Raw genomic sequence first — 72,089 nt, 5'->3', positions numbered from 1 at the left:
AACTAAGTGAATAGTTGACTGGGTCATTTTGTAACGGTAGCTAACGTTATCTCACGAAGGTCCCACACTGACTAGACTAACGTCACGGTGAGGCAATAGCCTCTGTTTACATGCAGGCATTAGCAGCAGCAGCAGTGCTAACTAACGTCACAGTGACACGGAGGCAATAGCCTCTGTTTACATGCAGGCATACAGAAACAGGTGGGGAGGGGCTAGCAGCAGTGCGCGGTGCACGCTTCATGTCGGCTGAGACAGCGAGTGAGAACTCCGCTAAAGAATTGGATCATGATTTTCGGTTTTCACATGACTATTTGATAGCCCGTCACACGGCGCTCAGATGTCTCAGTGGGAGGCGCCAAACGTAAAAACTGAGCGCAAATGGCGGGTGGCGCTCTCTAGTTTCGGTCCCTGACTCCGTGTCAGTGTAATAGCAGTCTGTGACGTCACGGTATTGAGAATCATACCGGCGGGATCTCGAAATACCCTGGTATACCGTAATACCGTCATACCGCCCAAGCCTACTAGGTAGCCAGTATGCTAAATGCTTTGCGACGCTGGTTGAACCGTAGCTAGGTAGCCAGTATGCTAAATGCTCCGCGACGCTGGTTGAACCGTAGCTAGGTAGCCAGCACGCTAAATGCTCCGTGACGCTGGTTGAACTGCCGGGGCCGGTCTGTCTGTCGAAGACCGAGGGAACCGCATCGGGCTTCAGCTGATTAGTGGTCTTCTGGACAAACCTCCCATCAACAACATAATCCGAGGCAATGAAGTGTTCGCTGCAGATCTTCATTCCCTGTCCAACAGGCTGATCACGCCGCTTGAGTGCAGCCAGCCAACGTGCCAACAACACTGTTTTTTTCACTGGTAGTTTGTGGAAATGAACCAACTTGCCTCTCTCTTTCACGCGGTAAAATTAGTTTTAACAGCCGGGAGAAATACAAAAAGAACCACTGCGGTCCCATTGTTTGGTAGGCAACGTTGCATTTACTGACTGACCTTTAAGACACTCCATGTTTACTAGGCAGCTAACCAGCAGTGTAAACCAGGAGCCAGACCAAACCAACACCGTGACGTCACCATCTAAAATGGCGCCGCCCATGGCGAAAACAGGGAAATTACATTTGAGTTTTCAGACAAATAAGCAGGATTTCACATTTGATTATAGGACCCTGTCTTACCCAAGGTACACAACAAACAAACAAACTAGGCTCATATTGTTCAATGCTTCATCTCCCCTTTAAGAGAGTATAATATTTTACTGTCTCACGGTATTTAATGGTTATGCAAATCACTATTCAACTGATATATCAAAATAACATATTTGAACAATTCCAGTGTGGCTTCATAGTGCCACATCAGATGACTACCGTTTCTCAGTCCTATTAATTCTTGATCTACAGTAAGTGTAGCTTTTGCCATTTCAGATACAGCCCTGGGTATCCTTGTCTCCTATCTCACAGACAGAAACCTTTCAGTCACTATTGGAAATACCTCATCCTCAACTGCCTCTTTTACATACGGCGTGCCTCAAGGCTCGATATTAGATCCTATAATATTCTCAATTTACATGCTACCATTGGGCAAAATCATGCATGGCTGCCGCCAAGGGCTATGTGTGGCAAATATCATATGAGTATCAAATATCATTGTGGAGTCAAAGAAGCAGGGTAATGTTTCCTACATCAAGGCTGATAGCCTTGTGTAAGATTTTCAGAGTTCAATAACTATTGCAGAACTATTGCAAAGCTAACTGGCTGCACAGCTAGCATAGCTGCTGCTCAACTAAATGAAACTGCTGTTTTTGCCTAGCTAAATGCTTACAGGATCAAATGCTGGATGGCAAAATATGATCTCCAATTAAACAAAGCAAGTCGGAAAGTTTTCACGATAACCTACATGACCTGTAATAATAATAGATTTCATTTGTAATGCAGGCTTATGCAGGGGCGGACCTTCCTACAGGCGATATAGGCGGTCGCCTAGAGCGCCACCCAGAGGGGGGCGCCAAAACAAAACAATTTTTATTTTATTTATTTTTTTTTGTGCAGTTTTGGCGCCCCCCTCTATATCTGCAACCATTATTTTTACATTAAAAAAATTCTAACATAAGGGAAAATTAGCCAAAAATCTAAAACGGTCGGTCGGTCTGAGCCTCAGCTTTAGGTGTTCACAGTCAGAACATGCTAGAGCGCTGTGCATTGATGGGTATCGGTCAAGTGGTTATAGAATTGAACGTTGAGGAAAGAAAGACTAACGTTAGAGAACTATGAAGAAAAAAGCCAAAAAAAAAAATTACAAAAAATTACAAGCAGTGGTGAATCTCGCCTAGGGCGCCAAATGGGCTAGGTCCGCCCCTGGGCTTATGCCAGAAAGACCTGCAGTGACCATCCCACTGGGCTTTCCCTGTTCTGGTCTGTTTTTTTCCAAAGCATGTCTTCACAGCTTCACTGTGTGTTGTTTGAAAGTGCTTTATAAATAAAGATGACTTGACACATGCCTCTTTTCGCACCCTCTGCCCTGCTCACCCTCACTACGCCTCTCATCTTCTCACAACTGTTGGTTCGGTGTGACACAACACACACACACACACACACGCGCGCGCGCACACACACACACACACACACACACACACACACACACACACACACACACACACACACACACACACACACACACACACACACACAGTCCATGAACTCTGTGACACATGCACATAATCTTTTCTTCCACTCCACCCCACAACCACCACCCCTCACTCTCCCCTCATTAGCCTGTTGTGATTATGTGAGTCATGGGTATAGTGACATTCCATCTGGTGTAAACACAGCATGTTCAAAAGATCTGCCATTAGTTTCAAAACTAATGACCTCTCTCTCTCTCTCTCTCTCTCTCTCTCTCTCTCTCTCTCTCTCTCTCTCTCTCACACACACACACACACACACACACACACACACACACACACACACACACACACACACACACACACACACACACACACACACACACACACACACACACACACACACACACACACACACACACACACACACATCACACGGCTTGCATTTGCACAGATAGAGGCACAAACTTGCGGCCAATGCACACAAACATACAGTGAAGGCCTCCTTGTGTTTGGATTTGTGTAGGTGTGTTTGTGCCTGCTGAGGGTATTGCTCACCTTCACACTAATACAGGCACACACACACACACACACACACACACACACACACACACACACACACACACACACACACACACACACACACACACACACACACACACACACACACACACACACACACACACACACACACACACACACACACACACACACACACACACACACACACACACACACGCCTGTAGAAGGTCCCCTTGTGTCCCCTTTAACACATCACATTTACGCCTGACAGTGTTTATCAAATGCAGTTTATAAAAGTTTAAACAACGCGTGTCGCTGTCTGATGTTTTAAAGCTCCTGGGATGCCTGGTGGTGTTTATTAAACTCCCTGTGGCGTTTGACAAAGTTCTCTGCCCCTGTGATTTTCACAGGCAAAATATTTCACTTCAATCGGTAGCTACATTAAATCTCGAGGACTCCGGGTGACAGAACATCTCGCAAACACGTCAATAATGAGGTTCACTCTGGGGCCTCCGAGAGAGACGCTCGGCCTGCTGGTCAGGTTCTTGAATGTGCACATTGGCCAGTTGATATCAGACGGCTCTCCTGCTGCGTCGTCTCCAGGTCCCGGAGCAGCAGCATCATACGTGGTAAATGGTGCATTTATATAGCAGCTTGTTCCTCAAATTTTGACCCATTCACTCACACATTCACACACCGACGGCACCGACCGTACAATGAAAATCTTACTTTGCTACTAGTCACCCCCCCCCCTCACACAGAATCACAAAATATAGACTTATCTTAAAAAAGATAAATAAAGTATAAGAATAAGGCAAGAGTAACAGTATTGCACATGAGACCCAGGCGTCTGCATAATCATGTACCAATGGAGGACTGTATACTTCACATAGATGTATCGTCGCTTATACTGGACTCTCAAAATTGCAAAAGCTCTACTTGCCAGAGGACAATAGGTACTTTAACGGTTTCAAATCTGTGCAGTCTTGAATAAGGAATCAAGATGTTGCTTGTAAACGTTTCCTTATACTACGCTTTTATCCAAAGTGTTCCTCACATTTTACCCATTCACTCACACACCGACGGCGGAGGCGAGCGACCATGCAAGGTGCCAACCTGCTCATCGAGAGCCGTTAGGGGTTAAGTGACTTGCTCAAAGACACTTCGACACCCTGCCCGGGAGGAGTGGGAATCGAACTGGGAACCTTCCGACTACCAGACGACTGCTCTACCTCCTGAGCCACTGTCGCCTCCTACTAGCCCCCTACTAGCAAGTGCAGTACAAATGAAGTCTTGAAGCTGATGTTTTGAACATCGACATTGTTAATTTCTATATGTTGTGTCTGTCCACTATGTTTGTTAATTTGTCACCCCCCCCCCCCCTATGTAAAGCGACCTTGGGTCCTCTGAAAGGCGCTATATAAAACGAAGTTATTATTATTATTATTATTATTATTATTATTATACTGTAACATACTGTAGATATTACCATTTTTCACGGGTACTGGCGGCTCAAAATTCTAATGCTAGAGCGTTATTAGTGGTATCACTACAGATTAGAAGGAATCCATAGATACCAGCTGTCACGGTTCCTACCTGGCTTCTCTCTCTCTCTCTCTCTCTCTCTCTCTCTCTCTCTCTCTCTCTCTCTCTCTCTCTCTCTCTCTCTCTCGTTAAGTCAGGTGGAGAGTGTAGGTGTGTCACTGACAAGACCAAAAATAATACTCCATTTTGATAATAAATAGTGCATACATCTCCCCAAAATCAAGCATTTTCCAGGTAGATGTTGAGGAAAAATCTTAGGGTAGTTTTCTTTCATCTAATGTAGTCTTTTTACATGGAGATGAAATTGGCAGAGACTGACTCCAAAACAAAAATCACTGCTTGTTGATTAATCAGAGTTAATTAATCCCATCATTGCAGGGAATCAATTCTGACTGCCGAATCCATACAAAGACTAGGCAAAACCCATTTTACATAATATGTCCGCTTTAACATTTTCAGAATTCTGTCTCATTCTAGCTTCAATGCACACTCCTTCACAGAGCTCTACCCCTCTACCTCCACACAGCCTGACACAGCTGTGCCTCATAACTAAAAATATACTGACCTCCGTGACCAAAATTAGTTGAAAAGAAAATACATTTGAATTGCATGTATAAATAGTATCGCAAATAACCAAATAAGCTTGTCTGATCAGCTACTGTATGCAGTGGTACAGTTTTCAGAAAGGTAAACAGACTATCTTTTCTGCAGAAGGAAACAATTCCTTTATGTTGTTTCCAATGTACACATGGGACTAATCATTGCACCACAGTCTACTGTATATCATTTCTATTGGAAGCACAGACGCTGTGAAGTGAAACTTCAACTTTTTCACCAAATTTTCAGTATGTATTTCTAATAGGCAATAATAGAATGATTATTTATTTATTATGTTATGGGAAAATAATACAAGGGCAGGGATGATTCACGGTCTGTCATTAGAATGTGAGATTGGGGGAGGGGGGAATACACTAGCTCTGACAATGTGTGTTTAGAAACAGAGGATGGCCTAGAGAAACAGAGAGGCCAACTGGTAACCGAAAGGTCGCCGGTTCGATCCCGGTGCAGGTGACCCCTGTGCTCTGACCTCTCTGATGAAATGTGTATCTAGGAGGAATACACAGGAAGACACATTTCAGTTGGATTGTGTAAAAGGACAATAAAGTAGTCTGTATCTGCTGGTGTGTGTCATCTTGACACATCTTTTTTCTCCCTCTCCTTCCGTCTCTGTGACAGACGCAGTTAAAGGAACAGGCCAACTTTTGGGGAAATTAGCTTATTTGCCATCTACCCTGGAGTTAGACAAGCAGATACCAGTGGCGGCCGCTGGGTACTTCGCCACTAGGGGCGCTATACCAAATATTTTGCAAACATGTACAGTACAGTACTGTACCACGCAAGACTCATGGCAAGACGTGAGCGATTCGACTCACGCTCACGGCAATGAATCGGCTCTTATGAACGAGTCGCTCAGCTGTTACTACAACAACACACAACCAGTCAAATAAAGTATAGTCTAGACTCTAATTCACAACTTGAAACATAATATAAATAGAAAAGTTAGAAACAAAACTCGCCCGTCTCCAAACACAGGCAGATCTCTCCCTCTCTCCTTCTCTCTCTCACACACAGCGCGACGTGGAATCGATTCGTTACACAATCAGACCTATTATATACCAAGAATAACTTCAGTATGAGTACAGGGCTGTACACATATTTTGCATATTGTTAAACGAGCCAAGGCTAGCTATTAAACTATCGATATGAATCGAAAATCTGGGACCCTGATGTAAACAAGACAAACGTCTTTCTCTGGTCTGCATCCCCTTAACAATTGTGTGTATTGAGCCGTACTGTATTGTACCCATTCTGCAATCTGTTAATAAAGTTTTCATTCATTCATTCATTCAAACATAGACGATATTGAACAAGCCATAATCCACGTATTTTCAATCCGAGAGAGCTGCAGTAGTTAAATCAATGAGCCATCGATAAATAAACAATCAGCAATGTCTCGCTTCATGAATGGCCAGCAGTAGTACTGCTCCTAAAAAAACTATTTACAACCGTTAACGTTAAGCAGAGAGAGAGAGAGAGAGAGAGAGAGAGAGAGAGAGAGAGAGAGAGAGAGAGAGAGAGAGAGAGAGAGAGAGAGAGAGAGAGAGAGAGAGAGAGATTTCTTCAACCTCGAACCTAAATTCCTTAGCAACCCGTGTTACCAAGTAAACAAATCACGGAACGATAGCCTAGTACTACTAACGTTAGCTCCCAGAACGATAGCCAGTTAGCCCGCACCAGTCTAGTACTACTAACGTTAGCTGCCAGAACGATAGCCAGTTAGCCCGCACCAGCCTAGTAGTACTACTAACGTTAGCTCCCAGAACGATAGCCAGTTAGCCCGCACCAGCCTAGTAGTACTACTAACGTTAGCTCCCAGAACGATAGCCAGTTAGCCCGCACCAGCCTAGTAGTACTACTAACGTTAGCTCCCAGAACGATAGCCAGTTAGCCCGCACCAGCCTAGTAGTACTACTAACGTTAGCTCCCAGAACGATAGCCAGTTAGCCCGCACCAGCCTAGTAGTACTACTAATGTTAGAGAGAGAGAGAGAGAGACTCACTGTTTAGTTGAAACGTCCAGGGCAGGAAACGTGTATAATCCGCCATATAGCTTGTTAGCCAAGTGTTAGCTCAGCTGAGCTCGTCGACGTTAGCACAACACTCAACAAGTACATTCCTTTGTCCATTTCCGCTCGAACAGACTGCAAACTACCTGGCGTTCTATCGCCATGCTCTAAGACAAACTCTAACCTTAACCAACTTTGAAAGAGTGCCTAAGCTTAACAGTCTAAAGAACTTGCAGTCACAGCACGGCACGCTCTAAGACAAACAACAGTCCTAGTACCAGGAACCAAGCTAGAAGCTAGAATTGGAACATTAGAAATTGGATTCGGCCAATCAGAGATCGTCTCTGTGAAATTCTGCCATAGAAAAAACGTGATGTCACTTCCTGCTCTGGAACACGATGTTTTTTTTAATTTAGATAATAACGTTATATTGTGCATTGGAAATACAAACATACTTAAAATGAGTAAATATTATTAATTTTAAACATGTTTATATTATTTATAGGGCTATAAAACACAAAAACGAAAAAGTTTTATTGTCTTCTTCTCTGATTTAACAGCAGCTGGCCAGCAGGTGGGTCGGCGCCCTAGCGCCCCTAGTGGTAGAGCCGCCACTGGCAGATACATACCCTTTTCTTCTCTTAGGGAACAGCCGCACTGTTAGCCTAGCTTAGCGTCATTCACTGGAAGTAGGTGTGCCAGTGTAGCCTAATTCCCAACAGTCACGAAATACACTCCAAATACAACTCCAAAACTTTCCTGTAAACATGTTGTGACCTGTGTATTTACCACATGGAGAAATAAAAAAATTTGGTTGACATTTTCGTTTTCTAAGCAGATATATACTCAGATTTTTTTTTGCCAAACCACTGCTGCCTGGGCGCAGTGATTTCATCACGTCAAAAGCCCTGTTTAAAAAAAATTGGGTTTCATTGGGTATACCTTATTGGGAGGGGAAACCCTTGCGAGCACGGGGAGAACATGCAAACTCCACACAGAAAGGCATGGGAGATACCCCACCTGGGTACCTGGCAATGGCAACCTGGTCCCCAAGTGGGAATCAAACCCAGGACTTTCTAGTGGTGAGGCGACAGTGTTAACCACTACCCCACCGTGCCGTTCATCTAATTGGCTTCATGCTCGGCGGGTGTATCGCTGGGAGTACCCAAGGGTGTACAGTGTCGATAGGGGTGCCATTTGGCCAGATGGTGGCGCTATAACAACAAACTTTAGATTTGGTAAGTGTAGCGGCTGGGTGGCGCAGCGGACATTGCGCTCGTCACCAATGCAAGAGACACCGGTCTCGAATCCGGCTGTCAGCGTTGCCTCCGGCTTGGGCCGGCCGTCATACTGACTCAATTTGCAGTCAGTGGGAGGGGAGTCGATGGGTGGTAGTCTGGTCCTTGTAAACAGCTACTCCTACAGGTCGGTCAGGGCGCCTGCACAGCGAAGACAGGAGATGGCGGGGGAAGTGTGAGCCTCCTACACGTTACACCTCGCCAATGAGAGTCCACGCTGACAGGTGAAAATAAGTGACTGGCTGCCTCCACATGTATCGGAGGGGACATGTGATGGGCTTCTATCCTCCCTACGACCGGCCAGTGGGGGGCACATGCGAGCAATGGACAGGGGAGGGAGAATTGGCACGAGAGGAAAATTGGGATGGGAGAAAAAAATCACAGAAAAAGTAGGAGAAAAAGTAGGTAAAAAAAAAATGTAGTAAGTGTATCGCTGAGGACCCAAGGGAGTGCAGTGTCGAGTGTGAAGTCGATTGGATGAGCGGTTCTTGAGAACGCTGCAAGCAGCCATACCGGGAGACAAGAAATTGGCCCGTTGATGACCACCATACACATACAAATACACACATCCAGACTCGATGGGACTAGACCTTGAGGTTGAGGCATATTTTCTAGGATAACAGTGAATCACACAGGAACATGATGTAACTAACAGCCTGTTATACCATGTTATATATAGATACTGTAGGCTCAGTTCAGTCAACATCTTCAAATAGCTGATGACACAATTATCCAAACTATATAATGATAATGTGTTGACCTACCTACCTTGTGTTGTGTATATTCTATATGGATATATGTATTTTATGGTTTTCTATTCTATTGTATTCATTAAACAGCACCATGCCTCCCCTCCACAAAACGTACTGTAGTGGATAATGATAGTTTGTATGGCACCAAGAGGAGAGGAAAGGAGAGGAGGAGAGGAGAGGAGGAGGAGAGGAGAGAAGAGGAAAGGAGAGGAGAAGAGGAGGAGAGAAGAGAAGAGGAGAAGTGAAAAGAAGAGAAGAGAGGAGAATAGAAGAGAGGAGAAGAGGAAAGGAGAGAAGAGGAGAGAGTGCCATATGGCCTTTTTCACCCAGTTAATCGGGGGGTCTCTGAACAATATTGTTAACTCCAACCCCCCCTCCCCCCTTCATAAATAACTTCAACCTGTGACATTAATTCAGTCAGAAAAAGCGTATTGAGGAATGTAAATGTCAAATGTTTCAGCTTCAGATGTATTCTATTCACATAATATGCTTACTACATATATCTATTCTATTCACATATATGCTTACCTATTGCTATGTCCGCCCATCACAATCACGCAAACTGTCTAACGCCTGTCCCGTCTCCCTGTGAGTGGCTGTCTCGTGGTGAGTGGTGGACGTCCCGTGATGATGACCGGGAGGATGCAACCCTCTCTGCGCCGCCCCCATGCCTCAAATAAATCCGCCATCAGCTCTATTTTTCAATCTTTCAAAATGTTCAGTTGCTATTGCATGCACGTATCTGTTACGAATAGGCATGGTGGTGATGGTGGAGGTAGAACCCAATATAGCAGGACAGCGATAACGAGAGAGAGGAGGCAGAGACGGCAGGGAAGCGTATAGTGAAGGACTTTACTGAGTAGTGGAAACACAAAAGCATGTTACAGAGAATAAACAAAAGCAAACTGAAAACCCGGAAAACAAACCTCAGCTGATCTGGAAAACAGGACTAGGATAGACAGGACAAACTCACGGGGGAAATACAGGGTAATGGCAGACAGGGAGCTTCACAAATGGTAAACAGAGACACGACAGGATACCGGGGGTAACGGAGACAATGACGCCACAAGGAAGTGAGGGCAGCGCCCACTTAAATACAGACTGATTACAACGAGCAACACCTGGCAAAATCTGATAAACACAAAGGGAAACACCAAACTAGACACAAACGGCATAACCAAAATACAACCAGACAGGAGGACGACATCACACAAGGGAAGGGAGAGCCCAAGACGACATGAACGAGGAAATCATATCAACCATAAATATATAATAGACTGCACCATCTGACGGTGCCTGCCAGAGGGCAGCAGGAGACCACTGTTCATATTGTTCCAACTGTCCCAGACAGGGCTCAGTCTGGGATCGTGACAGTATCTGTGTTTCATTAAACATATTACCAACTGTTTCGCCTGTTTTATTGCAACACTACTATCACCGCCATCTAAGAAGGGAGATCCCCCCCTTGAACGGCCCTTCTAAGGTTTCTCTCCTCCACATTGCCTGTGGTGCATTTTCTTCCTATTGCTAGGTTTTAGTGAGTTTTTCCTTACCTTCGCGTGGGGTATGTCTGGGAGTGTTGCATTGATTTATTTAAAATGTTTTGGACTTCATGGTTTTTGTTTTGTTCTTGATTTATTGTGATGTTTCTTCTTGACTTGTTTAATTTAAAGAAGACGTGTCCGGCCCATGGGGACATTAACGTGTGTTGTTGGGCTTTACAAATACATTTGATTTGATTTTTGGATTCGTTTTAGTGCACCCTCTCGGAGCACAGTCAACTCTCAGTATGTTGAGGGGGCGTGGCCTTCTGTTCATTGAAAGTAGATGTCAAGTTAGCGTCATAATACATGAAGCATTCAAATGTAAACACATCCATGGGACCAGTTGCTATGGGAGATTAACATTCGCTAACCTGTGGTAGCAGGTTATAAATACATTGTCACAGTTGCTGTGGATGTTTCTGAACCACTAACATTAAATTAAATAGTAGCAAACTAGTTTTCTTACTTGGTTGTAGACTAACTAGCTGATATCCTTTACAACTACTGACAAATGGCAGACTGAGTGATGGGCCAATTAGAGTAACCAGAGTAGATTAAGCGATCTCTTCAGGGAAGCAGACTGGATATCTGAACTGCTTTGTTTCTGTTGATTTCCAGGAGGATAGTGATCAAAGAGCTTTAGTCGTAATTTTCACATCAACAGTTCTAACATTTTGGGCAATTTACATCAACATACCTTCTGTATGAGATTGAAAACCAGGCATAATTTTCATTGTACTGAATCTTTAATACCCCTAAATGACCATTTAATTAATTGTCCCTGTTCTCGTGTTCCCCCGAGACACATTTATATGCATTTAATCAGCTAATTTCCATTGTCCCTGGAGCAGTTAGGCGGTCAGTGTCTTGCTTAAGGACACTTTGATGGACACATTGGCGGTCATGGGGGATTGAACCTGTGATTTAAGGTCCATCCAGTTATGGGTCCATTTCTCAAACCACCTGGTGACCGCGCCACCCCACTTGCCAGCTATTGTAGCCAAAATGTATCCATTCTCTTACTTTATTTAGACATACTTTATGTGTATGTTAGGCAGTGCTATCATAGCTCATTTCGCTAAATGTAAAGATAAATGCACAAATAAAATAGTGATAGACAATAGTTCAAATTATGTTTTTCACAGTTTATTCATTTGCAGTGTGATAGACTGATCAGGTTTTTTTGGTAACTTAACTTTAATGGACAGTTGTCTGCATGGTGGACAAAGTCAGGTATGGGAAATGCATGCCTGTGTGCGTGTTGTGTGTGTGTGTGTGTGGGGGGGGGGGGGGGGGGGGGTTACTTTCAATATTGCATGCATAATATCTTGCCAATACAAAACAGCAAAATACGGAGCTAATTTACATGTAAGAATGACATATATCCAAGTTTGTAACACATTTCCCTTTATAATCAAGTACTTATGAACAATATAATTAGCTAAAATACAGTTTTTCTTTTGTAGGTTTGGTGCAAATAGAACATAGCAGACATCCAACACCAGCATACTGTCAGGTTGATGGTTGCATCGAAAAAGCCCCCTTTGCTTGCTATTTAGCAGGCATTTTTTTGGTACACTACCTGGAGACATTTTAAAGTTCTATATCTGCAGCATGTCGTAAACATTTTACAATTGCAAGACACAGTGTAAATTACAACATAGTGTAGATTTAAATTATATATAAAGATTCATGTCTTGTTAGATTTTATATATTCCTCGTGCATTACTACTTAGAAGGCAGCATTTAGTATGAACCTTCAGACACAGAGTTTGGCACACACCTACTGTATGACACAAGCAGGGTTTCAGATTCAATGAAAGGCCAGTAGGTGGCAGACCTGTACTGTCTTCCTGATGAGCGTGAATCAGAGTGGGAAATAAACACCAAATACAAGACAAATATTAGGACATTTTAGCTGCAGCTGGTTTTCAACTCTACCAGCCAATTTGGCATAAACTGTCTGGATCCTTTTTCTTTATATATAAATTTGGCTGATGAAACCGTTAAAGGGGCTGGTGAATTATACATTACTTGCCACAGTGGCAAATGGATAAGTGCTCTGATTTGAATGGGCTAGTAGTTTGAAAATCTGACAAAAATTATGAACGTAGTTTGATGGTATTTTTAGGTTTACCATTGTGTAAATAATTTACTGTGGTACTGCGATGGTGAAATTCATGTATCTCCATGGTACTAATTTTGTACTTATAGACCACAGTATAATCAAATTTAAACCATGATACCAATGGTAATATCATGGTATCATTGGTCACTTACCAATCATGATAGTAAAAAGATACCTTTTTAGAAATAACATGATGTTTTTTTCGGAAATTACCATGATACATTTTCATCAGGGTTTCTATTGGCTAGTAGGTATAAAAAAAAAATTGGTTAAGTGAGAGAATTCCCTTGCAGCACAGTGCAGTTTACGACCATATTGACGTCTGTTAATGCCTGCCAGCATCCTTCATTAACCAGCATAGGGGGTCAGGCCACAGTGTATAGGGTAGCTAATACTGCCATAATAGGAATACATGACGGTACATAAGTTAATATGATCGAATATACAGAGAAAACACTTGACATATACACAGAGAGTAGACTTGTAGCAGCCTACATGTGGACTTTCATCTGTTAAAAAAACAAGACAAGCCAAGCAGGCACTGGTCAACGCCAAGGCTGGTTTTCATTATGAGCCCAACCGACATCTGCCTTTCACTGTTTCAATCCGGAGCGAAGGTCACTTAATGCCAGGATGCTTTTTTTTCTTTTTCTTTTCTGCTGCTGGATGAAAAACACATACCTCTAAGTGTAGGTTTTAGGATTGATAAATGTATTATTTTCTTAATTTTCCTGTTGACTCCCATGCATTTTTAATGCGACAATGGGTAAGAACAGGTTTTATGGGCTAACGAGTCATAAAATGCACTACAACCATGTACAATTTGATTTTAAGTCAAATAAATTAAATAAAAAAAGTTGTAACACCACCATTGGAGTTACGAGTTTTTCACCCAACACCATGCAGTATGTTGGGACACCCAACCCGAGCTGAAATGTGAGCACTTATAAGAATGTAAACAACACTGTTCCATTTCAGACATTTCCTGAATAATATGGATAATATTATATGTCCTGATAAAATAAACATGTGTAAAACAAACTGATACATTCGTTAGGTATTTCTTTTTTCTTTCTGTATCAAAATGACTGGTATGTGTACGAAATGTACATTCCACACCAACATGAAGTGTGGTGAATATGCTACAAGCCAGCAAAGCCGAAATACAAACAAAACAATAAATATCAATACTTGTCAGCATGAATACAAATCTCAAGAGGTAACAGCATGTGATTGGCAGTTTCAAATGGCAATGTATTTGAAGTGTGTGACCTCCCTTTGTTGCAGTGCTTCTTAAAACGATGGTTCCGGACCCACATTTTCTTTTGTTTGTTTCCGAGGTCCCCTCGTTAGAAATACGTCTAAAATGTACCCGAACTGAAAGAAGTTGAAGAGGACTGCTTTACAGCAGGTGGTCTCTACAAGCAGGCAGCGGTGGAGTCCTTGGCCTCGGCTCTGCGGGAGGCCTGGCCTCGACAGTGCAGGTAGACGTTGAGAGGATGGATGAAGGCTACCAGGCTGAGCAACGTCAGGCCTATGTTCACCTGCGGACGAGCAGAGAATAGAGGCAGGGAGAGAAAGAAGGAGGAGTAAATTGAAGAGAGATTGTGGGAGAGACGTAGGAAGTGACCAGTAATGGCTGCCGTTTGTATTTTTATGGTCTTATATTTGATACATATCTTGCTACTGTAGCTTGAGGGTTACTAGGAAAACAGACAAAAGCGACATACGTGTCTATTGTTTCGACGGTTGCTCTGTGGTACAAAACTCTGTAGTGTACCATCCATGTTACTTTACTCATAGTATATATTCAGATTCTAATTCTTTATTGACCATACTGTATGTATTGTAACGTATAATAAAACGGATAGGGCATACAGACCCTCACACGCCTTTGATTACACTGTTACTTTATCATATTCTTATATTCAGAGTTAATTACATTATTTACACTGTTTGTTTAGTTTTTTCCACCTCATATTTATTTTGTATTCGTATCCAATTGTATTGCCTATATTTATGTCTTCTACTATTACCCTGCCCATACCTGTACCTCCCCTCCCCCATGCTGCTATGACACCCGGATTTCAATAAAGGAATATCTTATCTTATCTTATCAAAACCTACAGCAGCATAGCGGCTTCTCCAACATTAGCTGACCAGTGGCGACGTTACAACAAATGTATCAAAGCGGTCAAAACAACAAAGGCAAAGTATTCTGACGGTGATGGGGGTCTCCAGCCACAACAGATCTCCAAAAGTCACACACACACACACACACACACACACACACACACACACACACACACACACACACACACACACACACACACACACACACACACACACACACACACACACACACACACACACACACACACACACACACACACACACACACACACACACACACACACACACACACACACACACACACACACACACACACACACACACACACACACACACACACACACACACACACACACACACACACACACACACACACACACACACACACACACACACACACACACACACCCTTTCTGTTCAACATTGTGATTGCAGAAAGAATCTCTGGGGGACGTGCAGCCTCATGGCTCCAGGTTTGTACAGTGTGTATGTGAAGAGAAACACAATGTTTACCCATCTTATCTCATGGTGTAACACTGGCAGGGCTGTGTACTCACGTATAGCGGGTCTCCACCCAGAGCTCCCTTGACCAGGGCGAAGCAGGGATACTGCAGCAGGGAGAACACTGCAGAGAGCGCCATGACCATGCCATACAGCTTCCCGAAGTGGCATGGCGGGAAACTAAACACACAGTTATGATGGAGTTAAATAAGGTACACTAGCACTGTGCCAGCTGACACCAGGGCTCTGCCACCTCACCCATTTACGCAAGGAAGAGTGTTCATTATTTTGAGACATTGCCAAACGCGTGCCAGCAGAAATAATTTGCCTCGTGCCGGCAGGTAAGCAGAGCCTTGTGTGTCATCAACCTGACTGTCAAACAAGCAGTGTTGTAGTACTGGACTGATTTTCAGGACTTGTGACTCGACTTGGACTTGAGCACTGATGACGTGGACTCGGAAAGGGGCAGACGAGGACTCGGACTTGTTAATTGATAAATACATTTTTATTTATTTTTTGTAATAGGCTCTAATCATTTGGCTCTAATCATTGATGGCTAGTGCATTCTTTTTGGTCTATTGTGTCACAAATTAATAAACTCCCTTTGAAATGGTGACCGCTGTGTCATTTATGTTTAATGTAGACCTTTTTGTCAGCTCTTTGACTGCCAGAGTGGAGTGGACTCAACCTTGATGACTTGGACTCGGACTAGGGTGATGGGGACTCGACTCGGACTCGACTCGGGCTTTGGTGACTCGGACTCGAACACTGGGGACTCAAGACTCGACTCGGACTCTAGATTTAGTGACTCGACTACAACAATGGGGAACTGAAACGTCTGAATGCATTTTCATTGTTTATGTTCCTTGCATGTTTGATAATGTGGTGACTTCAATAATGGAAGTATTATATACGAATCTCGGAAGGAAGCCCACACTATGACGCATGCCCCTTCGTTTCTTTGTTCATCTGCATGACAAATAAAGACTTCCTACTCATACTCGGGTCTGCCCCCTATTCCCGCGGTTCTGCCTATCCAGCCCAACCGAACCAATCCATTAAATACACGTTTCCGTTCCACCGACACAGTTCTGGAGTGGCCATTCGCCCAATTTCCTGTCCCTTTAAAATCCTCTCTCTTTCCCTTCCCCAATATCTGTTCTGTATGAGGAAATACAAGGTACGTGTCTTTGTTTATATACCAATTGTTCATTGTCATGTACCCATTAAGTATATTGTCAGTGCAATGACTAAGTTATCCTGAATATCCTAGCTTCGCCATCTACATGTCACTTGTCTAATTATGCTTTCTTGTCATCCTATTCAGACCGATCCAATTCCAAAAGAACCCCGCCCCCCCACAACCCTCATGTCTAAAGGCCACATTCCCGGAGCTCAGCTCAATCACCCTTTTAGGGGATCAGGGAAGAATTTGGCTTAGGATATCTGGGTTTTCGCGTTCCGCCACAATGGGGTCTCTTTCACGTAAAATTGTGATCCATGTGCATGTGCATGAGCCGCCTGCATCAGGCTGTTGCATCGTTGCTAATAAACTATCGATTTCTATGGAATCCGTTAACTTATCCTTTTGTGTATGTTGTCATGTGTGGGTTGAACTCTTGAAATCATTCAAATGTGTGTGTGTCAGTGTGTGTGTGTTTGTGTGTGTGCTACTCACGCCAGGCTAAGGAAGGCTGCGTTTCCTCCATAGAGGAAGGATCTGTTGAGGACCTGCAGGATGAAGGTGAGGTACTGGAGAGGCAGCAGGGGTGCGGAGGCACAGATGGAGAACAGGACGCACTGCAGAGCCGTCAGGGACAGAGACAGCACAGAGGCCCGCAGGTCCGCCTCCCGCTCACTCTCCCCTGCACACAGACACAGCAGACGCAGGCGTACAGATAAGGAACGAAGGTCAAGTCCATGTCAACTCACATCAACTATCCGTCAATATGTACACATGCAGAAACGCGTGCATCTGCAGACACGCACGCACACACAAACTCACACACACATTTTAATATCTTTATTTGTGTTCAGATAAAAAAAAAACTATGGATACAGGAAGCAGCGTCTCCTCCATGTGTGGCGACTGCCAATTGTCTCAGATATAGAGCAGAATTTTGCCAACGCCTTAGACAAGACCTGACCCCTAACTCTTTGGATGGGGAGTCATCTGTATCTAAGAATCTGTCATACATGTCATCATTTGTCTTTCATAAACACAACACAGAATTGTTCATTTGGTCCTTAGTCACCACGGCAACCACTCTGTGTGATCACCAGCCTTTTGGCAGAGAGATCACCATACATTTAAAACATCTTTGAAACTCACATTTCACCTCAAGATGCAGTAAATTACAATTGAACTAATTTACTTATTTTTCTCTGAATATGTTTGTTTTACAGTAAGTCGTTTTGTCGTTGCCAACGTCTTTAGTCTTTACAAAACTATGACAGTGCTTCATCAAACTATCAAAGTCTCTCTCAAGAAAAGTCTGTTCACTCCGCGGCCATCTTGATAACGGCAACTAACGAGATGAACAGGACCTGACGGCCTTCTGCGCCATCCAGTGGTTTCTGACACAGAGGCCTTAGTTACCATGGCAACCACTCACGGCAGCGACCGTGATTGATTTGAAACACCTTACCCTTTGTAGTGTGGTAGTGAAAGGATTAACCTTCTGTAGTGTGGTGGTGAAAGGGTTAACCCTTTGTAGTGTGGTAGTGAATGGGTTAACCTTCTGTAGTGTGGTAGTGAAAGGATTAACCTTTTTTAGTGTGGTTGTAGTGTGATAGTGAAAGGGTTAACCCTTTTAGTGTGATAGTGAAAGGGTTAACCTTCTGTAGTGTGATAGTGAAAGGGTTAACCTTCTGTAGTGTGATAGTGAAAGGGTTAACCTTCTGTAGTTCTTTCTCACACACACACACACACACACCTTCCTTGGGTGGGCTCTCTTTGCCAAGTGGCGTTTCCTCTGTGGCGTCGTCTTCCTGTACGTTGCCTTTGGCTGCTTCCTGCTCTGGGCTGAATGTCTTGGACTGGCCACAGGTCATCCTGACAGGGCAAATGTCACAGCAGAGTCAAATGGGTCAAACTATCAACCAGCCAATGGTATGCCATTTTTACATACAAAAGTTATTCATACTTCTAGCGATCGCTTGCTACGCACAAAGGACATGCCGTATGTGTACAAGCGGAAAATTTATCAGCAGTGTTTATTTTCGTTTTGTATGCTTTTTAAAAAAGAGTTGGGATAAAAGAAGGAAGAATACCAATATATAAGAAATCATTAAAACAGTGTATTATTTAACCCTTTCACTGCCGCACTACCAAAACGGTTAACCCTTTCACCGCGACAATACACAGAAGGTTAACCCTTTCACTGCCGCACGGCAGCCGGTCGGTTGTGTGATAGTAAAGGGTTAACCTTCTGTCGTGTGGCAATGAAAGGGTTAAAGAACTAGCAGGGCCATTTTCAAAGGGGCCCCTTGACCTCTCACCGATCCACGAGTCTCCTCTTTACAAACATGCCCACTTTATGCAAATTCCATGGAGCTGTGGGCAAGAACCATGCAATATTTTATATGCATTATAAATGTGTTATTTTCAGCCTTATTTTAAAAATGGTATATTTGAATATTTTTGAATTTGCATGAATGGAGTATGACTGGAAAGCTGAGACTCTTATGGATCCAATGAGCCCAATAGTATCCATGTGTGATGATGTTAGTAGCCATTGTTAGTAGCCATTGTTAGTAGCCATTTCATTGTAGCGGATTTAGACCATGTACAGTATGGTCTTCCTACTTATATTGACAATAATTTCCGAGCAATTTCTTGTCATCCAAATCACAGAAAAATGCAATTCTTACAGAAATCTCCAAATGTTCAGTGTTAATTTTGGCAGCTATTTTCATTTTAGTTTTAGTCTTAGTCATGTGTCAAGTGCTCCTTTTTCGTTTTCATCATATTTAGTAGGGATGCTCGATATTGTCTTTTTTACCGATACCGATATACCGATATTATCCAACTCTTCATTTCCAATACCGATATCAACCGATACCGATATATGCAGGGTTTCCCCCCCAAAAAACGGAATAATTTCAGGTCATTAACATTACATATCTCTTGTCGTGGAATTAACACAACATTATGCATACCTTTGACAATAAAAAGATCAGAATGTGTTCTTACTTGCTTGCCTGGGTAAATAAAGGTTAAAAAATATATATATATATATATAAATATATATATATATATTTTCTTTTTTTGAAAACCGATACAGATCATTTCCGATATCACATTTTAATGCCAATATCGGCCGATAATATCGGTAGGCCGATAATATCGGACATCCCTAATATTTAGTCATCTTCATTTATTTTTAGTTTAGTCAGTTTTAGTCAACTAAATGTCTGAGCATTTTAGTCTTAGTCAGTTTTTGTCTCAATTTTGTCCTTTTTATTTTAGTCTAGATTTTGTCGACGAAAACGGATGACATTTTTGTCTATTTTTAGTTAATGTACTAAAAAATAAATAATTATATTATATAAATTATCTAAAAAAAATTATTTTCTTTTTTTACAGCTGTTTTATATATACTGTTTTTTAGTAATAACTAGAAAGTAATGGTATTTAATATTTATTCAACAACAGGTGATTGTATAGATTACAATTAAATGACAACTATGCTTCACCCACGGAAAGGTTGTTGGCACATTGGTTCCACACGGACATTATACGTTGTTGCACTTGCTTCCAGAAGGCTCCGTTTAGGTCAGCTAGTAGCAGAGGCTCTGTTGTGATTTTTAATGCACAATAAATATTCAACATTTTCTTTTGAGACTGCGCCTCAGACTCTTATCATTTGGCACTAAAAGCTAAACATTGTCACCGGTATGGCTGTCCGCAACATGTCATTAATTGTGTGCGAGAGGTCGATCAGTTAGCCACATTAGCGTGAGCTAGGTTAGCCAGTTAGTGTGAGCTAGATGGAAAGAATGTAACGTTACTGGTGAAAGAGTTTCGTCCTGGTGTTTGTAAATTACATTTTTGTGTCCTCAGTTGTGGTCAACGATATTTAATAAACTATTTAGTCTCTATAGCGTGACATGGTCTTCAATAACGTGACGTCACGTCTCGTTGTCGTCATGAAAAAAACCTTTGTTGATGAACATCTTTCGTCATCATTTTAGTTGACAAAATGAACACTGCAAATGTTAAACGTTTTTGATACCAAATCAAAGCATGAAACTTTCTATGACGTTCCTCAAGGTCTTGGTGTCTTAATGTGGTATTTTGGAGGGATTTCTGACCATCAATTCTCGAGTGGTCAAACATTTTAAAATCTTGCACCAAATCTGTGTGACAAATTAACCCAAAAATCGCTGTAACAATGAGACACGATTGACCATGGGGAACGGCCATCATACACTTCCATCATAATATTCTAAGTCCTTATACACTCTAAACCATAGGTGTCAAACTCACGGCCCGCGGGCCAAATCCGGCCCGCCACGTCATTTGATGTGGCCCCCCAAGAGCTCAGATAAAAAAATTTTTTTTGTACATTAATATTGGGTTAAAAAATAGCAGTGTTAAAATAATTGTGGGTTAATGCGTTAATAAAGCTTTAACTTTGACAGCTTTAGTTATTACACATTCTTACACATACATGTATGTTGAACATCTGAGGTAACAAAGGAAAAAAGCCAAAAGCACTTACTCCTCAGACATTCTTTGACAATTTTACAGCCCAAAATACAAAAAAGATCCAGGCGGAATAGGTAACAAAGGGTTGAAGAAATATTGTCTGAACTGTCAGATGCAAGCTGGCTGTGTGACATAACCGAGCATCTCGCTCAATTGAATAAGAAGCTGTAGGGATGCAAACAAGTCCCACCCAAAACTTGACCAATATAGTTGTGAACTGAGACAACCCTTATTTTGTTATTTTTGAGTACAGTTACACTTGTGTGTTCATGCAGACACATAATAGCAATTTCATTACGAATTGAAAATGGGGGACCCTGATGTAAACAAGTCGAAAGTGTTTCTCTGGTCTGCATCCCCTTAACAATTGTGTGTATTGAGCTGTACTGTACCCATTCTGCAATCTGTTAATTAACGTTAATTAAACTATCTTCCATTAGTTGGATGTATGGCCTCTGCAAGGTTGTGTGCAGCCATTTGTTTTTGTAACATCTGCTACATCTGTCCCACGTGTTCTTTGCAGCTCACACTTGTTAGTTCTGCCCCTCTTGACTGTGACAAAAAGGTTTTGAACAAACTTAATGTCATAGCTTGTATTTGATGATATTCTTCTTTGTTATTTACTTGAATGGTTTGATCATTGATTGGTGGAGTAATATGGGGTTCTGATAAACTAAAATTATTTGTTAAAATAACATAAGCTAACATATATTTTTATATTTATGCAAATGAATATGCAATATGTATAACTTGAATAAGTAATAAATACAGAAACACCATGTTTAACAATATGTAAATGTGTAGCTACATTTATTTTATATTACATTAACATTTATACGGTCTTTGGCCCTTTGAGGGCAACCATAATGCTGATGTGGCCCTCTGTGAAAATGAGTTTGACACCCCTGCTCTAAACGTTCAACATTTGAATAGGCTCCTAACCAAAACACAATGTTTATTATAGATTTATGACTAGAAGAACTTGACAGACAGCTGCATCTCAAATTAATCTTCAGGTTCCCAGCTTTCAGGTGATGTCACCACTACTGTTGAACTTTTACCTCACCCTAAAGATCCACCCCCCCCTCCCAAACATACAAAAATGGGTCTATGGTGGGTCTCTAAAGGTTAATAAAGGTGTTTTCCTCTTTATAGCACATTGTGCTCACTCTTTTCAACCCGAAGTAGAATGACAGAGACTACACATGTGCCCTCCTACAGCATGTCAACCTGAAAACCTGCCCTCCAGTCTTTCATACTTTTGAGAAGAGCAAATAGAAGGAGACTCATTATAACGTTGTGTTGTGACTAGTTGCTGACTAGTTGCTGTAACTAGTCACTAGCGTCACAAATCACCTCGATTGCCATCTTATCATTATACTATACTTTACTTACTCATAGTATATATTCAGATTCTAAGTGTTATTGACCATATTTATTGTAACGTATAATATAACTGAACTGCATACAGACCCTCATCTGCACCTTTGATTACACTGCTTACTTGCTCATATGCTTATATTCAGAGTTAATTATATTATTTACACTGCTTATTTATATCTTTACTATAATTGTATTGCCTATATTTATGTCTTCTACTATTACCCTGCCCATATCTGTACCTCCCCTTTCCCCTCCCCATGCTGCCATCTTATCTTATACCAATGGTTAAAACTCACCATAGATCTTTGACCAATTAGAAAAGAAATATCCTCTCACATGCAGATGTAAACACGCTTGATAAGCAATGTGTGTGTGTGTGTGTGTTTGTGCACGTGTTTGCAAGGGGAGTCATCTTACCCGTACGTATAGCCCTCAGGCAGGGGGTATGGGATCCTGTCTTTGGGGAGCAGCATGAAGGTCCTGACCAGGTGAATGCCTCCGCAGGCAGCCAGGAAGAGGAAGGAGGCACACAGAGAAACTCCCGACTCAAACAACAGCTGCAGAGGGACATCATCATCATCATCATCATCATCATCACGCTCATCTTCATCATCAGTAGATTTTCGGGGTAAGACTACTAAAAACAGGGTTCCTGCTGGTTTCAACAAGTTAAATGTAAGACTTTTTAAGACCACTTTGAATATACTTTAATATCTATTTCACGACCATACTGGCAAAAGAAGTATGAAGGAAAATGACACGATACATGAAGTTGTATAGAAGTAACTTCCTAATCTGATACATTTTTAACATCAAAATAACATTATTATTATTATTATTATATTTTTTTACTTTTTAAGGCCGAAAAGTCTGATTACTAAATGTAAGACTGGGTGGGCGTTACCTTGATGACGAGGAAGAGCGCTGAGGAGGAGTCGAAGGCTCCGTTGTAGAGGGTGATGATGGTGGAGCGGTGACAACCAAACAGGTTCCCCACCTACAAGATAAACACATATAAAACCAAACAGGTTCCCCACATGAGAAACACATATAAAACCAAACAGGTTCCCCACATGAGAAACACATATAAAACCAAACAGGTTCCCCACCTACAAGATAAACACATATAAAACCAAACAGGTTCCCCACCTACAAGATAAACACATATAAAACCAAACAGGTTCCCCACATGAGAAACACATATAAAACCAAACAGGTTCCCCACCTACAGGAGAAACACATATACAGTAGAACTAAACAGGTTCCCCACCTACAGGAGAAACACATATACAGTAGAACTAAACAGGTTCCCCAAATACAGGAGAAACACATATACAGTAGAACTAAACAGGTTCCCCAAATACAGGAGAAACACATATAGAACCAAACAGGTTCCACAACTACAGGATAAATATACTGTATAGAAAGCCTGATGATTATATGTTACTGTTGTGGTCATATTGTGTTTATGCTCTGAGAAAGGAGCTTTGTCTCCTAAACACAATATTGTTGTTTCTCAATAGATTCTTGCAAATCAAGTTGTGGTGGTGCTGTTCCCAGTCCTATGCTTTACTATTGGGACAGTATGATATTTTACAATAGAAAACATTGTATCAGCCTGAAAGGTCTCTTGACATAAGTCTGCGTAAAACTGTGAATGAAACCAAAACAATTTAGCTTTGCCTGTTTCCCAAAGACTGTAAGTATTTGACAGTAAATTAAAGAATTTTATTCTGCCTTTGTTGTTTAAAGCGTCTATGAGTGAATCCTCACCCATTGGAAATTGACTGAGAAACACCTTATTTGTTGTAATAGGACTGCAGGCCTTATAGTGCCCCATTGTTCAAAGACATGAGAACATTATTAAAATGTATCTTCTACAACCAGAACAGACTGGATCTCAAGGACGTTTTGACTGGGTGAGGTTGAACTCAAGTAACGCAACACATGACAAACGCCACCGCCTTTTGGGGTGAACCGCCATTACCTCATCACTTTTAACTCATTGACTGCGGGGCCCCGCTCTAGCACTGCCACGCTTTAAAAGATAGGACTGCATCACCTTGTTTGTAGAGCTATAACTATATTCTATATTATAGCTATGCATACAATACTATGGCCCATTTGACATCACCTATCTATCGTTCAATATGTGAAAAGGAATAAATGTTTCCATCCATACGTTCCCGTGTTATACCGTGGTGAATATAAGTATGGTTTTAGAGCGGTCTAGGGTAATTCCCGAAATGCTGAGTTATAGCCGTATACGTCAATTCCACTATAGACGTTGTCGTTTCTTGCCTGTACACGCTATTATTCCGAAATCAAATCTATATCATAGGTATTATGTTCCATCATGAATGCATGAAAGGGGGGGGGCGGGGGGCGTTTCTGATAATTTGATTGTCAGTAACGGCATTCGTATTGAACACTAAAAACGCTTATCAGCCCGATCGTATAAAAACATTGCAGGATCAAGCAAACATTTACGTCAAATCGTCCTTAACTGTGATCGGGAGTATTCCAAAATAATATTCGGTAACACTTTATAATAACACTCAGTTATAAGACATTTATAAGGTATTTGTAGATAATGAACTAATCATGAACAAACCATTTATATACATTCGTAAATGATTGTTAAATCATTTATAACTATATTTGTATAACATTTACAAATGATTTATAACTCATTATCAACATTGTTTGTACTTGATTTGTTCATCATTAAATAATGTTATTTAACGAAAAAGGTGTTTAGCCTGCTAATGTATAACGTGTAGCTCCATTCAAACTGACGAGAACAAACGTGAACTTTCAAGTCTCACGCGACTCCCTCTACATACTCCTGGGTCCTAGTGTTCCCCACGTTACATGTATATATGGTGTGTCAAAAGAGACTGTAATGAATAGAAATATAGAATAAAAGAAATAACAATCAAATAACGAGTATACTCGTTGTTGGCGTTCAACGATTGGCGCCCAATAATGAGTAAACTCGTAGTTGGCGGGGAATGAGTTAGTAACCAGTCACCTAGCAGTACATATCGAAAGTGAAACTAGGAGTGTTCATCTATACAATCTGATGTCACTCACGATTCATCATTCCTTCTGCATTCCTCCTGTTATCCTGTTGGATCACAGGCCTGTAAACCTAATTTTACTTGTGTGACTAGAATAAAACTCATCTTTTGGTATATTCTGGAATCTGACTTCGTCTCAATAATTATATAATTATACTTAACCACCTGTTGTGTTATCTTCTACCCTTTGTCCTAACTGTTGCAGCAATCAACGAACACGCTTTTAGAGGTACTTTCAAGACACACATATTTTTGCCCACCAGGAACACTTCAGCCATTCCATGGCACAAGAAAACACACACGTACACAAAAATACCACAACATCCCTACTCTGTCTTTGTGTTACCATAACACATGATCACGAGCGTGGCCCAAAGCCAGGCCTACAGTCAATGTACGTCAGCTGAGTTTCTCAGTACTGACTCCTACTGCATGTACATAGTGTTACCTTTGTCTTTGTTAGTTACAGCCCTGCGTGCATTTTTATCTGTGGGAAACCAGGAGATCAGGAATATAAAAGACTTCATGCTTCAGCCAAATTCCACATGGTACCACTATTCTGTAGTGTCCTTAAAGAGACAGTACGATGATCATAATTCAGTCAGAAAGAGCTTATTGTGGAATGTTACATGTAGTTAGCTGTGGAACTTTTTCAGCTTCAGATGTTTCAGCTTCAGATGTACAGTATCATTTGATTTGTTATAACTGTTTTAGTGGGCCCCCTCTGAGCACAGCCAACTACTAGGTATGTTGAGGGGGAGTGGCCTTCTGTTTATTGAAAGGAGTTAGTATCATAAAATACTGTAACGATCTCCGTTATTGACGAGTCTGACAACTCACTGACTCAGGGGGGTTAGTTCTCACATTAATGGTTTATTGCAGTTCTCTGGTTACAGCATACAAACTGGGTTCATCACCTCTCGTTGTTCCCAACTAACTGCACCTGACCTACTAACGTCCCCCTGTTGTACGTCAGCCCCTGCACTCCAGCCTCTGTCACGGTCACCCTGCGGCTTGCGCGACCAATAGTGTCGCTGCCAGCCCGAGATGGCGGAGTGCTGAGTGACAGCTCGGCTGACCAATGACCCCCGACTCAGGGTCGCTACAATACATTAGTATCAAAACATATTAAGTTTTCAAATGTAAACAAATTCATGAGACCAGTGTGATCGGTTGTTATGGGAGATTAACATTGGCTAAACTGTGCTAGCAGGTGATAAATAAATTGTCACAATTGCTGTGGATGTTTTTGAACAATTAAAATTAACTCAAGTGAACAAACTAGTTTTATTATTCAGTTGTGGACTAGCTAGCTGATAATCCTTTGACTGACTACTGACTGATAGGCGAATCAAGGTAACCGAGTAGATGGTGCAATCTTTTCAGGAACTAGATCTATCTGAAATGGTTTGATTGATGATAACAAGGAGGATAGTTTCTCCACTACACTATAACAGGTTGGGTAACTTTACATTGACATGCCTTCTGTTAAAATCTTTCTGTTGCCCTTGAGTATTGTGTTTCTCAATAGTGGGTTGACAGTAGTGAGCAGAGTAGTAACATGCATATCCACGAGGCCAGTTCCGGCCTGGGCAGAATACATTCAGTAGTGGTACTGTAGACGTAGGTCTGCACTGGGCCGTGTCCACAGCCAGCTTTTTATGAGCTGCCAGCTCCTTTCTGTCATTCATTTCTATGCTAAAGACGCGACAGGCGCGCTCCTTTTCCCAGCGCCACGGCTCGCGTTTTAGCGTTCTTGGGCGGAGCGCTCCCAGCGCATAAAGTTGAAAATAGTTCAACTTTTGGAGAGGAGCGCCACTCATCAAGGTCACTTTTTCAAAAACGAGCGAGTGGCGGAGCTGCGGGAGTCGCGAGACTAAAGCAGATTGAGGTCCGGAGTTCTGGAAACGCTCTGAGCATGCATATTTTTGATTTTCAAAGCGGTCCGCCTTGAAAAAAAACGCTATCTGTCGACACGGCCCCTTATTGCTGTTTTACGAGTGCCATCTTCAGTGCACATAATGTGTGTGTAACCAGGCATGCAGTGGTGGTCAAACGCGGTTAAACGCCGTTTAGGCTAGTGGCCTGAGGCAGAAGTGCGCGCATCCTATTATTATGCAAAGTCTAGGTGATAAGTGCCGGCCGGGGTATACGGCGCAACGACACAACAATGACTTGTCGCGCCGTATACCCCGGCCGGCACTTATCACCTAGACCGTGTGTGTGTGTGTGTGTGTGTGTGTGTGTGTGTGTGGAGTGTTGGGCGTGTGTTATGTGACAAAAGACCGCCCGTCTCGTCCCCAGCTCCGCCTCATGAAAGAGGAGAGAGACATGTATGCGCGTGCAGTGCCGTGCACGCGTGCGCGGGAGCGCGCGTGCACGTGGCGTTTGGCCTTGGCCCATATTACGACTGCACCACTGTGTGTAACTGTACTACTGTACCTGCATGTTGGTGACCAGGAGCAAAATCCCTCCCACCGCGATGAATGACAGAGCAGGGAAGAGGAGGATGGACAAAGCTGGTGAGTAGAAGAGAGAAATGTATTGAAACACCTCAAAACTTAACGTAAGGCTGATGTTACACAGACATATCTAACTGTAAAGGAAGGAAACTCTGTGTGCGTGTCTGTGGTGTGCATATCGAGAACCGTTCATTTGATAGACTTAGATCCTCGCCGGGTGTATTACAGAGGACCCAGGGGAGTGCAGTGTCGGATTTAGTGCCATTTGGCCAGATGGTGGCGCTATAACACCAACGTTTATGTTTTGGCCTGTAACTTTAGAACTGAAACTGCCAGAAACAAAATTCCTGGCTCTACAGGTAGATCATTCTATGGGTCCAGGCAAATCTATCCATTTAAGGAAAACAGATTTTGCATACCATTTGGCCAGATGGTGGCGCTATAACAACACACTTTATTCATATCTCGAGAACCGTTCATCCGATCGACTCACACTTGGCAGGTCTATTGCTGAGGACCCAAGGGAGTACAATGTCTAATTTGGTGTCATTTGGCCAGATGGTGGCGCTATAATAACAAACTATACGTATCACACGTTCCTGGCGGGCACACGCTCCATATGGCTGCAAGCAGCACTTCCGGGGGCCAAGCAATCGGCCATTTCCAAACAACCAAGTTTTGAATGGCCACTAAACTAGTTATGTAATTGTGGATGTCCTGATCAAGCGTTCTTGCTCCCAATCAGTCATTTAATATTGAGTACCCGCCAATATTAAGTACAGATCCGATATTTGGGTTTTCCTAGATAAGACAGCTGCACAGTGCATATTTTGTTTTGTTTTATTTATTTATTTTAAACCAATTTTACCCATTTTTACCATCCAAAAGGGATTTGGCTTAATGTGATCACTGCAGGTATAGACATAGCCTGAATGTTTCGAGTCCAGCCAGGTTATTTACCTGTTAGGAATGACAACTATGTGAGCACGCATGGGCATGTTCACGCCGCCCAGACTGAAGCTGTCTCTCACTAATCTAATCACTAATCTCACCTAATTTTAACTTTCCATTAACGAGGACAGCTCTGCTTCGAGTTGTAGCCTACCTACTTGATTATCTGTTGTAACTTCTTGAGCCTTTGGCAGACGATCCCCTCATATAACAGGCGAGAATGAACGCATGTACGTTCAGTACTTCTCCACTCTGTCTCTCCTTTACTCCGTGTGTGTGTGTGTGTGTGTGTGTGTGTGTGTGTGTGTGTGCGTGTGTGCGTGTGTGTGTGTATGTGTGTGTGTATATATAGCATCATCCTTCATTTCCCTGTGTCCTCTGTCTGTGTTTGTGTTGGCACTTAACCCACGGTGGCTTGGACTTTGCCACAATAACATACTATACCAATAAATTGTAACAGGGCAGTTACGCTAATTCTTTCTGCAAGCCAAATAAAAACTTGCTGGTTGTCAATCATCAGAATTGTAGTTGTTTTCACTCTATTTCTGACTCTATTTCTATTTTTGGAGGAATGACATTAACATGAAAGTAACAAATACATTTGACAAAATTAAAGTTACAAACCAAATTGATAGGAGACTGTAATATTATGGCTCAAGTACTGTGACACATGGACTGTAGAGTAGAAAGAGTGTGGCTGGTTTTTACCTGCACTTGAGAACGCCACTAACAAGGCTCCCATGGTGTACAGAGAACTGCAGGGAAAAGGAGATTACACATCATGTTATCTCACGTTGGCATACAGTGCAATCAGCCAAGCAACACCAACTGTTAGTGCAGGAACAAATGTACAGGCATTTGTAAATATATGTTTTAAAACAATGGTTTTTGAATTGCTTGTTTTAACTTATTTTCTACATATGACATTTATAAAATCAGTTTGAATATTATAAAGATTATCGCAAAGGGGTACCACTACCTACTACCTAGATTTGTAAGCAAAGGATTCTGCACAGTGCAAGAGACTGTCAAGTAGTCAATATTGCCATTTAATTTAATTGCACAGCCCTATTGTACTGTATATCACCACACATTCTCATATCAGTTTGATATGACCTTTAGCCTACATTGAACATCATCTTCCTGGCCATTAGATCAGGTGCTCAGCATCACCTCCTCATCTCATCTCCTGATCACCTCCTCACCTCATTTCCTCATTACCTCCTCACCTCATCTCCTGATCCCCTCCTCACCTCATCCCCTCCTCACCTCATCCCCTCCTCACCTCATCTCCTCCTCACCTCATCTCCTCCTCACCTCCTCACCTCCTCACCTCCTCACCTCTCTCCTCAAAGCCTTCTGTTTGTTTTTAATTTCCCCTCTACCCTGATGACTTTGGAATCTGACGAACGGGCTCAGGGCCAAACAGTTTGTTATTGTAGATTAGGAAGTCTTGGCATAATACATAAAATTGCTCTCTCTACCGCACGGCCCATCCTCCTATTACAGTTCAAACTGACCTTTTAAAAATGCTAAACATTCCACACTCAGCCCAAGCCACACACACACACACACACACACACACACACACACACACACACACACACACACACACACACACACACACACACACACACACATCTGGACTTTATCTCGAACACTTTCCCATCAACTATTTGGGGCGGTTTGTTTGTGTGTGCCTAGTGCGTGTGTGATGTTTGTGAAGGATCCGGTTCTTTTGAACGGCTCTTTGGTACGAACGAGGGGAACCGAGTCATACTTGGTGGGAGCCGTTACATTTATTTTTATTCCAAAAACTGCAACATTGTATCATTCACTTCACTTGCGCTCTCTCAATTCAAGCGCAAAAAATACAGTTTCTCAAGTATGATTCATTTACAGTCTCATTTCCCCTTCTGCCTTCTATAACGCGTTTTTTGTTTTGTTTTTTTTACTGTAAGAACGAATCATGTAAGTTTTCGGGTACTTAATTCAACTCCCAATTATGGAATCTAAAACATGGTTCTTTGTATACCGAGTACATTCCATTGACCAGTTAAACTTATTCCAACGAATTTCAAGTACATTGGCCAATAAAAATTATTTCATTTTTCTTCGTAACCCTTTCATTATCACACTACAGAAGGTAACCTTTTACTACCACACTACAGATTTGGTATAATATACACTTCATCAATAATATCACTATGTACATTATCTACAGCCCACCCTGGTATAATATACACTCCATCAATAATATCACTATTTACAGTATCTACAGCCCACCCTGGTATAATATACACTCCATCAATAATAGCACTATGTACCTCTCAACGTTATTGTATATGAGAGCTTGCTCTCAATATGTGGGACTAAGTACAAATATACAATGTGCCATACAAAACCTTAGTCTACCCTGGTACGAATAAACAGATGGAACAGATTATCAACCAATGTAAATGAGTGAATGATATACGAGTCCCTGTGCAAAGTGCACCAGAGTCCGCTCCGGGTTTCCAGAGTCCAGTTGCCAGGCAGCACCAGCAACCGCTGTGTGACCTCCATGGTTTCTATGGAAACCTCAGTGGCATGGCGGTAACCATCCTCCTGACCTTTTGTTCCTTCATGTTATCTCTGTTTTCTCTCTCTCTCTCTCTCTCTCTCTCACTCTCTCTGCTTCTCTTATTCATCTGTCACACGTGCACAGGTATATTATACATACGGCACATCCATATTAAGCATGCACACACATGCACACTAACAAACACACACATACGAACATATACATGCAAAGATACGCATACCCGTAAACACACACGCGCGCGCATTCACACACACACACACACACACACACACACACACACACACACACACACACACACACACACACACACACACACACACACACACACACACACAGCATTTCCTTTCCTCTCTCCATGACTCCTCCTGTGACTAGACATCTGTTATTATGAGCAGACAGACATGAGAACCCCTAGAAGGAAATACCAAGGAAGTGCCTGGAGAGAAAGTGTTACAGGAAAGAGAGAGAGGGAGAGAGAGTGAGAGTGAGAGTGAGAGTGAGAGTGAGAGTGAGAGTGAGAGTGAGAGTGAGAGAGAGAGAGAGAGAGAGAGAGAGAGAGAGAATACAAAAAGGTTGTAGCAGTAACAGTAGTAGTAGTAGTAGTAGTAGTAGTAGTAGTAGTAGTAGTAACAGTAGTAGTAGTAGTAGTAACAGAGTCTATATAATGAAGAAACAGAGCAGTTCTGAATGGGGAAATCCGTAACACTAAAGATGGCTGCAACAATGAAACTACTTGCTACAAAACAAACATATTCAGAGAAAATAAGAGTATTAGATACAGAGGACTCCCCATTCAAAGAGATAGGAGTCTAGTCTTGTTAGTTCCCATTATGAAGATGGAGGCAGAGTGAACCAACTTCTCTTTGGTAGTAGTAGTAGTAGTAGTAGTAGTAGTAGTAGTAGTCTTGGTTCACAGAAAGACAGTAGTAGCATTAGTAGACTTTTCTCACACAAAGGGAGTAGCAGTAAATTAGTAGTAAAATAGTAGTAAAAAAGAATCTAACCTTACCGTCATGCACTTGTCCTAATAAACTAACCTACACTGTAGCGCTCAACACCTTGATGAACATTGTTACTCAGCTGATAGAGTTGTGCCCTTCCTGATGACTTGTCGTACAGAACTTGTAAGTCACTTTGGATAAAAGCGTCAGCTAAATGACTAAATTTAAATGTAGTAGTAGAAGTATAGTAGTCCACCCCCCATCCCCCCCACCCCAACCAAAAATAAAAAACATTAGTGGTCAGCGAGAAAGGGAGTGAATGGAGAGCCTACTGTTGGACATGGTGGTATAGGAGGTGGACAGAGGCCCCTCTGTCCGTAGCTAAACTATGTTTAGTTTAGTAATAGCAGTTGGCCACTGTACAGCGCGCACTGCTGTGATGCTCAATTCACAGTCTAATGGCCGTGAAATAGCATCAACTCTTGTCATTCTGCTTCATTACTGGGCTCTTCCTACTGGAAATCATACAGGGGAAAAAAACTGGTTCCAGGAAGAGTGAATCTAGGACTTTATGAAACAATATGACATTTTCAGCCTTTGACAGTGTCCTACTTTGGATTTTTCACATGTCTATGATCCTAAGTTCTAAAAACAAGAGTATGGTATAAACTATTGCAGAGCTAGCTATAGAAGGAGGGAGGGATGGAAGGAAGGAAGGAAGGAAGGAAGGAAAGAGAGTTTCTTTTCTTTTTCTGCAGAATTCTGTGCCTCTGAGGGTTTATGAGTGAGAAGCTTGGTTTGGTCTTATATGATCAATACAAGAAGAGAGGAGTCATGGATCGAGTTTCGCTGATAGGATAGTGTACTTAGATTATCGTACTTAGGTTAGGAAGTGGAGGACTGTGTATTCTCTGGTTGGTCTTGAAAGATGACTTGGTGTACGGTCGAACATACATTGAGTGTGGTTTCTATACTCAGTTTATATACTGAGTATATACTCAGTATGTACTGGTTTATATACTCCTATCAGTCTTAGCTGATAATCGGAGGTAACAATAACAAGCTCACGTGGGAATCTGGCTGTAAAAGAGAAGGGTAGGCTAATGACCTATGTAAGTGTGTGCATAATGGCACAGTGGAATGTGGTGGATCCTGGTCATTGATGGTGAATCCCTCCTCCTGGAACGGCTGCTTAAGCTGCTTAAGAACATGTTGATCAATGTTCAGAACATGAACATGACTGAGTACTCGCAGATGTAAATGAAGCATGAAGTGTTATGTTATTAAGTATTAGTTAATTACTTAAATAGCTTTAAATCCATCCATCCATCCATCCATCCATCCATCCATCCATCTATCAATCTATCCATTAATGCATCCATCCATCAATCCATCCATTCATTCATTCATTCATCCATCCATCCATCCATCCATCCTTCCATCCAATTCAGAACTGAGAACACTACTATAGAATAAATATACCCTCATTTGGGTATACAAAATAAACCAGACATTCTGTGGGTCCTCCCATTCATTGTCAATGGAGCAACTCCTGATTTTTATACCCGATGGCATCAGAAGTTCTCTGGTTTCTGGCTTTGGGAGAGAGTCGCTCATAATATTGATTGAACTGTCTTAGTTATATATATGTGAAATCTTAATTTGTATGCTGTTCCCCTTGGCTTGGCTTGGGTTGGCTGTAACTATAACTTCACAACCATCCACCCTCACTCCCTCCCTCCCTCCCTCCCTCCCTTCCTGAGAAGAATAGAAGTGCAACTCCTGGCTGCATGGCCCCCGAGATAAAGAGACGACCGTTTTCCACTCGCTGCAAACTAAAAGTTTTCTTTTTACTGTAAGAACGAATCATGTACGTTTTCGGGGACTTAATTCAGAGATGCGTCTTGTCACTTACTATAGGCCTATATTCTTTGATTCAAACTTTGGTGGACGCTTACTGTAATATCACACTCATGTTGGATATCACATGTACATTTGAACGATTTGAGGCTTTGTTTCCAGGGGCTTTAAGTATCTAAGTTTGCATCTGATCCAGATCTTATCCTATCATTATCCTAGTGAATATTTAGTGGATAAACATGGGGGGGGGGAATTATGAGCTTTTAAGTAAAGAAAATAACATTCATTGGATGTATTTGCTCTCAGACTCACACGCCCAGCAGGCGAGCCACGGTGGTGCCAAAATGGTCAAACAGGAAGCCATTAGGTAGAGTCAGGAAGTTGTTCATGAAGGAAGCGATGGTGAAGACCAGTGAGAACTGCTCATCCTGACCACTGCAGTCTGTGAGGGAGAGAGAGAGAGAGAGAGAGAGAGAGAGAGAGAGAGAGAGAGAGAGAGAGAGAGAGAGAGAGAGAGTAGGGGTTAGGAGGAGGATGATAGGTATTAGGGTATGTTCATTGAGGCGATGATAAAGATCAGACAACTCATCATGCTCACTCCTCCTGACCAATGTTGTCATAAAGAAAGAGCACATGGTGTGTGTGTGTGTGTGTGTGTGTGTGTGTGTGTGTGTGTGTGTGTGTGTGTGTGTGTGTGTGTGGTGTGTGTGTGCAAATACACCGGATATTGTTTTTGTTGACACCAGAAGTAGAAGTAGGCTGTGCCTTTGATCTGTACATGGACCAGGCCTTCCGGGACAAGTATATCAAATACCTTACCAACCACTGCTCAATGTGATGGCCGACCTTGGGTACAGGTGTAGATACAGTGTACTTGTATTCGGAAGTCTTGGCCATGTATACAAATGCACCATGACCGGTCTGAGAATTGCTGCAATGTCTAAAAGAAAAGCCAAACAAATTGCCAAATATTGCTTAGCCACGTGGAGAAGGAGGTGCTGTGTACCCTTAAGTGTTCAGTGCTGCTTGGCCCCGACATTTGATTCCCTGTTTATGTAATATAATTTGTGGAACCAAATAAAGTGTGTGTGTGTGTGTCTGCATGCGTTCACGCGTGAGCGCACATGCATGCAGTCTGAGTTTCAATAATCATTTGAGCTTTGAAAATATCCAGGGAGACATGAGAAATGCAGTCAAATGCAAAACATTCCAGCGCTATCTCTTTGACTCCGCTCTGTGGTTATGTATGTAGTGTTTTTCCCACACTTCCTACGGTTATTCGTGGTGGGGTCAGGTCAAGACAGCCAAGGGACAGGGGGTCGAGTGGTGGAGAGAGAGGAGAGTGAGCAACACAATAATACGTCTGTTGGCGGTAGACCCGTCTGATAGGTTGGTAGGCTGCCACAAACAATGTATGGGAACCGCTGATACAGTATGTGCATGTGGGAGGAGCATGGGTGCAGGGGCGGTCCCGATCCACGTCTCTGATGCGTTTGTAAACTTGCTGTTAGTGGCTTGAAAATCAAGGAAAAGGTCCAAAATCAACCTACAGGATTCTGGTCAGTCTCTGCTGTAATGGGTAGACTGAGGCAGAGATGAAGCTCCTTAGTATCCTTAGTACTTAGAAATGTGTGTGTGTCTGTACGTACGTGTGTAAGCAAGTGCATCGCATTCAAATTCAGATATTTTTATAAGCTTTTTAAATTCATTCAGGAAAACGTGAGGTTTTCCCGGCACGATCTATACATACTATATAATACAAGGTATACGCTTTTTACATGGTGTCATGTCTTAATACGACACTTTTGGCTCTGGGTCCGTTCGGAGGAGAAGAAAAGACTGGATACAAGTGGTTGTGGAGCAATGGTCCAAAAAGTGATAGTTCGTTTTATTGGCAAACAGCAGCAAGGCAATTTTCCAAAGCAGTACACAGGCTATCAAAGTCTCTCTGACACACACAGTTCGGTTTCCTGTCGAGTGTGTTCTAATGTCGAGACAGTTCGGTATATAAACATTTTCTCGACCCCCGTATCTACTAGAGTCGACTGGTCAATATAGCATAATTACAATACATTTCTTTGATAACAAAGGCTGACTTTCGTCCTAGACATTTACATGGTAATTCACTCATTCTGTCTGTATGGAGGGTGATCCTGTCCCACCAGTCTATGAGTACTCAATCAGTTTAGTTGTGTGTGTGTGTGTGTGTGTGTGTGTGTGTGTGTGTGTGTGTGTGTGTGTGTGTGTGTGTCTGTGCCCAATTAATTTGCATTGGCTCTGATGAAGGGAAGCTGACCAGTTTAGCCTGTTCAGAGGTTTGATCTTACTTATAGAAATGAATATGTGCCCCGGAACTTCCTTTTTCTTTTATTTACAAATAAGGGCAGCTCTGAAGGCTCATGGCGTTCCATGGGACGCTCCACTAGAACGTTACCGATTTCACAAATTATTTTATGACAAAGAGACATCGAGAGGCTTCGTTTCTGACTTTTATCGCCATTTACTTATGTCCTCATATAAGGACCTCCCCCTTGATACGATTTGGAGAAAGGATGTCCCGGAGTTGGATGTAGATTTTGATTGCGATGCAGTCTGGGAGAATGTCCGGCTATCCTCACGCAACCCAGATCACCAACAGATTCATCAACATTTTGTTCACAGGACTTATCTGACCCCGGCCTAGACGATTGAATCTAATGGGTCTCAGACCTGACTCTCGATGTACCTTATGTCCAAACGGTGCCACAGGTCAGGAACATTTATACATATGTACTGGGAATGCCCTCCTGTTGAGCTCTTTTGGGAAAATGTTACCTCTCAGCTTTCAGATATTTTCTCTTTGACCATACCTGTTTCTCCTTCTGTATTGCTACTGAATGACGTTTCTCAATTACTGACCTCTACACATGTGAAAAGACTGATTCTAGCCGGCCTCACAGCCGCCAAAAAATGTATTGCCTCACGATGGATACACCCAGACAAACTCTGCCCGAAGGTATGGATTCTTACTTATCTCGATGTGATATAGGGGTAAATTAGTCTAACATTGCGATCTGGGTGGCTGCTGCTGCAAAGCTAAAAGAGCGCATTACTATATTTTGTATGTAACCCATGTTAAGGTCCTGGGGTGGGTGGGGGAGAGAGCGATTGTGTCTTGTTTCATGTAAAAATAAAATAAAAAATGTGGGCAAAAAAAATACAAATAAATTACAAATATACCACAATGGTAAAAGATATTCTACACAATCTACAGTGTAAGTAGCAGCAGTGTGTGCGTGTGCTTGTGTGGTGTGTAAGTCACTTAAGGTGCTTTTGTGTGTATGCTCATGTGATAGTTTAGACTTTAGAGTCTATTCGTCAGTAGTCTGTTTGCCTGGTGGAAGTATACTGTTCGGTGTTCTTTTGGATGTAGACCTGAGACTGCGGTACCGTCTGCCAGATGGCATGAGCTCAAACACTTTGTGGTTTGAGTGTCTGGGATCTTTCAGCATCCTTGTGTGCCTTGCTGACGCACTGCTCAGTGAATATACTGTCTATGGTGGGTAGCTTGCATCCGCATATACCATTTCTACATACTGGGGTCCTTAAACAGTCTTGGAATTGCATAAATTGGGTCAGTGGTAAGTAACACTGTCCTGCTGGACACACCTTTCACTTGTGTCTGTTGTAAATTCGCAGAGTAAATTTTACTCAAACTGAGTCCATTTGAGCCCAAGTGAGTAACATTTTACTCAGTTTGAGTAAAATGTACTCAGTTTGAGTAAAATGTACTCAGCGAAATTTACTGTGTAGTATTCTCTTGACGTGTCGTGCACCCTTACCCAACCTTATTATACATACAGGATACAATGGTGAGTATTATAACTATCCCCGGTGATAAATCTAACGGCTGAATGATAAACAGAGTCTAAGGGCTTAAGAGTGGAAGCCGCTGCATGTCTATCACATCTCCGTAGTCCAACACAGGTAGGAACACTGCTTCAACAACACTTCAACAACACTGCTCTCTTTCTGCTAATCATAGGGAAGCTGCAATTTACTGGCGAGAACGCCCACATGATAAATGCACTTGTTACATTGCAAAACACAGGCACCTTAACCTGAAGTTCAGGGTACGAGATTAAACAAACACTGACCTAAGACCTGCGTCCCGTTGACTCCAGTGGTGTTGACACAGAGCGAGCTGAAGTAGTCCTCGGTCTTGAGGACGAAGACCAACGAGGCCCATCCGAACACAGCTCCGGCAAAACACAGGCACTCCACCAGCCCCGTGACCAGAGTGAGCCAGCGCCGTGCCCTGCCGTCGCACGCCAGCATGGTCTCTCACTCACACACTAGTTGACAGACGCCTACTATATGGAACGGTACTACTACTGTGTGTATAAACGTTGCAGACAGAGGCTGTTGTCTCCCCACCTTGACCTGGGAAAATATCTGTCTGTGAGGGGGGGAGAGAAAGAGAGAGAGAGAGAAAGAGATAGAAAGAGAGAGAAAGAGAAAGAGAAAGAGAGAGAGAGAGAGAGAGAGAGAGAGAGAGAGTGAGAGAGAGAGAGAGAGAGAGAGAAAAAGACAACATTTATCAGAGAAAAGCACCATAGGAACCCACTCTAAAGCCCTAACAAAAACTATTGCAAAGAAAAGTTGAGTATCAGACGTAAGAGTTTAATATGCAGTGAACGCCACAGTAAAGCCACTGTAACTACATAATGAAAACAGTGTACCTCACCTGTCCTACACATGTCTCACCTTTGTGGCAAATCAGACCTTTATTATTTTTTTTCATTATTCATATTTAATCTTGCTCTTCCTGTACCTCCCCTGAATTTCCCCAAGGGGATTAATAAAGGGACATCTCATCTTCTTATCTTATAGAAACATATTGAGCAAAATATGCCCAGTTTGAATCCAGGCCATTCAGCCAGTTGTGATCTCTTCTAATGAAGAGATGTTCATGTAGACCTATTTACAGTTGGAAATTCAAACCCAAGCACTTGGGAATGTCAACATAAGAAGCATCTGAAAACCTCTACTGTCTTTAACTATGAATGTACACAACACTCCACCTTACCATCTTTACATCACATTTGAAAAGGCATTTATCTGTCTTACATGCTTCTTCGCTTGAAGGATTCAAATAATGAACCTTGAATCGAGATGACTTGTCAATTATGATACTGATTTGAATAACTGCATACACTGGTAGGCTGCTCAAAACATGCAGATTCAAAAACATATAAAGAATAAGCGCTAACAAACCTCTCTCTTCAGTAAAACCGATGTGTGTGTGTCTCTTCGGTAAACAAAAAATAAAAATGGCCTGTCCTTTTAGTTACAACATCCACTCACTGCCTGAACACCACACAGCCTCTCTCCACCCTGTCATACTCACAGCTCAGCTCTCCCCAACCACTGTCACAAACTCCTCCTCTCTCTCTTTGTCGCCCTGCCTCACTCTCTCTCCTCCTTTATATAGGCCTTTCCTTCCTGTTTATCCCACAGTCCCCACCCCCTCTGTGCTCCGTCTTCCTCCCCTCTCAGTCTTTCCACTCAACAGCAGAGAAAACCCCACCTCCTCGCGAGAGGCAGAACAGAGCTTTTGAATCAATAGAGGCACCAACTCCTATTCAAATGCAGGGAGCGCCATTTGTCAGCAGGGCTGTGACGACACATTTTCAGATTCAATATGAATTTCCAACACACACACACACACACACACACACACACACACACACACACACACACACACACACACACACACACACACACACACACACACACACACACACGCACACACACACACACACACACACCCACACACACACACACACATCTTGGTTTGTCTCAGAAACATACAACTGTGTGTGTGTGTGTGTGTGTGTGTGTGTGTGTGTGTGTGTGTGTGTGTGTGTGTGTGTGTGTGTGTGTGTGTGTGTGTGTGTGTGTGTTTGTGCATAACGTTCCCTTCCTCCAACCCCTACCACTCTATGCTGATAGGATTCAGGCTAGTTTAACACTTTCACTTACCACACTACAAAGGGTTAACGTGTACACTACCACACTACAGAAGGTTAACCGTCTGTAGTGTGGTAGTGAAAGGGTTAAACGACAAACAGGGGAGCAATGAGATAGGAGAGAACAAGTGAAGGAGAATTGTCGATACTGTGAGGATTCGCCTGTCCCTGGACCTTTTTCCCTGTCTACTCTCCTCAACAGCCCCCACCCTTGCGAGGACTTTTCCCTGTCTCCTACTCTTCACCAGCCCCCACCCTTGCAAGGACTTTTCCCTGTCTCCTACTCTTCACCAGCCCCCACCCTTGCGAGGACTTTTCCCTGTCTCCTATGTAACCTCGGGTTCAGATTCATAACTAGCGTAGGAACATAAATAGTTAATGTTAGTAGGTAAGAACTTTCTAGACAGTAAAACATTCTAGGCCCAGACTCCCCAAAACCCCATAGGATTGTGATAATGTAGTCCTGGGATAATATGCACAGGGACGTGCATTAGGATAGAAGGGGAGAATGTAACCCCGGGTTCAGATTCATAATTATCGATTACATAAATAGTTCCTGTTTATCTCTGGCTACCACTTCCTGTTTTACCATGAGGTCCCACTTCCTGTATATAGGGTATGATGTCATGATTTGAAGGTTCTGGAACCTTTGTGATGTCATCCTATGATGTCATATAGAACGTTCCGGAACATCTTGGTTTCCTATATATAGAGCCAGCTCTCAAGCAGCCAGTCTCTTTCTCATCAACCACTGGACCCGCAACATCACCCAGACGGACCGGACTAACCAACCGACTGGAAGCCGCACCTGGGTACAGTGCAATACGTTGGAGAGAAATCATCAGTTTACCTTCCGCGACTACAGGAGATCCTGACTACCACCTATAGGCGGGGGGGCATAGCGGCCACCGCCCTCGATCAGCAACTGCTAAGCCAATTCATCAGAGGCTGCAGGGACACCGCCATGCTAACCGAGCTGCAGCTAGTACAGAGAAGGAACAACCCGCCTACCTTTACCGAACTCCTCCTGTTAATCCGCATCGTAGAAGACCAGCGCTCTTCCAAAGCATACCGCCTGAGACAGAGCCTGAATGTTTTGAGGCCAAGGGTATCAAGTAACGCCCAGGGCAGCTGGACCCAAAGGGAAGAGGAATACGCTCCAAAGTCGAGTCCGGACACCATCTCCGAAGTCCAAAGTTTAAAGGCGCTAGTTGCAGACCTACAGAAACAGGTCCGGGGAGTGAAGGACAACCAGGACAGACAAGCAAGGCCAGTTTCCAAGCAAGAAGCCCAGGCATCAGTTAAACCGACGACTAACCAAGGTACTCACAAGGCCCAAAAGTCGGAGACTCAAAGCCCAAAGCCCTACACAAGCCATAGACCCAGACCCTGGTATTGTTTCAGCTGTGGAGAAGATGGACACATGCGACACCAATGCGAGAGCGAGCCGAACCCCCCTCTGGTGGACTTGAAACATAAAGTACTAGCTGAAAAACAGCAGGTCTGGGACCTGAATTTAAACTAAAGACAGTTGCTGCAGAGGGACGAGCAGGAACTGGGGTACGAGAGAGATGTCCCAGACGGCAGTGGCGCGCCTCGGCCACTTATGCCAAAGTGGCGGCCATACCTAAAGGACTGGTTGGAGCTAAATGCACTGCCCACGTAATCCTGGAAGGTAAAGAATGCGGCTGCTTACTCGATACAGGCTCCCAAGTAACAACGATCCCGAATTCCTTCTATCAAGAGAACATGTCTCACCTACCCCTTTACTCCTTATACGACCTGCTGGAAGTGGAAGGAGCCAATGGGCAGGAGATCCCCTACCTCGGCTACGTCGAAACTACAATCACGTTTCCACGGAGCATGTTCGGTGTAGACATCGACATCGCCACCCTAGCGCTGATTGTGCCTGATATGAGCGCTACCCTGTCCACAGTGCTGGTAGGCACAAACGCCCTAGACAGCCTGTACCAGCAGTGCGCAGATACCCCATCTAAGAAATACCAATCCCGGCCCTACGGCTACCAGGTAGTTTTGCGAACCCTTGAGGCCAGACATAAACAGTCTGCGGAGTCCAGCCTGGGCGAAGTGAAACTACATAGCCGAGACCCTGAAACTATCGCTCCAGGGCAGACCAAAGTCCTCGAGGGAGTAGTGAGTTGCAGAGCAACCCACGCAGGAAGATGGGTGATGATAGAGTCCCCAAGGTCAACGGCCTTGCCAGGGGGAATCTTGGTATCAGGTGGCTTAGCAGAGCTACCACGAAAACTGCCACATTGTATACCAGTCCTCCTTAAGAACGAGTCCAACCACGATATTACCCTGTCCCCGAGAGTTGTGATAGCCGAGATACATGCAGTCATGAGTGTCCGGCCGCTCAAGACACTTGACGCAGACCTAGCGACAGGCCCTAACCAAACATCAAAGCTCAAGTTTGACTTTGGAGACTCTCCAGTACCGCAAGATTGGAAAGAGAAGATAACGGAACGGCTGAACTCCATGCAAGAAGTTTTCGCCCACCACGATCTCGACTTCGGATGCACTGACAAGATAAAGCATCACATAAAGCTCAATGACAAGACACCATTCAAACAACGGGCGAGACCTATACACCCGCAAGATATAGAAGCTGTGCGCGCCCACATTCAACAGCTCCTCGACACTGGAGTCATCCGAGAATCTGAATCACCATTCTCGTCGCCAATTGTAGTCGTCAGGAAGAAGAACGGCGATGTCAGGCTATGCATCGACTACAGGAAACTGAACCTCCAAACAGTAAAGGACTCATACGCCCTGCCCAACCTGGAGGATTCCTTTTCAGCACTGACTGGGTCCAAATGGTTCTCAGTGCTGGATCTCAAATCTGGTTATTACCAGATCGAAATGGAAGAAAAGGACAAGCACAAGACAGCATTTGTCTGCCCACTGGGGTTCTTTGAGTTCAATAGGGGTTCATTCAGACGTCTCTGAGGTTATCATCGGTAACTCTATATTAGTTTATCAGGGAAGGCAAATACCTTATTAGGTGAATTGGCCCGTTAAACTCTTTAAACCAGGAAGTGATTCGGCGATAATCGAGGTCTATTATGACATCACCACAACCGGTGTAGAAGGTTCTATATTCTAGAATGTTCTATGTTCTAGAAGGTTCTATTATAACATCATACAATGGCAGAATATCTGTATCCATATATCCAGTTAAATCAATTCAAATACAAAATACAATATCAAAATAACATAAGATGAACGGGATCGCCTCCCTTAAAAGTCCTTGTAGTCTCGTTCAGTTCAATCCTACCGGACTAGTGGTGTAGCAATAGTTGAGCACTAGGTGAGCCTCATGGGTAATCACATCAGGCTGCCATTAGTCTTATCAAATGTTCCGGGGTTGGCTCGCCATCGGGTATCTATCCAGCCGAGCACGCTTGGTGAGGGGTGGTCTGGACTGCTCCGGGGTGCTGGTGGAGATTTGCGGCTTCCAGTCGGTTGGTTAGTCCGGTCCGTCTGGGTGATGTTGCGGGTCCAGTGGTTGATGAGAAAGAGACTGGCTGCTTGAGAGCTGGCTGAATATATAGGAAACCAAGATGTTCCGGAACGTTCTATATGACATCATAGGATGACATCACAAAGGTTCCAGAACCTTCAAATCATGACATCATACCCTATATACAGGAAGTGGGACCTCATGGTAAAACAGGAAGTGGTAGCCAGAGATAAACAGGAACTATTTATGTAATCGATAATTATGAATCTGAACCCGGGGTTACATTCTCCCCTTCTATCCTAATGCACGTCCCTGTGCATATTATCCCAGGACTACATTATCACAATCCTATGGGGTTTTGGGGAGTCTGGGCCTAGAATGTTTTACTGTCTAGAAAGTTCTTACCTACTAACATTAACTATTTATGTTCCTACGCTAGTTATGAATCTGAACCCGAGGTTACACCTACTCTTCACCAGCCCCCACCTTTGGACATTCTTGTTCCCCTACCTTCACGCACCTGTTGGGAGTTTGCGATCAGCTCGGGAGAGTACTTAGGTTGCAGACTCCCCTCCAGTCCTTGTCGGGTCGTTCTGTGTTCTGTACGCTGGTTCTGTACGTTACCATCTACTGCCGTTTCCTGGAGTGGGACATCGTCTTCGCTCTCTAGACTTCCATGGGAGGATCCCTTTGATCTCACTCCAGACGTCGTGCCATCTTGTTGCTACCATCACCTGCCGCGTCTCCGGCGTGAGACGACGTGCCAGCCATCACCACCTGTCGCCGTGCGCCTGGAGTGGGACACCGCCTTCGCTCTCTAATTCTCTACGGGAGGACTCCAGTGTTCCCACTCCAGACGTCAACCCGGCTCGCCATCGCTCCCTATTCCACGGGGGGATGGCGTGTTCTCCCTCGGACCCCGGCTCGCCATCGCTCCCTATTCCACGGGGGGATGGCGTGTTCTCCCTCGGACCCCGGCTCGCCATCGCTCCCTATTCCACGGGGGGAGGGCGAGTTCTCCCTCGGACCCTGGCTCGCCATCGCTCCCTATTCCACGGGGGGATGGCGTGTTCTCGCCCCGGTCCCCTGGGACCCCCTTTGTTCTGCACTGCCCGTCTGCAGCATCCGAGGAGGAGGAGGAGGATTCCTTTCTGAGCAGCAGAGCCCTACTCGGTGTAGGGACGGAAGAGGATCCCCGTGCCCGGCCTCCGCCGTCGGGCCCCGGTCCCCGTGCCCGGCCTCCGCCGTCGGGCCCCTGTGCCCGGCCTCCGCCGTTGGTTTCCTGTCCCCGTCCCCAGCCCCTCTCTCCGGGCCTCTGTCCCTGTCTCCAGCCCGCCTCTCCGGGCCTCTGTCCCTGTCCCCCTCTCCAGTGCCCCTAGTCCCTTAGCCGTTTCGCCCGTTAAAGGCACAGTGTGCCTTTTTGTGTTCATTGACGTTTTTGTGTTTTACCCCTTAAAGGCTGAGTGCCGTTTTTTGTTATATAATAAATATTTCCCTGTTTTGGCTTACTCTCATACCTGTCTTGTGTTGTGCTATTGGGGTCGGTTTCAAACCACAACAGTACGACCCGACCAGTCGACGACCCCAGCCAGCACAGACAGTGTATATGAGACAGCCCTTGTTAGCTCCCCTGTTAGCTCCCCTGTTAACCTCTTTAGTTCCCCTGTTAGCTCCCCTGTTAGCCTCGTTAGCTCCCCTGTTAGCTCACCTGTTAGCCCCCCTGTTAGCCTCGTTAGCTCCCCTGATAGCTACCCTGTTCCCCACAGCTAGGACTGTCCTTTCAGCTAGCTTGTTCTCCTCTGCTAGTCCAGCCGTCTGCTAGCTTAGCCCCTGCAGCTAACCGGCTTCCTCAGCTAGTCCAGCCTGTCTGCTAGCTTAGCCCCTGCAGCTAACCGGCTTCCTCAGCTAGTCCAGCCTGTCTGCTAGCTTAGCCCCTGCAGCTAACCGGCTTCCTCAGCTAGTCCAGACGTCTGCTAGCTTAGCCCCTGCAGCTAACCGGCTTCCTCAGCTAGTCCAGCCGTCTGCTAGCTTAGCCCCTGCAGCTAACCCCATGTGTTCTCATGCTAGTCCAGCCCTGTCTGCTAGCCTAGCTCCGGCAGCTAGCGCAGCCTCTATGCTAATGTGCATTACAGCTAGCATAGGCCCTGTAGCTAGCAATGCCCTGGCAGCTACCCTGTCCCTCTGCTAGCCCCACTTTAGGTGTAGCTTCCCCTGCTAGCATGGCCCATTTTTTGTTGTTGTTTGGTTGCTCTGTCATGTCCCCTGCCCCGCTGTCTGATTTTTGGGTCACCCGGTGGCTCCCGTGGAGGGGGAGGTACTGTGAGGATTCGCCTGTCCCTGGACCTTTTTCCCTGTCTACTCTCCTCAACAGCCCCCACCCTTGCGAGGACTTTTCCCTGTCTCCTACTCTTCACCAGCCCCCACCCTTGCGAGGACTTTTCCCTGTCTCCTACTCTTCACCAGCCCCCACCCTTGCGAGGACTTTTCCCTGTCTCTTACTCTTCACCAGCCCCCACCCTTGCGAGGACTTTTCCCTGTCTCCTACTCTTCACCAGCCCCCACCTTTGGACATTCTTGTTCCCCTACCTTCACGCACCTGTTGGGAGTTTGCGATCAGCTCGGGAGAGTACTTAGGTTGCAGACTCCCCTCCAGTCCTTGTCGGGTCGTTCTGTGTTCTGTACGCTGGTTCTGTACGTTACCATCTACTGCCGTTTCCTGGAGTGGGACATCGTCTTCGCTCTCTAGACTTCCACGGGAGGATCCCTTTGTTCTCACTCCAGACGTCGTGCCATCTTGTTGCTACCATCACCTGCTGCGTCTCCGGCGTGAGAAGACGTGCCAGCCATCACCACCTGTCGCCGTGTCCCTGGAGTGGGACACCGCCTTCGCTCTCTAATTCTCTACGGGAGGACTCCAGTGTTCCCACTCCAGACGTCAACCCGGCTCACCATCGCTCCCTATTCCACGGGGGGATGGCGTGTTCTCCCTCGGACCCCGGCTCGCCATCGCTCCCTATTCCACGGGGGGATGGCGTGTTCTCCCTCGGACCCCGGCTCGCCATCGCTCCCTATTCCACGGGGGGATGGCGAGTTCTCCCTCGGACCCCGTCTCGCCATCGCTCCCTATTCCACGGGGGGATGGCGTGTTCTCGCCCCTGTCCCCTGGGACCCCCTTTGTTCTGCGCTGCCCGTCTGCAGCATCCGAGGAGGAGGAGGAGGATTCCTTTCTGAGCAGCAGAGCCCTACTCGGTGTAGGGACAGAAAAGGATCCCCGTGCCCGGCCTCCGCCGTCGGGCCCCGGTCCCCGTGCCCGGCCTCTGCCGTCGGGCCCCTGTGGCCGGCCTCCGCCGTTGGTTTCCTGTCCCCGTCCCCAGCCCCTCTCTCCGGGCCTCTGTCCCTGTCTCCAGCCCGCCTCTCCGGGCCTCTGTCCCTGTCCCCCTCTCCAGTGCCCCTAGTCCCTTAGCCGTTTCGCCCGTTAAAGGCACAGTGCGCCTTTTTGTGTTCATTGACGTTTTTGTGTTTTACCCCTTAAAGGCTGAGTGCCGTTTTTTGTTATATAATAAATATTGCCCTGTTTTGGCTTACTCTCATACCTGTCTTGTGTTGTGCTATTGGGGTCGGTTTCAAACCACAACAGATACGGTTTTAAATTTCAATACACGGCAAAGAACGTAATTTTCTAATTTTCGATTGTGTAATATTAAGATTACCCCTATATGTTAGTACAGTATATGCAAATAGAAACATCTCGCATCTCGCACCACCCGCATTTCATTGTATACTTGTATGCCGTGACAAATAAAACTCTTGACTTGACTTGACTTGACTCGCCACGTCATTTGGCTGGTGAGATGGCTGAACATTTTTGCAAATGTTATGGAAATATAACAGTGTTTGTCTGGCAGCCTGGATCCAGTCCCCTGAATCATGCACTTCTGCCCTTTTCCAAAGTCTGTTATTCTGTGATTCAATTCAACCCCTTAATCACCTGAACTGAACCATATTATTATAGCAATTTTGAAAAAGCGGCACAAGTAGGTGATTCAGGGGGGCTGGATCCATGCTAGCGGTTTGGTGCATGCATGGGGACTCAAAAGGCTGATGTGTTGCCATGGCAACGACATCATTCCATTGTCACTGCACTGTCCGGACCTCAAACTATCCTAATTTCCATGACTATGGAAGCCATCAAGTGTACAAAATTTAATTACCGTGATACAATAGGAGGCCCTTTCTATTCTTTCACGTTCTGTTGAGAAAATAATCCTGTTCCAAAAACCAAAGACAGCAGCAGCCAACCCAGGCACACCTCACATCATAGCCATAACGACACACACACTAATAATAACTAGCTAACTGTTTGAGGACTGTTTGCGGACGACTCAGCCCTGCTGGTCTCTGACAAGAACAAGTTACAGGTTGAAAAAACCCTCAGCTCAGAACTAGGCAAAATCTGCATATGGCTCGCTGATAACAAACTATCATTACACATGGGCAAAACAGAGTCCATTCTTTTCGGTTCAAATAACAAACTCAGCAAGACCGACGGCTTCTCAGTTACAGTGGGTGACAATATTGTCACAAGGAAAGAAGATATTACCTACCTGGGTTCCATCCTAGAGGCAAATCTTTCCTGTGACAAAATGGCATCCAATGTAATAAAAAAAGTCAACCAACAAACTCGATTCTTGTACCGGATCTCCTCACTGGTAAACAAGAATACCCTGAAGACTCTAGCAGGAGCACTCATTCAAGGGTACTACGACTATGCTTGCACCTCATGGTACCAAAGCACCTCAAAGGCGCTAAAAACAAAATTACAAACATCTCAAAACAAACTGGTCAGACTACTGCTTGACCTTACTCCTAGAACCCACCTCACCCCTGCCCACTTTGACAACCTAGGATGGCTTAGAGTAGACGACAGAGTACAGCAACTTGCAATGGGCCTGGTCTACAAGATACACTACACGACCAAGGTACCCATGTACATGTCAAAATACTTCCCAAAGGTCAGTGAATACCACAATCACAACACCAGAGGGAGCTCCACAAATCATGTTAAACCCAGATTCGGCTCAAACAAGGGACTAAACACGTTTCGCAATTATGCCACATCAATGTGGAACGCCCTACCCAAAGCTGTAAAGGAATGTGAATCACTACCCACTTTCAAAAACACTCTCAAAAAACACCTAAGGGAGACTGCAACTCGAAACTGGCCCCTGTAAATGTCCGAACACAACCCCCTCCAATGTACAGTAAATTACCAAGTATGGTCTTGTCAATAATCCAATGTACAGTTTTGTTTGTACAGTTATACAGTGTCCCCCACCCACCCCTCCTACCCAACCTCCCCCCACTCCTACCCAACCCCCCCCCCCCCCCACCCACCCAACCACCTCCAATGTACAGTCCCCCCCCCACCCCCACCTACCCAATCCAATGTACAGTTTCTACGTCAAATGTATATACTCTTTTTTCTGGACTCTTTTGTATCACAAACAGTACTGTAATTGCAAATCTGGTATGTCATAAATGTATAGATGTAGCAGTACTGTCTATCTGTATGTCATGTATGTCATATATGTTACGATGAATTGAAAATGGGGGACCCTGATGTAAACAAGACGAAAGTCTTTCTCTGGTCTGCATCCCCTTAACAATTGTATGTATTGAGCTGTACTGTACTGTACCCATTCTGCAATCTGTTAATAAAGTTTTCAATCAATCAATCAATCAATCAATCAATCAATCAATCAATCAATCAATCAATCAATCAATCAATCAATCAATGTTGTCTCTCCACCTTGACCTGGGGGAGGGAGGGAGGGAGGGAGGGAGGGAGGGAGGGAGGGAGAAATAAAAGGCAGAATTAAGCATTTTCGCAGATTTTGGAGAAAACCACCACTCCATAAGAACCCACTTTAAAGCCCAAATGAAAATAAACACTATTGAAAATCATTCAATGGCAACTTTCAAGGAAGAGATTTTGTTTGACATTAGGGTACAAATGTGGTGAGAAAGATACGGTTGAGTGACATACGTAAGAGTTTAGGATGCAGTTAAAGCCACAGTATATGCAAACAGTGTACCTCACCTGTCCTACATATGTCTCACCTTTCTGGCAGATCAAACCCTCAGCTTTATTTGTGACAGTAGGATGCACGGTAATGGTAAATGGTGCATTTATTATATAGTGCTTTCATCCAAAGCGCTTTACAACTTTTGTTCTTCACATTCACCCATTCACTCACACATTCACACACCGACGGCGAAGGCAACCATGCAAAAGTGGTGTGTCTTGCTCAAGGACACTTTGACACGCTGCCCGAGAGGAGCGGGAATCAAACCAGGAACCTTTCGATCACCAGACAACCGCTCTACCTCCTGAGCCACTGTCGCTTTTATATCAATGACCATATTGGTATGGGTTTGGATTTCTTTTAATTTATGTGCAGAACTGGGCAGATGTGATCAAGCAATGATTATTTCTCTGTCTGGCTACAAAGGTTTTGTATGTTTTTGTTTGGGTCCTTGCATGTGCACAGCAGCATTGAAATAGATATAAAGTTTTCATTCATTCATTCATTCATTCATTCATTCATTCATTCATGTCGGTGTTTACTGAACTGAAGACACATGCATTCTAACGTACACCAGAACATCAACGTCAACGTCACGTTCGGCCATATGCCGTAACGTGAAACTCAACAGAATAACACGACACTGTCGCAATAGTTAGAACACTAGTTAAAGTGCTGGCACTCGCTAGAGTACCAGACGTAACAGTGATTTCCTCTCCTTCTTTGTGAACAAGGTTGAATATGTTAGGGCCAACATCATCCCCTCCCTCACTTTCCCTCCAACCACACCCTCCCGCCCATCAATTCTTAATGATTTCCTTCCCATCTCCCTGACGGACCTGATAAAACTAGTGGGATCTATGAAAACCTCCTCAAGCCCATTAGACATCATACCGACATGCATGCTAAAAAATGAAGGCGTACTCACCTCCATTGCTCCGTGTCTGGTTGCCATTATAAACTGCTCACTTCAAACTGGTTGTGTCCCAGTATATTTTAAACAAGCAGTTGTTCAGCCTCTCTTAAAGAAGCTAAACCTTGATCCGTCCCTCCCCAAAAATTATAGGCCCATATCAAAATTGCTGTTCATCTAAAAAATCACTGAAAAGGTTGTTGCCATTCAACTCACTGCTGCCTTAAATGCACACTCCATTTTCGACAAATTCCAATCTGGTTTCCGTCAGATGCATTCTACCGAAACAGCCCTCCTCAGAGTCTCAAATGACATCATGAGATCATCTGACGAGGGAAAATGTTCTGTGCTGGTGCTATTGGACTTAACTGCAGCTTTTGATACAGTCGACCACTGCTTTTTGATCGAAAGGCTGAGGCAGTGGGCTGGCATCACTGGGAGTGCGCTGGACTGGTTCTCCTCTGCAAGATAGGAGTTTTTCTGTGTCTACTGGCACTTTCACATCAGAAACTGCTCCATTGTCCTCTGGCGTGCCCCAGGGTTCTGTGCTGGCTCCTACTCTGTTTGCACTTTACATGCTCCCCCTGGGAGTAATCATTAGTCAATTCAAAGAAGTCTCTTATCATTTCTATGCTGACGATATCCAATTATATGTCTCTTTCAAGCCTGAACAAACTGACAAATGATCTGCCCTCTTTGACTGTCTGACTGCTGTCAAGGATTGAATGGCAAACAACTTCCTTCAGTTAAACGCAGAAAAAATGGAGGTTCTTATTATAGGCTCAGAAAAAGTCACCTCAGAAGTTGCCACATGCATGGGGACCCTCTCAACAACTCTGAGGCCCAAGCTCAGAAACCTTGGTGTGATCTTTGACCAGCAGATGCGCTTTGATCACCACATTAGATCTCTGACACGTACCTGTTTTTTCCATCTACGAAATATTGCCATCTACGAAATATTGCCAGGGCCTGGGGCCCTCACCAGCGGGGTCCCCATGGGCAGCAGACTGTCACACATCACGGTCTTCACCGACGCCTCCCTCACAGGATGGGGGGGACATGTCGGCCCAACGCAGTAGGGGCAGCTGGCAGGACCATGCTGCCCGGTCTGCACTACATTTCAATGTGTTGGAATTGAAGGCAGTCCTTCTGGTCCTCAAACGGCTCGGCCACCTTGTGGTGGGCAAGCATGTTTTGATCAGGACGGACAACACGACGTTAGCGTCGTATATCGACAGACAGGGAGGAGTATGCTCCCCCCGTCTGCACCGGGCGGCGGTCGGCCTCTGGCTATGGGCGTTTCTCGATCTGCGCAGCCTGAGGGCTCTCCACATCCCCGGCAGGGAGAATATGGGTGCAGATGTGATGTCGCGGGGCGGTCCTCACCCTGACGAGTGGGGACTACGTCCAGACATAGTCAGACAGGTCTGGGACCGATTCGGGGAGGCCACGGTGGACCTGTTTGCGAGCAGACTATCCCACCAGTGCCCCTTGTGGTTCTCGGTCAGTCGGAAGGACAACCCCTCTCTGGGGGTGGATGCCTTCTCGATGTATCCGCGGCCGCCCGGGATTCTGTACGAATTCCCCCCCATACACCTGATAGCTCAGCTGTTGGGGTGGGTACGTCAGGAGCACGGGACTTTGATCCTGGTCGCGCCGGGCCGGGGCTCAGCTGTGTGGTTCCCGGACCTGATTCAGCTCTTGGTGGCCCCGCCGTGGCCTGTTCCGTGGTCACTGCGGGCCCTCGCTCAGGCACGCGGAACTCTGTTCTGCCTCCTGTTCTGGGGCATCCTCTAGGCTTGGCTGCTGAAAGGGTGAATCTGGTGGGGATGCGTCTTGACTCTTCTGTGGTTAACGCCATCCGGAACGTGCGCGCTCCGTCCACTACCGCAGCTTATGCTGGGAAGTGGCGTATGGTCGAGAGTGGGGGGCAGAACATTGTTCAGCCAACCTCTCGTGGGACGTTCTTGCTTGGCGCACGGCGTCTCAAGCCTGTGGAACGTTCTCTGTCTCCGAGTCGGGACCTCCAACTGTTCTGGAAAGGCTGTTGGGGGCCCCGTTTGGCCTCTTGAACAGGCGCCATTGGATCGTCTGTCTTACGACCGCGTTCCTTTTTTGGGCCAGCACCTCCGCTAAATGCGTGGGTGAGCCATGTGCTCTCTCGGTGCGGCCTGAGTGCCTGTCTGTTCGGGCCAATAACGGGGCAACTCTGAGGCCTAATCCGGTCTTCGTGCCAAAGGATATCCGGAGCTCTTTTCGCTCCAGGGATATTGTGATTCAGGCATTTCATCCTCCTCCTCACGCTAGTGGGTTGGAGTCGAGCCTTCACCTGTCGTGTCCTGTCCGTACACTGGGTGTTGTGAAGGGCCAGATTAAACCGAATATATATATTTATTTGTATATATATATTTAATTGTATTTGTATATTCTCTAATATTCCCTGATATCCCTTGTATATTCCTTGTACAATATGCATTGAATATCCATTCTAGCCTACTGAACATCCCATAATAGTCTCCATTCTACTATTGGTCGAGACCTTGGTGCCAGGCTGCCATACCCCCCAGACCCAGTTCAAACGTACCGCTCAACATGTACGAACAAGCCCTAGTTCCGCGTAGGAATCTGGCTACCGCACCACTAACGGTACTATTTGTTCATAGTGCGTATATATACTGCGCTACTAAAGTAGGACTTCCTTTTTAGTCCAGTTTCTTACCCTCCAATAGAGTGACAGACGTAAAGCCTCCCCGCGACGCCACGTGTGGGAGTAAGGCCAAGTTCGGCCTACCATCGGTATTGAGACATCGTGTATATTAATATTTGAATAGTCATATTTGGCACTATATCGTCGAGTTGGACGTAGTCTATTAAGCTAATAATAGTCTATTCATATGTAGTGCTTCGTGCGGTGAGAATACTATCGTAGTCAGTACCCCATCGTTTCGGGCAGAGAACTGGCTGCTTATCCAGGGTGGCCGACCCCATGTGAGGCTGCACCCGAGGAGCCCCAGAGCCGACGAGCGAGTGGACCTGCATACCGGATTATTCTACCGACGACAGCCCGCCTTCCCAGGCACGGATTATGCTTTGTATACAGTGATTATTCTATGGATAAAGACCAACACTGCCGTGTGTTGGAAACCCCCCCCCCGGAGAGGACGACAGGTGAGGAGACGCTCTACACGACGAGGTCGCTTCACGTCTCTCCATCGTGGACCGGAAAAAGCCGGCCCACAGAGAGTCCAACTGCTTTCATCTGTGGATCGAGGATCGCTGAGGCACCGAGCCGCACAACCGTGGGTTCTCCCAGGATACCCTCGGCCAGACGGATACAGCCAGACTCTACCCCCCCCCCCTTCTCCAGTTGTCTTACAAGCGACCGGAATTCCCCCCTAGTGTATCCAGTTCTATAATCATTAAAGTATCATTGCTATTATTCCTTAAATATTCCAGGTTGTATATTTACCGCCTGCGCCACCAGAGATTGGACGTTCTCTATTGATATACCAACGAATACTCATTTGCCATAAAAGTGCATCCTATTTCAAATCATAAATGTAATTAAGTGATTGCTCTACATACCTTTTGCTATGTATTAATTATTATTAAACGCAGACTTTCGACTTGGTACATTTGTGTTGGATCGTTTCATCTACGTGGGAGTGTTTACCATAATTATTTATGCCTAGTACTGGGTGGCCAGAGTCTAAAGTACAAGAGGTAGTGGTAGTAAGTATCATATCTAACAATACAGTCAGGGAATTGTACCCCTCAGTTACACTGGGGGTTTGCCTTAGTCGCACGCAGGGTCTCAGGGCTTCCGATCAACTGTTGTTTGTTACGGTGGCCCTCGCGCGGGTGAGGCGCTGTCCAAGCAGCGCCTGTTGCATTGGTTGTGCGAGGGCATTGCCCTTTGCTACACGTTGGCTGGACAGGTTCCCCCCCGGGGGCGTCGGGGCGCACTCCATTCATGGTGTTAGGGGGGGCCTTGGTGGAGGACATTTGTGCTGCGGTCTCCTGGTCCTCCCGTGTCCTTTTGTTGGGTTTTACCTCATGGACGTGACTGGGGGTTCTGTGAAACTCCCAGGCAGTCCTGAGGTCCGGGACCTCTCCTGCATCCCGCCATCAGGTGGGCTAGCGGGAGTGTGTGGGTGTGGACCGCGGGGTGCTGTGTCACACGTGGTCCCGCTTGCGCTGTGCGTTCAGGGGTGCCTGGTTCCCCCCATTTTCGCACTTTGGTGGAGTTGACTGCCTCCCCCCCTTCGTTAGGATAGGCGGGTGGACGGAACTCCCCTCCTCCCTGGCTGGGGCTTACGGGCCCTCAGGGGGTGCATTTATCCGGGCCACGCATCTGCTCTGCCCTTATCTCAGCAGAGCGGGATGCGAGGCCAGTTGATATGTAACGTATGGTTATTCGTCCCGCTCTTAGCGCCCTGAGGTCCCTTGGATGTTTTCCGCTTATGGAAATCGAACTGGGAAGGGTGAGGCGTGACCACTTCCGGCGTCATATAAGGGACGCATGGGAGTGGCGTGGTCACATGCAAGTGGGTGCATTTGTTTTTGTTTCTCGTGCACGCTAGGTGCATGGAGATAAGGGGTTATCTCAGTAGGCAGAGCGGGACGCTCAGTCAGTATCATGTATAGGGTTATAGCATAACCATACGTTATACTGAATGGCTGTGATTTGGTCGTAGGTACCAGGACGCAATCTCACCTCCTATCTGCCAAAATGTTCATATCGGTGCCTCTCTAAAATGGTAAATGGTGCGTTTATATAGCTCTTTTATCCAAAACGCTTCTTCCTCACATTCACCCATTCACTCACACATTCGGATTACCAGACGACTGTTCTACCTCCTGAGCCACTGTCGCCCCATCTCTAAGTAGGCTACTGCAACATCCTGCATGTCTGCCAACAGCAAATTTACATACAGTATGTGACCATAGTCAGAATGGAGATATGAGGTACTGTATGGGTTTATTGTTGTCCCATCATGGCCCCATTGATCATTCTGACTTATCCTTCTGCAACGGTTGCAAAGATAACATGAAGGAAGGGCACCCAGAAAATAAACATACACACACGTAAATACGTGTCCGCACGCACGCACGCACGCACGCACGCACACACACACACACACACACACACACACACACACACACACACACACACACACACACACACACACACACACACACACACACACACACACACACACACACACACACACACACACACACACACACACACACACACACACACACACACACACGAAAGGACAATGACAAACACGTCTCCACGTACACAGGATGCAATTAGCTTGAAAGCTGTGGAGATTGGGAGGCATTCCAGATATCCGTGTTGGGAATGTTTACCAGGTATATTACAAAAGGAGAGCTACAGCCAGCAGTTTTTTCCAAAAGAAAAGAAGAAAAAAATACTTATTTCTGACGTTTTATTTATTTATTTTTGAAAACTACGAGAAGTGATCAACCAAAATGTGGCTTGTATTGACAAATCTCTCCACAATAGGAGCCTATACTAGCTGTGGTGTCGAGTTGATGAGATTAAAATGCTATCTATCTTGCTCAGTCTTGTGAACCAAATAATCACAGCAACCCATGCCTAACCATGCTGCTGCAGGCTGTGTCTCCCCACTCAAAACATCACTCTGATGGGATCACAACTTTCAGGACAATATCAACACCTGTAAATACAGTATTTACACACTGACAGACTACAGTAAAATCACATCCTTCAAGTGGCTTGGTGGCAGTAGTCGGTAGACCAGCAGTGCATTGCAGTTGTCGAGGCGAGACATGACTGTTGATTGCACAAGGAGTTGAGTGGCTTCTTTTGACTTTTGTCAGGAAGGGGTGGATCCTTCTGACGTGATAGTCATGTACAATAATACTATAATACTGTATATATCATATATACTGTATATTTATATTATTTATATATATATTTAAAACTGCTTTGATATATCTGCATATATCCCTGTTCACTTACCTGTACACATACATGTATATATGATATCTATATCTGCATTTATCCCATACCACTCTAGTTACCACTGGCCAGTATGGCTTACTACCATAGTATAATTTACACCTGTATCACTGTACATAATTATACTGTACATACATCAGTTTAGCATATATTACTCAGTAGCTTGTTATCTATATCATATTAAATGACTTGCACATTGTAATGTTTACTGTTATATTTGCAGTCTGGTTAAATGCCAACTTTTCTTCATTGGACTGTACTTCGAATCTAATCAAATCTAATGTAATGTTTTCCAAAAAACAACCAATGCACTTGCATAAAACACAACACCTTGGAGACAAACACTAATGCAAGTCTACCTTATGCAATGAGAAAATATTTCTTTCACCGTATCGCCGATTAGGTCTCATAAAGCTGGATCTGTAATGATCTGCTCAGTCCTCCTGCATTTATAGACCAGGAGAGTGAGGTTCCACCTGTGAGTTTGCCCCAGATCAGCCAAAACCCATTGTGTAGATTCATAATCTTTGATGAAGGTCTATATTATTTCATTATTATACTGTTACAACTAGGGATGCTCGATATTGGCTTTTTTACCGATACCGATATTCCGATATTGTCCAACTCTTAATTTCCGATACCGATATCAACCGATATCAACCGATACCGATATATGCAGGGTTTCCCCGTCCAAAAAACTGAATAATTTCAGATAACTAATAATTTCACTGGATATATATATAACAAATATTGTTATTGTTTTTTTTTGTTTTTAAACCGATACCGATATTTTCCGATATCACATTTTACTGCCGATATCGGCCGATGATATTGGTCGGCCGATAATATCGGACATCCCTAGTTACAACCAATATTACCTTTATTGGTTGTAACAGTATAATAATGAAATAATATATACCTTCATCAAAGATTATGAATGTTTTAACTTCATCTTTGAGAAAATGTGTTTTCTTTACTTGTTTCCATGGTAACTACTACAGTACATGCCATGACCAATCACAACACCAAACCTACTCTGAAATGACATCCCTTGACATTCTCGATGGTTATCGTGGCATTTGCAGCAATCTTTGTTTTCATTTTAGACATTGATAAAATATTAAAAACATGAAAACCACAGCGTTTTAAAACAAACAGATAATCAGGTAATCACGAGTATATAATTCTAATAGTGTACATTACATTTACATTTTGTCATTTAGCTGACACTTTTATCCAAAGCGACTTACAAGTTCTGTACGACAAGTCAGCAGACTCTTACAGCTGAGTAACAATGTTCATCAAACAGTGCTGAAACTTGGGTGCTGCAGTGTTGAGTGCATAGTAGTAAAGACATTAGTATAGTAGGAAGAGTTTATTTATTTATAAAATGTTACCTTTATTTAGCCAAATAAAACATTAAGAACAGGTTTCTTATTTGCAATGTCGATCTGGTCCAAGAGGCCCCAACAGGAATACAAAAAAATAAGTTGTATGTGTGTGTGCGCGCATGTGTATGCAAAGAGACGGTGTGTGAGTATGAAGATGAATGAGTGCTTTGTGTGAAATTGGGGTATCAGCAAGAGCAGGAGGGATCTCCTAAGAGTGTGTTAAGTTTATTCTTGAAGGCAGTCAGTGAAGTAAGAGAAGTTTAAGGGTGTCTTGAAAAGCGTTCCAGTCATAAGCTGCTGCAAAGTGAAAGGAGTTTCGGCCGAAGGTGGTCTTGGAGCTTGGAATGTTTAGTTTGATGAGCTCACTTGATCTTGTGCCGTAAGTGCTACTAGAAAGGTGGAGCAGGGAGGAAAGATAAGGTGGGGTCTTGCCCAGGATTGTCTTGTAAATGGAGTGGAACCAATGTTGGAGTCAGCGGGTGTGGAGGGAGGGCCAGTCAACCATTTTTAAATGTCACAGTGATGTGTATTAAAGCAGTAGTTCTCAACTGGTCTAGCCTCGGGACCCAACATTTGTCAGTGGGATGATATTTCTAGCGCCCCAGAAGAGAGAGGGGATGACAAGACGCACAAACAATGATTTATATTTGATATATTACACGTTATTGTGCATTTTAAACATAAACATAATTAAAATTAGTAATTATTATTTATTTAAAAAATATATATATTTTTAGCGGTCGAAATCTACTATTATAGAAATATCCAAAACCACTTCTTTCTTCTTTTTTCCACCAGGGGGGTGCGGTGCCCTAGCGCCCTCTATGGACCAGCCACCACTGTTCTGTATGCTTCTGGCCCTCTCCATTCAATTGAAAAATGCACAGAGCAACATAAATGGACCTATAGCAAAACATTTTTGCCATTCAGCGTCTTCAAATATGATGCCTGAAAAGCAGTCACTGGTGTGTTAGGAAGTGCGCGGACTGATGACGACAATAATGATTGTTGTAGGGACTCAAGACGAGACAGGATTACAGTTGTTGTCGTTGTCGGAAATTGATAATAATCCATACCTGTCAACCATCCCGTTTTCCCCGGGATTGTCCTGTATTTCAACCTTCCTTCCCGCCATCATCCCGTTAAAATATTTTCCTCCAAAATGGCTGCAATTCCCCTCCGTGACGACAGGTGGCAGCAGTGTAGATTAGAACGTTAGCACAGGAAGTCAGACCGGAAGACGGTTGCGACACGAAGAAGAAGAAGAACAGCGACCGGATAAAGGAGGGGTTTAGCACGAAATGTATTGCATTCTACATCTACCTACCTACAAAAGGGAGATAAGCAATACCGGCAAAGTGGGGTTGTTCCCGGAGAGCTCACTCTCGGCCGTGGTTTCTCAGTGTATAATGTATGGTGCTCTCCCTCAACATGCGAGTAGGGTGAGACAACACCATTCTTTAGTCCAAATAATACCCTACTTTATACTATATTATTGTCATTAGTTTAATGTAAAGTCAGTCTTACATTGGCAATGCTTTAACGTTGCATTTACCCATAATCCATTGCTGTATTAGACCCATGTGCCAGTATAACTTTTGTAACGTAATGTAGAGCAAATGTAAAGTTAATCAATACACAATGAAACAATATCTTTATCTATATCACATGTCAAAACTACTTTAATAAAAGAAGATTTCCGTTTTTCATTTCTACGCATGTACGACGTTATTGAGATTATATTTCATTTTTTCGCCATTGCATTCATAATTCCGCCACCCAGCCTCTGCTGATACAGTGGGACTCTGCACAAAAGTGCAATGCCTCAATACCGCCGCCTGGTGGATGATCGGGCGAGTTACAACCGGAAGTGGATCTGGTGATCTCGGTGCATCTGGGAAATCCGTCCAGCAGTCACATATCGTTGCGGGACTATAGACACACACTGGCATGCTATGGATCGCTGCCATAACTCAAGAATCGATATGATTTGGGCGTTTATTGCGCCATACAAACCGGAAATGGATCTAGTCGATCGACGTCAAATAAGTGGGATATTTTTCCTCCAGTCTCATCTGCGAACGGTAAGAGGACAGTAACGTTACTTTCAGCTTGATTATTTATTCTTTTCACTGCAAACAGCTCTGATCAATATATCACCCATACTACATAAAGCATTTACTGACGATCACGGAATTATCAACGACCCCCCCCCCCCTTTCATCCGCGCATGATGAATCATAACGTATACGATCATGTACAGTTGACATTTTTAATATAGCGTGTATCGGCAATAAACGGCAGTTGATAATCTATATATGCGTTTATGCCTATAACTCACGTTCTATGAATTACTGCAGAAAACGATAAAAACATATTTATATTCTAGAAGGTATTTTTGGATGAATGAAAAAGTATAACGTTCCTACATCCTGAACGATAGATAATCGATGTTGAATGGGCCATAGTAATGTCAATTTAGCAATACAATTAAAAAGGTTATAGCCCTGCAAAGAAGGTGAACATCTCCATAGGCTTAGACTGGTGGCAGTGAGCCTACATTGATGGATAGAAGCGTGGCAGTTAATGTGTTAATTAGCCCTCCTGTGTCCCATGTGTTAATTGTTCTCCCTATATCGTTAGGTTATGACTATAACCAAGTTCTGTTAACACTAGTGGACGCTCAGCGTCTCATTGCATATATCTCGCTTCAGCATATATATACTGAATACATTTCAAAATGTACCTTTAAATGCCAGCATTCATCTGGCCACACCCCCATCCGCTTACCTACATAAGCAGGGGTGGTGCCACACACTCATCTCCTTCCCAACAAATTTCACCACAATGAAAAATCAAGGGCTGCAGCGGCGTCTAGACGCTGAGCGTCCACTAGTGTTAACAGAACTTGGTTATAGTCATAACCTAACGTTCTGTATCACACTAGCTCCCGCTCAGCGTCTCATTGCATAATAGGAGCTGAGCAGGAGCTAGAAGCTCGACAAATGTACCCCGCTGAGGCCCCCCACAGCCATCAGATCAGGGAGGACCGAGCCCCCCCGACCCCCCCTAATGGAGGGCACCCCCCCTATTGGGGGCTTCACGGGAGGGCGACGGACCCGACCGTGCGAAGAGGCACTCAAGCAACTCAATGCACAGGGTGAGCAGACCGTGGCTTGACCCCACGACTACACACACGCACAACCCGCATGCCACCCGGGAACGAACGGAGGGAACAACCTCGTTACTGCCCCCAGAATCACGGGGTCAAGGGCAAACCCAACCCCGTGGCAAGGCCGTAGCAGCGGAGCGCGAAGGAAGACCCAGACCCACCAAAGGGACTGGACCCCCTGGAACGGGGGCCCGGAGAAGTCCATGATGCCAACATCAAGACCCCACCAGGTGGGCACTTAGTGACCCCGCCCCCCACATCGCCAGCGTATTCGGACAAAGGCCCCTCAGCCGAGCGGGCCCTGTCCCCCCAATAGTACACTGCCTGGCACACTGACCCTGCAGAACAGGCAGTCAGCATGGCCGTAAGCACACAAAAAAGGTTAACCAACGGAAGCAGGCAGCGCACCGGGGAAAAACCAGGCAACAGGCTGTTAACCCTAGCCTGGAGACTGCGGACGAGACAGGCGCCAGAGGGGACAGCTGAACACAGCCGCCCCGGTGGAAGGGGCGTAAGCTGGCGTTGTTGCATGACCAAGCCTCCATTTAAAAAAAACCCACCCAGAGGGGTTGAGGCAGAGAAGGCTGACACGATTGGCAGACGTCATGAACGTGCAGGGGCACCCTCAACCGGTGAACCCGGGAGTTGACACTGCTCCAACACACCAGGGAATCAACCACCTTGGTGTTACCCAATGCGGTGGTTGTTCCTATAACCCCTCAAGAAAAAAACTCCAAAACACACCTGCGGGTATACACCGGCTATACCGCAGTACAAGTGTTTCAGTTTTCAAAAAAGGGTTAATCCAGGCTTACGGGTCGACGAAACATGACTTCGGACCGGGCCCGGCGATACGGGAAGCACAGGGTCACCAGAGGAGGTCAAAGACCACCCCAACAGGCCCCTCTTCGCCATGCGTGAGAGAGGAGCGAAAAATAATGGAGAACCAGCCCCAAGCACACCGTACTTGGTATTCCCAGGCGGTCTCCCAACCAAGTACTAACCAGGACCAACCTGTGTAGCGGCCGAGATCTGACGAGATCGAGCGTGTACAGGTTGGCATGGCCGTAAGCCATTACGACAGTGCTGAGTAAAAAATTTACCCAACCAGGGTCTCCATAGCGCTTAACCCTGTGACACCCGGACCGACCTGGCATTTTTCCCCCTGAAAAAAGCCCAAGTCCCTCAGGGTACCAGAACAGCAGATCTGCATCCCCGGCGGACAACGGGTTCAACTGATCCGGACCAGCGTGACCAGAACCAGTCCCGTGCCCTAACCACGCCGACATGCCTACTCCAGGAGAAGGGTCAGATATGCGTGTTGATCTTAAACATGAAAAGAAGGCGCCACCCAGACATTCGGGCGAACCGCGCCCGGTGGCCCACCCCCAGGGCGTGAGACCCCTCTACATATGTTCAGATCCATTCCGTCATCATCCCCCAGATATGAACGAGAATCCGTCGATAACCAAACCAGGTCGTCGGATTTGGTCGTCGGAAGAGGAAAAACCTCCATCCCAGTTGCTTTATAAAAACGCCGTTTTAACCTCAAGCAACCAATGCGTGCCAGTCAGTCGCCTGTTTACAGAACACCCCGAGCTAGCACTATACGTGCGTCGGGACACACCCACATCAATGAACAGGCTATTTAGACCTGTCATTGAATCCCCAAGGCGCCCAGGGGAACGACAAGAGGGGTGTGATACTTCCTAACTCCAACTCTTTTTAATAGAAAAGAAGGAAGCACCAACAGTATGTATCCCAGTCTACACAGCCGGGGTAAATTTTTTTCACATTTTTACATCCCACCACCCTCCCATAGGAAGGAGACGGGAATCCCCAGAGAGACTTCCCACGCGAGCTGTACAGATTGAAAAGAATATATTGCACCTTGAGCCATGTAAAAAAAATTGGTTTTAGGGCTCTCCGGGGAGGAGGCACTGAACCCATACACACTCAATAATCGAATTGAATCAAATACATACACAATAGAGTAGGACTCCTTCTTGAGGGTCCACTCACCTTGACAATCTGAGGAGGAGGCTCTGTACTCTGAAGGAGGCTCCCTCACACGGAAGGAGAGTCCCAACTCACAGAAGGCCCGAATAGGAGCTTGGTGAGGAGGAGCCCTGACCACCCCCCGAAACAGATCCATCACATGGACCTGAACAGCACACGGAAGTCCTACCAACAGAGACGCGCACAGTGACGTACTCTATGGCGGGGGAATTTCTGCGGTGCACACGCCCAATATTCCAGGCCGTGGGACCAGGAAACTCCCTCCCCCCCTCACCCTGTAACGTGCCGAACCGCAACGTGACAGGAACCTTGAAGGACAGGTGACAGGTGACCAACAGAAAAAAGGAGGAGGAAAGGTTACCAGTTCACCCCTTTACGACCCCACACCCATGATACGATGTAATGACAAAAAGAGAGTATGACACAGTCATAGTCAGCTCCATGAAGCGTCTGACAGCTTCACACAGCGCATGAGCTAACCTGCTATCTGATTTTTACTAAGGAAAAAACACAGAATAGAGAGAGCTCTCCAAGAGCCCCGGTACCAAACTTACACATGTGCTTCTGTGGCCAGTCCAACCCAGTTGTAGGTCACATGACACACACAACCCATCATCACCTACAAAAAATGGCAAAAACACTCTACAGAGGAACGCCGTTTTTCATAATGAGAGAATACATAATTCTCGATTAGTATCGGCCACAGGCCTTGCTAAGCACACACGAAAGCGACCAAACAATCTTTTCTTTTAGGGAAATAAAGTTTCTCCAGCAGTTTTAGCACAACCTCAGCAATCAAGCTAAGGGTTACATCGTATCCCTACCACACAGTGACACAATGTAGTGCAACAACATGTCTGAGAGGAGGATGAAGAAGTCCCCAGGGAACCGGGGGGAAACACAATCCTCCTACTTTACCCTTAATACGGCCAGTTAAAACAGGAAAACCTGTTAATATGTGAACACACTGTTCATTGTCATTACAGGCTGAGAAAAGAATCATTCTTTACTCATTTGTCACTAAGCATAGCTTTATAGGTTAGTTAACCCCCTTAGTTGTGAGTACACGGTACATATAAACACACATGATGTTTCTCAACACAACAAACCAGATCATTTTCACATCTGTAACAACAACCCGATTTGCATGGAGAAGCTAAATACCAGTGACAAGACAATTCACACATAACTCGCGTCGTATCCTAAATGTAGTGCAGCAACACTCGTTTTGGAAAACATCGTTATTTACAAAACATTTAGAAGGGAAAGCCAGAAGAAGTGTACAAGGTCTTGTCAGGCCTTGCCTACCCGGAGCGTAGATCAAGCGAAGTGCAGTCTCAAGGCACCGTAGTAAACACAGCCGTTCTGTGTTGTCGATCTGGGCAGCGTCGCCGCTCCATCCCGTCGCTACGGTCCCCCTTGTTGACGCAGTCCTTGCCGTCCTGGCCCAGGGCAGGTTCGACGAACATCCTCTGTCAAAGATGACGTCGTAGTCAAGAGTGTTTAAAACATGTTATAATCAAAGCGCGTTCAACAGAGTAGCATTAAGCTAACGGCCGCTCTAACCGTCGGGCGCTACTGCCCCTGCCCGTGAGACGCCGAGCGAACGGCGCACGCGACCAGAGGGGAGACTTCGAATCCCCCCGCCTCTCCCCGTGAGGGAGAGGGGAGTTGGGAACCGCGGCGGCGCGCGAGGGGCCGGAGCCACCCCGCGCTGGGCCTCGGCCGATAGCAGCAAGCTAACGTTTCCTAGCCTAGCCCAGGTAGGCCACCTAGTGATCACAGCAGGCTAGCGCCGCAGCTAACAGCTGACTGGCTAACAGTAGGCCACCACTAGCACGTAAGCTAAGCAGCTATCACCTGAACTTGTACACAATGATATAACACTCACTCAGACAGGCCGCCGTTCTGAAACCCTCCTCACTTTTTAAGAGAAAAGAGAAACAAGATGTTAACACTGTTTTACAACGGTGATTTTACCAACACCCGACGGAGCCAGCACAATACCAAACTGGCCTGTAGCTGACTTGAACACAGATCTTCCACTAACGAACATCTATGCCCATATTTCCTCGTGAGGGAATACTCTCATTTGGATATGAAAGATGGGGCCTACACGGTGACAGAGAAAACATCCACTCGTCCAGAAAACACAGGGATCACCAGTGTTAATGGTCGTGGCCCACTAGTTAAACTATAATGGGCTTCAGATCAAGGTCTTCCGCTGTTGCCTAAGAGGCTGAACAAAAGACCTTAATCTGGGGCCGGTGTTCGTAAACATTGTCAGTTAGCCCCCATAGCACTAACAGACAAGTGGAGCCGCAAGCAAAACAGTACTCACCAACCTGAAACCCACCGCTTCTCACAACAGCGGTGCGTCCTACAGTTCAGCTGTGTCCTGAAAGGTTTCACCCCAACCAGCACAGCAAGGAACTGCAGTTGAGAGGCATGCAGCGGCGTGCTCCCAATACGAAAACCGGTGGAGGATTTTAGAATGATCACCATCTTCCAGATACTCCAGTGACGAAGACAATATCGCCGTATTTTCTCGAAAATAGTGAGAGAGAAAATAAAGATATGATGTCAATGTATCTCTTGTTCTTCCTTTCCTCGTAAACATTGTCAGCCAATATTTTTCTCCACGTCAAGTGGGCATATGAGCAACACGTTGCTTGTGATGAAATTTGAGAAGGAGATGAGTGTGTGGCACCACCCCTGCTTATGTAGGTAAGCGGATGGGGGTGTGGCCAGATGAATGCTGGCATTTAAAGGTACATTTTGAAATTTATTCAGTATATATATGCTGAAGCGAGATATATGCAATGAGACGCTGAGCGGGAGCTAGTGTGATACAGAACTGCTGTGTGTTTCCTGTACTCCATTGTCGGTTTGTTGTTGATGTTTAGTGTTCCTTGTTGATGCTCCTCGTTCATGCTCTTGTTCTATATGAATGAATGAATGAATGAATGAATGAATGAATGAATGAATGAATGAAAAAGTTTATTTTTGAACATGTATTCTTCATATTCCTCCAAACAAATCACGATATCTAGCTCCGTCAAACAGAACAATCATAATAAAAAATATATATAACATTTTAAAAAATGTAAGAATTTTAAAAACAAAAAGGAATTATAAACAAAAAGTCTTTGTTCTTCCATTAATTTGACTAGATATAACATAATTTAGTATAATACAATATATAATATACTTTTACTTATAGTACGAAAAGAAAAAAATATATATCATTACTCTGTCTCCCATGACCCTGTGCCCTGTCAGTAAGTGTGTTCCTAGTGTTTAGTGTTTTTTTTGTTACCTTCTTTGTTTTCGTGTACAGTTCGTCTCGTTTTGATAGTGTTTGTTTGTAGTCAGTTGTATCTTTTTTCCTGCCAGCTCTGCTGAGGTTTCAGTTAATGTTTTTGTACCATTGCTCTCTCTGCCAGCATTGCTGTGCTCTTTTGAGAGGATCCTTGTTTGTGCCTTTTTTAAGTAAAGCTGACCTCTATCCTCTGTGTCCTGCCTGTTCTCTCCTTGTTCTGTTCCGCTATTGGGTCCTCGCCAACACGTTCCGTAACAGATACAGTACTGAATTCTGCCATCTGGACACATGCAATTTGAAATATTATTATAGAATATAGAATATCAGGCCTATAAATGACCTTATTGTTGGCCAAGTTGCACATCTATGGATCGGGCGGCCAAATCTCCTCTTTCTAATGGCAGAGTTCAATCTGGATTTAGTATCACCAGGCGTGATCCACAAACCGTGAATGAAATCTACTGTAAGTACAGTTACTTTATTATAATGGAAATTGATCCGCCATTTTTCATCAGATTGCAACGCAGATTTTTGCTAAACGTTCACAGAAAAGTAGATAAACAAACTGCATTCAAATTTATGCCAATAACATTCAGGTTTGTGGTAGATAATCCCGAAAAATAAGATAAATAAAAAAGGAAATCCACAAGTCATATGATTGACAGGAGCTGGCTTGAGCTGGGTGGATAGTGTCGTTTTTTGAAATTCCAACGCCATTCGAAAGCTCTGGATCTCCTCTCCTCATATGTCTACAAACAAAATGGCGGTGCGCATTACCTTCCGTCGATATTCGCTAGTTTCTGAATAGATTTCCAAAACTCATATTTCACTAATAGTCTGTAGATGGATTAATGGCGTGATGTCATTTGCGGCCCGCCGACGGACGGCTCGGGCTAAAGAGGTTAATATAAATGGAGAACAGGGCCCTGAGGCACCCCTTTAGTGATGGCAAGTGGCTCAGACAGGATATTCTCTGTCTTGACCTGTTGGATCCGGTTAGTAAGGTGGCTGGCAAACCAGTTGCAGCAGGTGGGGGATAAACCAATGCTGGAGAGCCTACCCATAAGGGTCTTGTGGTCAACTGAATAGAATGCCTTGGCTAAGTCTATAAATCTGGCAACGCATACCTGCCTGTTGTCCAGTGCAGAGTGTATGACAGTATAAGACAGTAAGAAGGTTAGTGTTTTTTTTTTACTCTGGGGGTTAATGGTTCAATTTAGCACAACAAAAGAGTTCAGATTTTAGATTAACTAACAGATTTAGACAAGCTTACCCTCTGTTCCAGTTTAAAAGCAAGTTTTCTCAGTAGCTGTTCTATCCATCGAGCTGTTGTCAGTACAGAATGTATTGTATGACTGTTGTTGTGTCAATAAGTATGTGCTCATTCCTACCCAATATATCGGCCCAATAGATCGGCCTAATACAGCGGTTCTCAAACTACGGGTCACGACCCAAAGTCGTAGGTCGGCGCATTGGCAAGGGAAAAAAATATATACAAAAGATATATATATATATATATATGTTCTGGCAACATATTTTGGCTAAATATGCCTCGTTTTATAAATCTGTATTGATAACATAGTGCTATAATAAAAATGTCTAATAAATATGCATGATCAAGTTCAACAACGTGTGCTTTTATTTTGATATTCCTTAATTCCACATTGAAATTACGCGATAAATTAAGTGTGGGGTCGCCAAAAGAAATCCTAAATAAAATGGGGTTGTGGTATAAAAAGTTTGAGAACCCCTGGCCTAATAGATCAGTTGACCCCCTATTGCCTTGTCTACCTCTTCTTGCACCTTCCACTTCCTGTCTGTCGTGCACCAGAGCATTCACAGTCCTCACAACCTGGTCACTGGACTCCCTCACCTCCACCACCAGCTGTCCTTTCTCCTGCGTATAGCCCATGTAGACGGATTTCAATGCAAGTCAGATGGTGTGTGATTCACCCTGCTTCTGAGCGGCAGCCTGCTAGACCCACACCGTAGCCATTTGCGACGTGATGCAATACCACGTCCTCGCATGGCTTCAAGACGTAACCGACTGTTTATACCTCTGTCTGATCACAAGATGCCGTTCAGCATGTTCACTGTTTGCACGAACAACCTCACATTTCACCATTTCCTAAAAACCTTGATCGAGGGCACACTCAGTCATGCATAGACACACACACACACACACACACACACACACACTCACACTGAGTGAGATATAAGTTGAAATGACACCAGTGTGCTTCTTTAAAGGGGAACTATGCCCAAGTTAAGAATCTATTTATTCCTATTCATTTTTAGACTGCTAAAATGAAAAGTGTGAAATGAAAGTCTGAAGCCGCACCGTAGACAATGGATTGGGACGAGAGCACCCAGGGGAATGTCCCGAGTATGTTTTATGGTAAATAGTAAAGGGCAAATGGTGCATTTATATAACGCCTTTATCCAAAGCGCTTTACAATTTTGTTCCTCACATTCACCCATTCACTCACACATTCACACACCGACAGCGGAGGGCGACCATGCAAGGTGCCAACCTGCTCATCGGGAGCAATTAGGGGTTACTGTAAGTGTCTTCCTCAAGGACACTTCAACATGCTGCCCGGGAGAAGTGGGAATCAAACCGGGAACCTTCTGATTACCAGACGACCACTCTACCTCCTGCACCACTGTTTATGTTTATTTAGGATCCCATTAGTCGTTTCCTTAGAAACAACTATTCGTCCTGGGGTACATACAAAAGACAAAATAAAATATAACCGTCACATGATGTATTCACATAGTTATTCTTAAAAAATATAATAATAATAAAACAAAGAATATAGGAAGTTCTCTCACCAGAATAACATTTGAACATATGCTTAAACACCATAATTATAGTCAGCCATCACCTCAGAGAATATCACATCATATATAGCCCAAACTGATTTCTTTCTGAATAATTGCGGTTCTGAATTTATTTTTAAAACTTACTTCGTACATTTTCTGTTTCAGAACACTACTAGAGGGTATAAAAACCCAAACAAACATTCTGTGCAGTCACAAGATCAGTCTCTCATTCATTATCAATGGAGAAGCTCCAGACTTGGTGACATCACAAATGTGAATCTTAATTCTCTGGTTTCTGGCATTGGGAGAGAGTAGCTCATGTTCACAAATTGATTAAACCTTCTTAGGACATGCAAATAACATATTGGGATACTTAAGAATGTGAGTGGAGTTCCCCTTTAAGTTAAGACAAGATGTTGGCATTGGGGGCGACAGTGGCTCAGGAGGTAGAGCAGTCAGATTCAGATTCAGATTCCTTTAATAAGCCATATGTAAACACATTGGTAATTGTTTCGGCAATTACAGTGTATGCATTTTTCCATAAATCTTTTTTCCACATAACAACAGCAACAACAGACACAGGACAAAGACAGTGAGTGCAGTGAAGGATTAATAATTTGAGGCATTGATCAGCCTGGTGGCTGAGGGGGAAAAACTCAGTCTCTGATTTGGGATCTGCAGCCTTCTCCCAGAGGGGAGCAGGGTGAAGAGGCTGTGGCCGGGGTGGGAGGGGTCGGCCATGATCTTTTTGGCCCTCTTCAGCGCCCTGGAGTCGTGCAGGGACCTGAGGGAGGGCAGGGGACAGCCGATCACCCTCTCCGTGGAGCAAATCACCCGCTGCAGCTTGGCAAGATCTTTTGCCGCTGCAGCGGGGAACCAGGAGATGATGGAGTGGAAGAGAATTGATTCGATGATGGTCGTGTACAATTGGGCCACCATGGTCCTCTGCAGTTTACATTTCTTCAACTGCCGGAGGAAGAACATCCTCTTTTGGGCCTTTTTAAGCAGGGCCATGATGTTTTGCTCCCACTTCAAATCCCGGGAGATGGTCATGCCTAGAAAGCGGCATGACTCCACGGAGGCCACCTGGGTGCCTCCCAGCATGATGGGAGGGGGCGGGGCTGCTTTCCTCCCGAAGTCCACTACCATCTCCACTGTCTTTAGAGCATTGAGCTCAAGGTTGTTGCAGCTGCACCAGCTCTGCAATCTCTCGATCTCCCTCCTGTAGGCCGACTCGTCCCCCCTGGAGATGAGACCCACCAAGGTGGTGTCGTCAGCGAATTTCAGGAGTTTGACCGATGGGTGGAGAGAGACACAGCTCTTAGTATAGAGGAAGAACAGTAGTGGGGACAGGACGCAGACATGCGGGGAACCGGTGCTGGTGAACCTATAGAGCTGGAAATGCTCTTCCCCAGCTTCACCCGCTGAGACCTGTTGGACAGGAAGTCGCTAATCCACCTGTGAGTGGAGGCCAGCACCTGCAGCAGGGATAGCTGGTGCGCCTCCAGGATGGGTGGAAGGATGGTGTTAAAGGCCAAGCTGAAGTCCACATACAAGATCCTGACATAGTTGCCGGCGTAGTCCAGATGTTCCAGCGTGTAGTGCTCAGATGGTTCCTGGTTCGATTTCCGGCTCCTCCCAGCAGTGTGTCGAAGTCCTGCTCCCGATGAGCAGGTCAGCACCTTGCATGGTCGCCTCCGCCATTGGAGTGTGAATGTGTGAGTGAAGGGGTAAATGTGAGACATAAGTTGGAAAGTGCTTTGGATAAAAGCGCTCTATAAATGCAATTAACAATAACGGGAGATATGGGATGGGAACCGTGTGGAATAAGATGGAAAGGCAGCATGTTAGCTTTATGGAACAGATTGATAAAAATGCCAGAGAGTCGAGTTTCTATAGGAAAATATTCAACTGGGATGTAACTGTAAAAGGTGCACGGGCAAGTGAGATAGCAGACACTCTCAGCGAAATTGAAGCATCTGACCTTTTCTAGAATTTAAACACTGTAAACATCTCCTTGGTTAAGGAAGCCTTGTCTAACATACATCAGATGGTCACAGGAAATACTACATAATAATATAATAATAATATTTGTATAGCACTTTTCATACAGAAGTTGCAGTTCAAAGTGCTTCACAACAGTAAAAAAAAAATGCATAAGCGAGCATGAGCAAGGTAAGGTAAATCACAGTGTTTCACATTA

General features: G+C 44.6%; 1 protein-coding gene across 1 annotated transcript; it reads right to left on the bottom strand.

Annotated features, from left to right (window-relative positions):
- Positions 1-12,057: 12,057 nt before the first annotated feature.
- On the bottom strand, positions 12,058-40,065 carry slc43a3b (solute carrier family 43 member 3b). Its single transcript, XM_084331997.1, has 11 exons — positions 39,903-40,065; positions 38,783-39,084; positions 34,959-35,088; positions 29,970-30,016; positions 28,291-28,367; positions 23,670-23,762; positions 23,183-23,322; positions 18,606-18,724; positions 17,348-17,534; positions 15,726-15,849; positions 12,058-14,579 (listed from the first exon to the last, which is right to left on the bottom strand). The coding sequence occupies exons 2-11, from the start codon at positions 38,961-38,963 to the stop codon at positions 14,454-14,456; spliced, it is 1,224 nt and encodes a 407-aa protein (XP_084188123.1). The 5' UTR covers positions 38,964-39,084; positions 39,903-40,065; the 3' UTR covers positions 12,058-14,453.
- Positions 40,066-72,089: the final 32,024 nt, after the last annotated feature.

Source organism: Notolepis coatsorum (assembly GCF_963971535.1).
Source record: "Notolepis coatsorum genome assembly, chromosome: 16".
NCBI lineage: Eukaryota > Metazoa > Chordata > Actinopteri > Aulopiformes > Paralepididae > Notolepis > Notolepis coatsorum.
The sequence above is the reverse complement of the archived record's forward strand: the minus strand, read 5'-3'. Positions and strand labels throughout refer to the sequence as shown.

Coding starts and splice junctions, on each gene's coding strand:
- slc43a3b (XM_084331997.1), bottom strand. CDS start 38,963: ATGCTGGCGTGCGACGGCAGGGCACGGCGCTGGCTCACTCTGGTCACG. Junction 23,763..28,290: donor TCCTGGTCACCAACATGCAG/GTACAGTAGTAC, acceptor TTTATCTTGTAG/GTGGGGAACCTGTTTGGTTG. Junction 18,725..23,182: donor CCTGAGGGCTATACGTACGG/GTAAGATGACTC, acceptor TTGCCCTGTCAG/GATGACCTGTGGCCAGTCCA.